At 49.0% G+C, this 72089-nt stretch overlaps 1 protein-coding gene and 2 pseudogenes across 1 annotated transcript; all 3 read right to left on the reverse strand.

The window, feature by feature from the left end:
• Window positions 1-3731: 3731 nt before the first annotated feature.
• eIF3d1 (eukaryotic translation initiation factor 3 subunit d1) lies at window positions 3732-27719 on the reverse strand. The gene is made up of 13 exons (XM_089586291.1): window positions 27483-27719; window positions 27309-27354; window positions 25895-26031; window positions 24719-24807; window positions 22915-23242; window positions 19654-19761; window positions 18269-18317; window positions 16823-16953; window positions 16381-16463; window positions 12216-12488; window positions 11251-11443; window positions 9168-9344; window positions 3732-3830 (listed from the first exon to the last, which is right to left on the reverse strand). The coding sequence occupies exons 1-12, from the start codon at window positions 27648-27650 to the stop codon at window positions 9213-9215; spliced, it is 1737 nt and encodes a 578-aa protein (XP_089442417.1). The 5' UTR covers window positions 27651-27719; the 3' UTR covers window positions 3732-3830; window positions 9168-9212.
• LOC149345955 (uncharacterized) lies at window positions 3848-9135 on the reverse strand (annotated as a pseudogene).
• Window positions 27720-31741: 4022 nt separating the features above from the next.
• Window positions 31742-46806, reverse strand: LOC149345956 (uncharacterized; annotated as a pseudogene).
• Between the last annotated feature and the right edge of the window lie 25283 nt (window positions 46807-72089).

Raw genomic sequence — 72089 nt, forward strand, 5'->3', positions numbered from 1 at the left:
GGCTATGTACTCTCGACCACTTAACGCGACCTCTTGCCAAGCTCTTCCCGGCGAATAAAATGTTTTACAATCAATCTTACTTTCCGAGCCACAACTTTGAAGGTCATGAAAATTGTGCAGTGACCTCTAAACCGGAGTGGCCACGACATCACACCACGTGCCTCGTCTGATCACATGACTCCTCTTCTAGCCACATATACTCACCTCCTTCCAGTCAGTACATTAACTCTATGCTTCCAGTACTCCGGTGCGCTCCGTGACGCCATGGAGGCCGGGCCTAGTGAGAGAACGGCTCAGTACAGAAACCAGGATGCGTCCGATCACCCGACCGACATTGCTCGTTGAGCCTTTCGCTTGTCTAACTAGGTTTAACAGAGTTCAAATTGTTTTAATCTGCGCAGTGTTTCATAAGGTGCAAGTGCCAGAACTAACCTTGGGCAACGCGCCAGCTAGCTTTCGTTCAAACAGGAAGCGTCCTAGGGCTAAATCGCAGTGTTGCCAGAGGAACAATCACTTGACAAAACCGTGTATTGCACACGAAATGCGGGAGGTGAAAAACGCACCTGGTATGAAAGTGAGGTTTAAGGAGAAAAACTGATAAATGGTGTTGAAGAAAGTAAAGATGCGGTAACTGTCTCGTTTAATGGTGGACACTTCAACCGTGCAGTGCTAGAGATGGGGGCCCCGCTTGTCCTCGTGCGTCTCCTTTCTAGGTTTGCCTGCTCGTCGTCAGCTGTCTTGGGAAACGGGCTCACCTCGCATCTTGCCGTTATGCTGCCAAAGTTTCCATCGTATACTCAGCAACCCATAAAGCTTTGAAGACGGCAGCAGAGGGGGGCGCATGTTGTCGAAATCATATGAACTTTGTGGTGTGCTAGAGAAGGCTTTATTGCTTCTTGTATGTGGCATGACATGCGGTTAGGATGCTTTGATGGTAAGCGGACATCAAGGCACCCTACATGTGAGCAGCGAAAAGTGCCTTCTGATGGCACTTTTGTCGACTTAAAGGGACCATGAAGTGGTATATACAGAGATCAGGAGAAGCGCACAAGCGATCGGTATTCCATCACTCGTCACCGCAAAACAAAAATTTTGAAGCTAGCTGCATAAACACCGAAAAGCTGCTCGAGGCATTGGTTTTTAAAAATGATTTGTAAACAGTAGACCTTTTCACAACCCTCGGAAAAACCGGTTTTCTGGGCCGTGGGGAGACCGTGGGGAAGCTTAATCCTCAGCTACTTCCTGTACTACGAGCACAGTCCGGTGCCCAATATGGCGGTGTGCGCAGAGCTTTTGAGTGGAATACTCACGAAGGTCACCTCTACAGAATCGTTGCACTGGAATATGATATGAAAATTAGCGTTGAGGAAAGGAAACCACGCAGTAACTGTTATCACATATCTTGGTGGACACCCGAACTGCACCGCCGTAAGGGAAGGGATAAAGGAGTAAAAAGAGGTGCCTGAATAATTTCGACCACTTGAGGATCTTTAACGTACACCGACATCGCAGAGCACACGGGCACCTTTTGTGCTTACCTCCATCGAAACACGACCGCCACAGTCAGGTTCGAACCCGGGTACTCCAGCTCAGTAGACTGGAATACGACCATTAAAAATTACCTTGGGGCCCTTTAAAAGCTCACTGACAGAGTTGACGCTAGCATGGAATGCATCCGCGCTCTTACCACCGCCTCTGGCGATTCGCTCGCACCGTACTCTACCAGTAGTTTAGAGACCATCGTCGATGTTTAGCAGATAGCCGGCCCTATGTTTACTCGTAGTTGCAGTGGTAATAAACACCACAGAGGTGTCCACGACTTGCAGCACGGACGCAATATGCGAGCCATTGCGGAGTGGGGAAGATGCCCATGCATTGGGCCAAACAATCGGGTGACGTCACCTGTTAACAGAGTAAGACGAGTTTCCTGCACTCTTCTGTTTCCTACCCTACGATAAGTAAGCTAATAATCTACTCACACCTTCACGTAGCGTGATACCAACGGAAATAAACGGTAGGATTACGTGCATGCTTCACCAATAGGCACGCACCAGCGACTGCCAGCCGTCGTCGCCTAATCACAGTTGGATACTTTTTGAATGATTATTTTATTCATGCCAGAAACATGCCTTTTAAGCAGACATATATGGGCTAGTCTTGTCTTGTCGTAGTCCCGCCTTTTTGCGCTGTTCACCAGTATGAACATATATGGGCGGCTCGCATGTCAATCAATGCAATTCTAACCGGAATGCTTGGTAGAATTGCACACGGCAGTCCGAAACTGCGTGTGACGCCAAATTTACCTTGCACTTATTAATTTTTTTAGCTCTGCCAGTTCTACTGTGTGAGTAGGGTGAGACGCTTTCATACTTCGGTGTTTCTTAATCGGACCTTGTCTTGAGACAGCCTGCCTATATCCTGTCAAACCATCATACTGCCTACTTCTACTGTGCACTCCGTAGCAATAACTGCGAGATTATCCTTCATTGTTTGAACATATAGTTTTCCTCAGTTAAAGCGGAATATCTGTTCAGTAGTAATACCCTGAATTCTGCTTTCCCTCCTCCTGCTAACTGGGTTCCGCTTCACTAGTTTCTATCATTCTAAGCCGATTACTCGCGCAATTACGCTATAGTCATCGGCTTGTTTGTTAGCTTGCTGCTCAAATGTGGTGCTGTCAGCTTTCGATGGCATAATTCCAGATCTGACGATTTCATCGACTGGCTCCAAAAGAGACCATAATCAGGGAAAATCCTCAAAACGCTGCCCTGTTCAAACTGAACAGATGAGATGGTTTAGTTGGTTTATGGGGTTTAACGTCCCAAAGCGACTAAGGCTATGAGAGACGCCGCAGTGGAGGGCTCCGGAAATTTCGACCACCTGGGGTTCTTTAACGTGCACTGACATCGCACAGTACACGGGCCTCTAGAATTTCTCCTCCAAAGAAATTCAGCCGCCGCGGCCGGGATCGAACCCGCGTCTTTCGGGCCACCAGCCGAGCACCATAGCCACTGAGCCACCGCGGCGGCTATGGTGTATCACTAAAAAAATTACTGGCGTTGAACATGGCTTGAACCTAGTTATACGAGCAAAAGCTCTATTAAGCATCGTATCCACCGTCTCAAGTCAAATGTCAAGGCCAGATTCCCAACGCTCATAGTCATATGATCACGTGGTCATATTGCCACAGCTTGGGCCATACCACCATGAAGTTCAGCTCAGTTTGACCTTATGAGGCATCGACGGTCATTGTCGATGTGGTGCCCACTGTTTCAAATCAAATGCCAAAATCAAGGCCGAGCCACAGGCCTCTAGAATTTCTCCTCGAAAGAAATTCAACCGCCGCGGCTGGGATTGAACCCGCGTCCTTCGGGTCAGCAGCCGAGCACCATAACCACTGAGCCACCGCGGCGGCAAACTGAACAGATGACCTAATGTCCAGTCGGCCAGCAATATTTAATGCATGTGAACAAGAATTCGTAAAAATATCTTTTCACTCAGACTCCATGCCAATAAATTGAGAGCGCATTCTTGTTTTAACTATTTTTCCGATGCTTCCACTATTTTCAGAGAAAAACCTCTCTTTCCTCATTTTTTTTTCATTCAAAATTTCCAAAAATTCTACATCTCTAGTGTACACACGTGCTGCAGCAATAAGAATCAGCTCTAACTTGCCAGTACAGCAATGTTAAGAAAAAAATATAGAGAAACAAGTCAGAAAACATGGCATATCATTGAGTTCCATCCCCTATTCTTTTATTACAAATTTTCAACACATGGTCACGGAAAGGCGGAATCCACTCAGAGCTTCACCACCTTGTCCGTGACACCTGCAAAGAAAAAAAAAAGGTAAAAGAATAACGATTGATAAATGGCTCAGCTGTAGAGTACACACAGCAATGTTGGTGAATCGGAAAAGCTAAACAAGTCTCAGTCAGTGAAAACCGACCAGGGATACCTCGGTCTAATTACAATTTACCAGTAGTGGCCACTGACTTGGGGTTACAGGAAAGAGATCTGCTATAAGTGACTCGGAAGCTGTCATACTACCGTAAAAACCCGCGTATAATACGAACCCGAATATAATAAGAGGTGAAGTTTTAGAGACGCGAAATGGGAAAAAAAAAAGTTTTACCTCCATATAATACGAGTGACGCAAGCTCATGCACAGAAGACATTCAAATCGCATCCCGCACTCCACTTCAATCACTTTCTTCTTTAGTAGCGCTTTCTTTGGACATTTCTTTGTCCGACAAATCTTCCCAAATGTACTCATCTTCCGTGCCATCGAGGGCGTTCGAGATGCCATGCTTCTTAAGCCCGCTTCGGCCGCCGGTTGGCGTCACTGCAGGCTCACCTGAGCGCATCCACTCTGCGTAGCACTGCTTGACTGTGTCCTTGAACGGTTTGTTTACACAACCATCAAGCGGCCGCGAAAGCTTCGTTGCGTTCCGCTGCACGCGAAAGGGGCTTCTTTCTGTCGTGGCCATCCACGAATGCTTCCTTCGACGACACCAAACTGCCTCACGGCTGCACCTTTGCCGATGTACTCCGCAGCTAAAATCACTTTTCGCTTCAAAGCAGCCGAGCACTGTTTTCGAGACCCTTTGATGCTCCCCAAAACAATATCCACTTCGTGAAGCGTGCCTTACATGCGAGCACGTGCATTGTCAACAGGCACACGGCACACCGCGACTCCCCCGGCGCACCCAACGAATCAACAAAGAAACGACGTTGTCGAGAGTAACAAAGCCAAGCAATAGCCACGCGCCGATAGCAAAGCCAAGCCGTAGCCATGCCGCAAAAAGGAAGCCAAAACTTCGAGCAACTTGGAAAATTTTTGTTCGGACCCGCAAATAGTATGAGGCGGAAATTTAGGACGCTAATTATGGGAAAAAAAACCTCGTATTATACGCGGGTTTTTACGGTAATCAGAATGACGTCAAACAACTGCCTGCATATGGCTGCATGTCCGCAAGGCCTAAAACCAACAAAGCAGCCATTACAGATTATATAAAAGAGCATGCGACACTACAGCAATCTTCAGTAAGATTTTATTTTTTTTTCCAAGTGAGAAAGCACTACTCTACGAGGTCAAACCGGTGAGCCGGTTTGAGTGATGCTTTAACTTGAGTGTCACCTTGTGCAAACCATAAATGAATAAATCAAATAAATATTGGCGCGACTGGAATTCGAACCCGCGGCACGGCAAACAGATCAGCTTTACTGGCCTCTGCACAACAGCACTAGGCTATCACTGCAGCCAATCATGCCCCGTGTTAAACTGCAACACACTCTCGAGCAGTGCACTGCGCCATCGTCTTCATCAACTAATATCGTATACATACTCAGGTAATGAACCCAACCCCCACTTTTGTCTGCGCACCAACAAAATTCCCTCCCAAATTTAAAATAAAGTGTGGCCCTTACATGAGCTTAAACACTATGTGTGGAATTGGTTATTCTCGATTGCATTCACAGATCCCTGGGAGTGTCATGCAGTGGTTTAACAATGTGCGACCAAGGTTGCTCTTCCCAAGCAACCTCTCACGGCGACCAATCATTAATTCAACAGCCACCAGCCATCAGCCAGTCAGTTTGCTCATGATCCGGTGGGCACGTAATGACGTCACAAGGTTCCCATACCCAATGACATTCTTAAGGGGGGACACTGGTCTTAGAGCTATTTTCCTTATTTTAAAGCCAATCTTGATGAAACCACATCACTTTGTTCAGTTTTTTATGCTGATTTCAAATATGCAACGTTTTTCTCTCTCAGTCAATTAGTCCCTGAGATAATCAATATTAATGCTGAAAAAATGGCTGCATAAAAAATTATTTCTAATGCATGGTATCATAGTGCAATGAGCAAAGAGTGCAATGATCGATGCAGTTTTTTTAATTTGACCCTTCTTAGCAATTTTGCAGCACTTGGAACACCATCATTCAAATTGTGCCAATCATGCCTCAATGAACTTTGCAAAATAAAAAAATTTTGAAGCCTAATTGAAGAATTCTGTTTCGATCATTGCACTCACTGCACTCTCAGCTTCCTTTAGCAAAAGAAAATACATCTCTACCTATCCTAGGTGCAGAGATATCGATGAACCAGGTGTCTAAAATTTGCATTCTGAGAAAATGAGGAAAAACCAACCAGGCATAATTTATTCAAAATTTCATGAAGATATATACATATTTACACTTCCAAAGGGCTAATAAGCACCAGGCATGTAGTCCGACTGCTTAGTCTGACTAGAATGGTGCTTTTTCAGCAACCGATGCATTTTTTCAGTAGAGGCACGCTTGCGTGTGGACTCAGCTGTTGGGCGCCTGTCCTTCTCAGCCATCCTCCTGATATTATGGAGGCCAGGGTTCATACTGAGCCCACTCGGTATTTGTGACGATGCCTTCAGGTTTCCTGCATTGAAGCGTACAACAGCCTCCGCAACGGCTGCCTGAACGGTAAACAGGGAAGCATGGCGCTCCTTTGGTGCAAGCGACCATATTGGAGAGTGCAGGCTCTCATTATTATTCTGAGTTTTCCCACGAACGCACCGCTCCAGTAGCTTTCGGTCTGCCAAGCGCTCATATATTGGGAAAAGTGCTTTGCACACATGCGGTGGCAAATTGTACCTGTGCTTGGGAGCGGGCTCACCCTTGGTTGCAGCAGCGTTCTGGCGGCACCAAGAGTCTGGGCCTGTCGGGCACAGGGTGTGATTTGCCACACTATCATTTGATGCTACATGGTAGTATGTGGCCATCACGGCCCTGTGCATGGCCCCAATATCTCCAGCATGGGATTTCAGGGCCCAGCTGTAATAAGATTTCAACTTAGTGACAAGGTCACCCGTTAACTTTCCCTTGCCACTAAGGCTCTCTTTTCCATTGCCTTTATGCTTGGTGATTGCATTGCGCAGGGCCGTGCCCATTCGCTTCTGCACATGGTTCGTGCAGTCCTCTTTCTGAATCTTTATATAGCCGTACACAGATGATTCTTGCAATGCAAGAAATGTGCGGCTATCGCCATCCGAAAGCGCAGTAGTATATCTAAGGTCATGTTTTTCCAGTGACCTTTTGAACAAAACAAGCCCAGCCTGCACTTCCATTTCACCGGACTTTTTGTCCGTTTTTTTTTTGGCACAAGTGGCTTTCCATCCATGCTTCATAAGACGGGTCGTCGTCTTTGGGCCTGCGCTCGCACCCGGCACAGAAGTTGCTGAACACAACGTAATCCAGGACGAGCCCAGTAAAAAGTTGAATCACTGTGCCGACACCGATGCGGGATGAATGACCCCGGGTCATCCACGAACCATCGAAGGAGACGGAAATGTTCCCGGGGTTGTCAGGGTTCAGCTCGTGGTAGAGCTGCCGAACAGAATGGGCGCTGTTCTTCAGCACTTCTTCGGCTGCGGGCGTCAGCTTACTCTTCACATAGCTCTGCCACGTTTTTGTGTGCAGGCCACGATGCGATGTATTCATCGCAGCAAAAACATCATTCAGCACGGTTTGCCGGTTTCCAGTGCTCTGCATCGCGCGCGCAGCAAGAATATATATGGCAAACGGATTTATCTTTTGGTTGCCTTGCGCGCGCGGCGAGCTCCATGCCGACGAAATGTCTCCGCAGTTCACACACACGAGGGACAGTTTCACGGCTAAAACGTACTCGCGATCCGCTTTAGAAACCTCCACATTACCGCCACACACTCTACACTTCACGGCACACAACAGTTCGTTGAAGGACGCTAAACAGACAATAGTGAAAACACTATCGCCCGCACGGCGACCGTCTGTACCGTCAAGGGGGCAGGCGTCACTGTTTTCGATGAAACCAAGCTTTTTCTTCGTCGCTCCAGTTGATTCCAGCTCCTGTAGAATTTTTTCCGCTTTCCGCTTGTTTGCAAGCAAGTCCGAAGGCTGTATAACATTCCCGTGTCGCAACGGACGCGGCCGCTGTGAGTAGATGCCGCCGAGCTCGTCGCTAGGCCTATTTCATCCGGGAGGACTTCACTTGCCGCTGGTTCCGGCAGATTCTCGGAGCATTCGGGCGACGCAGGACATTTTCGGAAGTTGTCACCGCGCCCGGACTTCTTCTTTTTGCCGAACTTGTGGCGCGAACGAAATTTACTCAGAGGCATCGTTGCGCACCAATCTCGATTCTCAACAAAATGGCGTCTACGACGCTTCCAACGGCGTCAAGCAGACGATGCGTGGCGAAATCCTCCAACCGGATGGCTCGATTCAGTCACGTGCGCTCAGCAGCGAAGCAGACGCCGCGTTTTTCTTGTTTGTCGTTCTTTTTCTCGGTAGCCACTGAGGGCATGCAGGCGGCAGTGGCGGGAAATTGAAGCCCAGAAAGCGCTCTTTCAAACGAGCCCAGCACGGCCGAGATCGGTATGGCGGAACGGCGGTTGCGCGCAATGAAAAATGTGCCGTTTTTTCGTGCGCACGCAAATTCAGTTCGCGCGGTGATCTAATCTCGATATTATGCTGAAACTACTGACTTCTGGAGGAAGAGAATTGGTGAAATTGGAGAATAATAGCTACAGATTCCAAAAATGCCATTTTCAGAAAATCGGTTTTTTGGTCATTGTTTGGTCCCAAAGACTCGTGTCCCCCCCTTAACTTTTTTGTTTAGGCCACGTGCAAATAAAGAGTTGCAGTGTCAAATACTGCGACCTTTTACTCTCGACGTAGTACATCAGGATGACATGCCTTTAGAGAAAAACGAAGAATGTCACCGGGTATGGGAACTCTCCGGCTATCAATGCATGCAATTAAAAGCAACGAAATGCAACTGGGTAAAAAATTACCTAATTACACTCTTGAATTTAAAATAACTTTTTATCTAAGACCACCAGGTCAATTATGATTACATTTTTAGACTTGGAAGAGAAAAACGCATCTGTGTGCAAACTTTAAAGGGAATCCAGCCATAAATAAAAAAGTTCTTAAAACCCTTGTCCCCCTTTAATGCTAATGCATTCATAACACGAAACATTCAACTCGTGCCTGAAATCTCGAATGTCACTACATCTCCACTGCAAGGCCACTGAAGGCAAGGCTGCATTTTCCTGCCGCAACTACTGTCTGCAAATCTGAACCCGTCCTCCTCCCTTGTTCCTGCAATGCTCACGATATGAAACCCTAGCCAGAGTGTGGATGCTCACCAAATGTGGGGGTCCCAGCTGCAGCGATGGCACGCAGGGCTCTCCTCAGGCCTTCTTGTCGCCCTCGCCAGCCCCAGTGCCCCCTCCTTCCTCCTCGTCGTCATCGTCCTCCTCATCCTCGGCCTCGTTCTCCGTCTCGAAAGTGTTGTCCGGGATGTCGTACAACCGGATCACCGGCTGCACACATCCAACAGCGTTTGTGGTGGTGACCCCGTGCACTCAACACACTCCTCGTGCATGCATTCTATACACAGCAAACACAACAATAAGTTTCGAGTTTATGTTCAAAGTCCCACTCATTTCGAAAATTTTGTCGCCCCACAGTTTCCAGTGCGACCTTTCCCAGATGTTTCGAGTACCTGTGCACAGCCAGCCGACCAAACAAATGGACGATTTTGGTCACAGACCTACAGGGTTCAGATACAAGATGATGTCACACTGGCTAACCACTGCCGCTAACCTCAAATCAAAGCTTGGTGCACACGTTGGCATCGTGAACTGGTACAGTATGTACCACCATCACCATCATCAGCCTAATACAGTGACCACTGCAGGGTAAAGGCCTCTCCCATATCTCTCCAATTAACCCTGTCCCGTGCCAGCCGTGATCAAGTTATCCTCCCAAACTTCCTAATCTCCGCTGCCCACCTAACTTTCTGCCGCCCCCTGCTATGCTTGCCTCCTCTGGTACCTATTCCATTACAGTCAAGCCTCGCTAATATGAAAGCCATGACAGTGAAATTCCCACCACAACGAAGAATTCCTGACTCCCCTTCAGCAAACCATACAAGCCAATGCAATCGTATCCCGCCACAACGAAAAATTTTCGGAGCAAGGTTCCGTTTCAACAAATATTTTTCCAGTAAGCGGCCAATTTTTTTTTTTTTTTGGCACATCCCTGCACAGAAGATAAATTTGCACTTTCGATAGTGCAGTTGACATTTCCTGCGAAATCGGAGTTAACGCACAGACACGTGCGCATAAAGGTGTGCTGCAGCAACACGACTGCTTGTGATGGCTTTACTGATGGCTCAGACTGGGTGCTTGCAAATCGCGGTCACTGGTGCAAGGCAGCTTTCGGCGTTTTCGCTCGCTTCACTGAAGAAGAGTGTGAAGCTATGATGAACTCTCCAGTCCAATCTGTCAATGCTGTGGCCCGGCTGCATGACAACGAAGGTTCCGCTTCAACGAAATTTTTTGTGGGTACCGCGAATTTCGTTGAAGTGGGATTTCACTGGACACTATGCACTAAAGAACCGCTCGTTATCTTGCCTTCGAACTGTGGCATGATATGTGAGGTTTAACAACCTTAAGCACACTAGCTATGAAGGATATCACAGTGGAGGAATCCAGGGCTTTAAAGACATATCACAATCAGCGCTTGGACTGTAACAAGCAACGATGCTCTAGCCCGACTCATACTGCTCTCCCTCTGGGAGCTTGCACGAAAGGCAGGAATTGATCCCCAAATGTAACCTCCCTGTCCTTGCTCCTCTCTCCTGTGAATGGGCCTTGGTGTCAGCTCCATTTAATAAAGGTTACTCAACCCTCCTCCACCTCCTTCAATGGTAACAACTCTCCAAATGGTTCCCATGGCAACGCACCCACCAGTTACACTGAGTACCACAATAAACCTCCCCACGCTGCTGCATCTTAACATTTAGGACTCGATCAAACCTACAGTTTTAGGCGCAGAACTCAAATTTAAAAGCTTTATGAGGGGAGTCTTAGTACGGCCTGTTCCTGTACTAGTAAAAGTAGTGGGCTACTCCCCCCCCCTCACCTTTGTCTCAACCGCACAGCCAAGCGCAAAAACAAAATTCAGGGGGCACTTCGACGATCTAAAGTGCGTGAGGCGAAAGCCTTGCACACGAAACTTTGGCTGCACGGCTGTAGGCACACACGAGGAGGCTGTGGGGCGACTTGGATTGGCTAGTCATGACCCATGACTAACAGTCATGACTGGTTAATGGCCAGTGAGTTATGACTAACCAGGCATGACTGGTTAATGACTAACCAGTCACGACTTGTGACTAGTTATGCTTTCACTTCAGATGCAACGGACGGTCCCCCCCCCCCTCACCTTGTTGGGGTCCTTGAGGATGAGGTACTTGCCCTCGGGCAGGCGCATGCAGCAGTCGATGATGCAGCGCAGGATGCCCCATGCGTTGTCCATGTTCAGGTTGATCTGGTCGGCAAACTCCTTGGGCTTGAACTGCTGGGTGCCCAGGATGGCGTGCTTGGACGAGTCCCGCACGTGCACCCGCGACACGTACCTGCGTCCGAGGAGGGTAAGCTTTTTTTCTTCTCAAGGTCCCAGATTATGTATAACAAGCATGCACTCGTCAACACTGCACACGCCATGTCAAAAACAAGATTTCCTCCGTACTGTCCGAGACGGCACTTCTACTGAGTAAGTCCAGCCTCAAGCTCCGACTAACGAAACAACCTCCGAATCTGCTCTTCCAGCTTTACAACAAGGAATGCTAACCCACGTTCTTTTTCCTCTCGGGGAAGTAACATTGCTGAGACTCCTCTCCAAGAGACAGCGCAGACCAGCTGAACCATTCCACCTAGGATTTGTGCCTCAGCCACTACACCCAACTATATCTGCGCTGCCAGTGATTCTTAAGCTCTTTAGCAAGGCACATACTGCTCACTGGGAAACGCCTTCTGACAGCACCACTTCTGTGTGACAAGCAGAGGATGGTTTCCATGTGACAAAACAGACTTGTGTGATCTCATCAATAATACCACAATATCAAAAATAAATAAATAAAAATGCATAAAGAAAAAGAAAAATGTATAAAAATAAAAATGTCAATTTCCTGATGCTAGAACATGCCGCCGACAAATTCTGGTGCTGTGTGTTACCACAATGTCCATCCATTTTTTTTTTTAAATTTTCTATGTGCCGGCAAAAAATAACCCTCTGTGTTTTGCACTGCAAACCTGACTAATTGGCTTCACCAAGGCCTGCACAGACAAGTACCTAGGCAAGGAAAAAAAAAATTTCTCGAGAGAAACGTCAAGTGGTGAGGCACCCACCCGAACTTGATCTGGTCGGACCCGGCCAGCAAGGCCTGCACGGTCCACTTGGCCAGCTTGCAGGAGTTGTTCTTGAGCTCGTTGGCCAGCACAGCTCCCCGCTGGGTGTCCAGCTTCTGGCGCCAGTCGATGCCCCCCGAGTAGCGGGGGTCCCACTCGTTCAGGGCCTTGATGCTGACAAACTGGAGCTCCCCGTTGGGGCCCACCATGGCCCCATCGTGCTCACACCGCACGATCAGCCCCACGTTGTCGCCCAGGTCAAACTTGCGATACCTGCACACCACCACAGTTGCGGGGGGAGGTCACACAACCGCAGACGGTACAATCGCATCCATTGTGCCAGCTTATCATGCATTTACACGGCCTTTTACAGCGACGGCTGTTATCGGCACGTTTCCCGGTTCCGCGTCGTCGTCGGTGTAACACAAAGGTCAAGCAAGGTGCAAAGAGAAGTGGTAAACTGAGTGCAATGGCATCCCAAGCAGTGCATGTAATTGGCCCAACATTGGAAACACATTGGCAAAGGCCAGTCTTACAAAGGACCAGAGTGAAACCAACCATTTCCAATACTGGGCCAATTACTCTGCGCTGTTTGGAATGAACTAACGATTGCGACGCTCACGCTTAGGGGCACAGAGGGTGACGCTCTGTGGCGCAGCGGTAAAGTGCACTGACCACCACAAACAGCTGCCGCTGAATCTCACGTTACGCAGGTGCGACAAGTGGAAGCATTATTTTTTCTGTTCCATGTAACATACAGTCAAACTCTACATAATCGAGCCTGTAAAATCAGTGCCTTACTTCGCTACATTGAAATTCACCTCACTAGCAAGAAAAAAAATTCCTCCAAAACATGCTGCCAGATCGCTCACAGGAAAAGCCTTCATTAGCGGTGAAAGTGGTCAATTCCTTCTGCACATTTTCACCATCAACAATGTTACCTGCTGCTCATATGACCACACAAATTTCGTAGTGTCTTAAGAGCTTGCCATCCGCCTCTGCACATATATCGTGTCGAGCACTTCACGGGCGATAGGGACAGCACACCTGCCTCAAATTTTGGCTCCCACTGTCATCAATCTTTTACAAGTCCCCGCAGCGTCTCCAACACAACCTGAAATGCCGGCATAATCCGCTGCTGCCCCCTTGTGGGAGGGAGGCAGGGAGTGCCAGCTCCCCATATCGGCAAGAGTGAGAAGAAATTTATCGTTGCTTTCGAGTGAAAAGAAATAAGGCCCGCTACGTGCCTCATCGCTTTTCCACCACAAGTGTATGAGTCTTAGCACAGCACGATCCGTGGGGTGCTTTTACGCACGCCTTTGTGCCTGCACATGCCTCACGAGAGAAGGAAGCCAGGTTGTGAGGCGTGAAGTGCAAGAATGGCTTCACAGCCAATGGGTGTGCAGATGGCACTGACCATCCAAGATCTTGAAAGGCCCAGCACAGCACACGGCAGTTAAAAAAAAAATTCAGGGGGCACTTTGACATTCTCAATTGCGCGAGGCTAAAGCCTTTCCACACAACTAACCAGTAATGGTTGGTTAATGACTAGTTAGTCATGACTTGTGACTAGTAATGACTAGTAATGTAACTGATGGACGGCAGGACAGTCATGGCCACGAGTATGAGCCATTAAAGGCTCTCGCCTTAAAATCCCTTGTATTCCTGGCCCATGCCCCTCTGACGTGCGTCTAACAGAAAGCATGCACTGGTTTGGGTGCCGCTCCAAACAATGGTCCAGCCACGTGGTTCCATCCCTAGCCCACAGCGGTGGCGACTGTCTCCCACGCATCAACCACACAGCTGCATTAAAGGGGCTGCGAAACACTGCCTGGGGGAATACCGGCTATACTACAGGTGGGTTCTTTATGTCACAGATGCTGACTTAAAAAGAATTACAGGAATCGAAGCACAGGAACGGGAGTTATTCAGTGAAGAAATTTCAAAATACAAGCAAACAAAACGCTGCCCTCAACTCGATTTTGGCGGGGCTTCCCACTCCTATTTCGCTCTCCCAATGACGGCACCTGGCGCAACCAATCAAAACAGCCAGCCAGAGCACGTCGCGGAAGTTTGTACTCCATGGTTGCCTGCTCTTGCCTGTTCTTGCTGAGACTGGCAGCGTTGTTTCCATGCCAGAGCGCCCCTGGTGTTGTATTTTATTTTACTTGCTTTGCAGGGCTTTTATCTAAGACAAGCAAGTTGTTTTTGTTGATCTAATATAAAACGCAGACAGGTGACAAAATGTGTCTCTATTTATTCACACAATTTGCAGTATATTATACTGTTCGTCCGATCATGAAGCTCGCGCCAGGTGATGTCATATCCGCTGCTAAAAACCCGCCACTGTGTGGCGACACCATCAGAGCCATGAAGTTGTTTTTGGGAGGACATTAAAATATTAAAAAACGGAATATATGCGGTATTACCGACGCTAATAGCACCATTATAACTCACTGTATGCAATCAACAGGCAAAACAGTTAACTAAGATTGTGTTTCTGGGCCCCTTTAATTATAGTCTCTGGTCACCTGGGCCCAGCTGCATTTACAGCTACATGCCTCTTCAGTCGTGGTTCAGCAATGAAGCCTCCCCACATGTGGTGACAGCGGTTGTAAGAAGGCTTCACCGTGAAATGGGCTATAGAGACATTACACAGCAGCTCTACTTCGACACTCCTGGCAGTGCGCACACCGTAAAGCATTTCACAGAACCAGGCAGCAATGATCGCCAGGTTTTTCACCAAATAAAATTTACCAAGTTGCAAATGGGTTGTTGGCACTTTTCTGGAAGAAAGTTTGATAAATCAACCTCTGCATAACTGGAATGTCCTTTCCAGTCTTTCAGAGCTCTGAACTGATGAAGCTTTACTGTACTGGCCAATCAAGACATTGACTGAATGACTGCTTTACACGAGAAGAATCCTTCAATAAAAGCACTGCTGTTAGAAACGATGACTGCGCTGCAAAAGAATTTGCCAGCGTCGTTGCTTTACAGCCGACCGGAACAGATGGCATAGTAAGGAAGGGACCTAACTGTATCAGTCAGGCATCTTTGGCATAGAAGAAGAGTGAGTGCTGGTTTTTGGAAAACTCACTGCATCTAAACTACGCCTCGTGAGTGCTGCCATATGTGGTTGCATTTCCTTTCTGAGAATAAATCAGTTGTTACTAGCACTTTCTTTCACTAACTTCCTCTTGTGACATTGCAGTATTGTTACGTGACAGCAAGCGATGAAGAAAGGACTGCATGACCGACGGCGATGATATGATTTAATGTCTGCGAGCCTAGCACAAGTGCTCCTGCCCATGCCACTGCCCGCTTCGTCGTCTTCTAGTCCGTCACATGACTCGGGGCCACGAAGTGATCGTTCCGATCGCGCGAACTAGAAGAATGCCACAGACGATGACAAGCAGGACGTGACGATGGGCGTGGCAGGACGTATGAACAAAGAAGAGAAGATGAAGGGCTTGCAGTCACGATGAAAGTGATGATGAGCGTGTGAAGCCAGGTCCACGAAGACTGAGGAGCCACCGGTTTCTGGAAGTCAACGTCAAGGCCCGTGGACACACCCAACGGCAGGGGCTGAGGTACTTGTTTCTCGTGTGAGTGTCGGTGGTCAATGGGTTCTCTGGTCAGTGGCGGCGGGCTCGGTTCAGTGGGGTCGTAGGTTGTTGGGTCTTCTAGGTTCTCATGTGGGCGGTGAGTGGGGTCACAGGGCAGTTGCGGCGGTCGTTATGTCGTCGTGTCTTCTGGTCGGGGCTTGGGGCGGGGCGGTGAAGTGCTGCGGCGTCGGGGCATACCTGGCCGGCTGGGGAAGCGCCAGGAGGTGCGAAGCCGTGAGCTCTCCACAGAAGACCTCGGTGTACAGCAGGCTGCTAAGCTCCGGGACCGGGATGAAGAAGGTACCCCGCACCTTACACCAAATGTTATGTGACGGCAAGCGATGAAGAAAGGACTGCATGACCGATGGCGATGATATGATTTAATGTCTGCGAGCCTAGCACGAGCGCTTCTGCACATGCCACTGCTCGCTTCGTCGTCTTCTAGTCCGTCACAGTATGCTCTGTCCTGAAGCCATAAACCAACTCAGCCCACAGCGGGTTCAGCCCAGGCCAAAGACCATCACCCAAGAAGCAGTCCCACAATAGAAGGGAGAACCCACCTGTAGGCCACCGAGGCCACCTCTCCTTCCTCGTCGTCCTGGATGAAGGGGTTCACATTCTCAAAGCTGTGCTTGTCTTCTCCCTGCAGCAGAGGGAGAGAGAGGTGAGGATCGAAGAGAGAGCTAGTATTATGGGGAATGTTGCCAACTGCATGGAATTTTCATCTGTGAAAGCCAGGCAGGCAAGGAGGGGTAGACAGTCTGACAAAGCCTCTAGCAACAAGAGCGAAAGAGTCTACAGCCTGCACAAGCACAACGCAAAACTGCGATGTAAAGTGCACATTCTGCACGCGTAACGCAAAGCGTGACATACTGTGGCGCCATCTAGTGACTGGAACTGAAGCCTCCTCAGCTGCATGCCGAGCAGCTCCCAAGTGAAGTTTTGCGCTTGCCAGTGAAAATTCGCCAGCCGAGAGTGCACGTGTGCAGGGAAGTCACTCACCATCTTGAGCACCTGCTGGGAGAAGTTGTGGTTGATGAAGGTGGCCTCCAGGGCCAGGTTGCGAGGGGAGTTGATGCTGTTGCCTTCCTCGTGCGGGGGCTCCGAGGCGGTCTCGTTCACCGTCAGCAGATCTGCAGAGGAGGGGACGACAACCGGTGAGTAGTCCCCTGTACGCAGGCTGTGGTGGCCCCTAGCCTTCTATGCGTCACAGTGTTGGGTGCGGACCACCAGTGGCATACTCCAACCACACCTTTTGGCTGAGTAAGCCAATCAGGGAAACAAATGCACGAATACATAGTAACCCACTGCAGCACATCCACTATGCCGCCTGTGCCAATGCCAATGGTTACCAATGGTCACAAGTGGCATATCCGTCGCTGTCTGGAAAAGCAAACTTTCCAGAGCAGTTTATGCTCTTTGCCAAGGTCTTCGTGTTCGCTACAGGGCATCACCTATGGGCACAGGACAGTCTCCGACAGCACATCAGCGTGAACATCACTGGACGAACCTACCCTCTAGGCACTAAATCCCTAAGTGGGAGCAAAGAGGTAAGTAAGCCATCCTCTAGCATACTCCCTCGTGTAAAAGGAGTGGGCCAGAGGACAACCTTACTTCCTTTTCTCTCCTTTCTGTTTCGAGTGTACAAGCTGCTCTGCAATCACATCCAGCAACCACATCGTAGCACCAGAACAATGCGTGGGATCCTCGTTGCTCTGACTGTCACTCTCACTTCTTTGCCCTTGCGAAGGGTCATAGGGCAAAGCACGCTGATCTTTTTCTTCGCCGATGGCAGCCCTGTCCACGCACTGTCCAATTCATTTACCGACGATCGCTTCTTCCAGAGCAAGAGCTGCATCTTCAAGGGTATGGCGATTAGAGAAGGGCTCTCTATGAGAAGCTTAAATTGTGGATTATCAGAAACCACACTGCAGCACCAGGATTTCTGCCGTGCTAAAAGGTGGAGGTATTGCTGTAGCAGGGTGGTAGAGCCATAGCAAACACCGCACGGAAGCAAGCAAGCACCAACATTTGTAGAGAATTAGTATTGAACAGTGCATGTGTGAGGCTGTATGAAAGAAGAAAGTGAAAAAAAAAAAATTACTGCCAACAGAGTCGACAAGTGAGAGAAGAACAGAGAACAGATCCTATCATTATTACTTTATTACACCTGAGCTTCCAACTGCAAACGGTTACCTGCAGTTAGTTTGTTGCACTCCTAGTGCCCTTTCATTTATGTACACCAAGACTCCTCATGGCAAAGTGCAATTAAATATACTGATTTCATGTGAGTAGTCCACTCATACCTCCTGCTTGGATTAGCAAGGGAAAAACAGAAGGGACTCAAACCCTGACCACTGCCAAAGCTTACGCAACCCCACCCCACATTCCTTCCTGTGCTCGAGGCAGGGTGTACAAGTTAGCCACACCACACTGTCGGCCACTCACCGAACTCGGAGTCGTCCCGCTTGTCGAAGAACAGCTTGTCATTCACACGCTGCAACAGACAGAGGAAGGAAGGCAGTGTTGAGAAGAGGCACACACATAAAGGCAGTGGCACACTTTAACCAAAAGAAGACTTTTTGAGCTAGAGCCACACAGCGTTCCTGTTTGTCATCTGTCTCTACTAGCACTACTCAGAACTATGAAAATGCAAAATACCAGTGGTTAATTTTTAACAGGGATGTGCAAACTTTTTTACAAAGTGTTATAGTGGTTGGGAAGAGTAATATCTGAATACCAGGGTAAACACACGAGGGAGCGTATTATCACTTTCTGCAGCCAGGATGCGCATTGTGCTCAATACAGAGAGAAAAAACTCATGTTATACTAGTACAGAGAGCCAAATCTGTCTCCATAACAATGGCGGATGACATGCCACCCAAGCTCACTGCTTTGAGGAATATTATTTGCTGCATTCGATAGATGGCATAAAAAAAAAAAAAACTTGTATGCGACATGAAGGATGCTACATTCTCTGATAGAAACAAATCACTGCTATGCACAGCGCGCTCAGAAAAAGCCATGTCTGTGTACAATGTGCCGTAACCCTGTAACATTTTTTTTTTTTAAAAAGATGGTACCACCAAAGTGGTCAATTAGCACCCCTGCTGGAATCTGTCAGAAAAGCAAAAATTTTTTTAAAGGAGCCCATATCACCTTAGATCGAACGCAGAGTGCCAGAAAACACACGACAAGCTGAACTCATCAGGAGCCAGGAACGACAGTGGGCTTATGACGAGCCTTGCTCATCGAAATCCACTGCTGGGGGACAAAAGTCTTACGAAAAAATTATCAATAAAGCCTTCTCCTCTGTAGTTTTTTTGAAGGGTGCAACTAAAACTTACTTCTCTCTCTCTTGGAACTTCTCTGCAAAATGTTACCTTGAAGGTACATAAGCGCATGAGGCCTTGTTTTATGTAAAATTGAATTACACAATTGGAATCGGTGAGGGAACAAACGCTGATTAATGACATCTTAGTTGAAATCAAGAGGAAGAAGTGGGCTTGGGCAGGGCATGTAATGCGAAGGCAAGACAACCGCTGGTCCTAAGGGTAATGGAGTGGATTCCAAGAGAAAGCAAGCGTAGCAGGGGACGGCAGAAAGCTAGGTGGGCGGATGAGATTAAGAAGTTTGCGGGGATACTGTGGCCGCCACTGGCGAAGGACAGGGTCAATAGGAGAGACATGGGAGAGGCCTTTGCCCTGCAGTGGGTGTAGTCAGGCTGATGATGATGATGATGATACATAAATACAAGTTGTGTAAAGATTCCGTAATTGTGACTCCCTTAACAATAACTTTTTCTCGAGACCCTCTTCCCATCTCCCCCTCACCTGGACGACAATGTCCCAGGAGTAGACGGAACGGCCTGCACACATGAGGCAGGCGATGATGGCGTCCGTGGCAAACACCTTGTTGTTCTGCCCTTCCGTCTTGGCCAGCTGCAGAGGAAAGGGGGAAAGAGCCAAGTCAGAACCCTCCACTGAAGGCACACTTCCCTACCACACACCTGAATGGGCATGCTGTGAGCAAGGCAGTCTACCTCATCAACAGGAGCAGTGGCAAGAGTGAAATGCTCTGCTCCCACCTAATGGCACGGTAAAACCACATTTCTTCAGACACCCCCTCTTCAAACTAAAAAAAAAAAATGCATCAAATTGTTGTTACGTTTGTCTTATCATGTTAGATGCCTCGCAGGCATCGTAACACACATGAGGAGGCTCACACTCATAAACAGCGCCCACTATGCCCCGAGCCAAGCATGTGCTGTTTACTCGAATGTCGTGCAAGTTTTTGTGTTACTACAGAGCTTAGAAGTCATCCCTCATGTTACAGCTGAATCTTGTGCACACTTATACAGATGTTGACTGCACCACATTCACTCATACGTTTAACTTACAAAGGTCTACTTAAGAGCCATCAAATGAGGTGCTATGACAGTAAGTCATCATCACTGCTCTCTGCATCACGTCTTCATCACCCTCATGTGACTTCAGGGCGCGGCAACAATATATGCAGAGTCTGTGATGAGAATGGCAGTCAACCTGCCTTTTCCACCTACGCTTTGTTTGCAGTCTGCCTTGTGCTTTTGCACTCAGTTGCATAGCGTTGTCCCCATTCTTCTTTGAGCATGACTGACGCAGTCTGCCTTCACAACCTCAACAAAGCCATATAGACTTGTGCTTTCCGCATGGCACTGAATGTTCTGCTGTCTCCATCTTGCATGCTGAGCTTTTTGAAGGGACCCCTCAAAGAGAATTAGGCCAGCTTCTACCTTTATCTGCCCAATTTTACTTTCAGCGTTTTTTTTTTTAAGCTACTGGCTGTCTTTCCACTGAGCACAGCCCTCCCTGTCAGGCTTTGGGCCATTTTTGCAGCCCAAACAGAAGTCTGACAGCGCAACATAGTCGAGAACACATCCCGTGAAAAACTCCCCCCGATGCCTACGAGTGAAGAATGACCTCGAGTCGTCCATGAGCGCCCTTACTAGCAAACAGCAATGTTGCCCCTGTGTCCAAAGCACAAGTCCTCACAAAGTGCTTCCCCTTTCTGCGTGCACTGGCTCATTCAAGGCAGCCTCGGATGCCTCTGAGGCTGCAACTGGTGGTGAGATGCTTTGTTGCGCATGCCATGACGATAGAGTCCCATTCCCGCAAATATGTCATCCACTGCTGCCTGGTTGCTGTCAGCTGAGAGCACTGCGCGACAAGCAGGCATGTTGATTTCAAAGAGATTGCACTCCCTGTGGACTTCCACTCTCCCTGAGCTCCAAGTTCCTGCGATCTTATCGCAGGTATTGCACACAACGGTCAATTATGTTGCGAGCCATAACTGTGATCACCATGGCACAAATGCACGGGGCCACGAAGTCTTGCACAGCACGGCGCTCAAAATACGAGTTCAGTGCGTGCAGGTCAGCAACCACATACGACACCGCAGGATCCAGTGCCGACATAGGGTCTGTTGCCGATGTGTGCGCCAATGCTGCAGAAACAGACATGAAAAAAAGGCCCTGTCTTCCGTGCTGTAGCTGAGGGGGCAAAGTGTCGCTCGTTCACGGGCACTAGCTTTCATCACATCACTATCAAAGACAATTCTAGTGTCGTTGCGCATGAGGCTGATGTTGACGACTTGAAGTGCGTTTTCATCGTTCCTGCATGGGAGTGGAGCCGGCAACAGCAGCGGCAATGTTTCATCGTTCACAGCGCGGGTGTTGCACAGTGGCAACGCGGCAACCGCACTCTGATCTTTGCCCAGTGGAGCTCCCTTGTGCCTTTTGTTTTTTCTCCATTTCCAGGAACCGAACCGACGCAGTGAGTGATACCTTGTCCACCCTCCTGGCATTGCAAATACTGCGTAGCAGGACTCTCTCAAAATGGCACCACGCTTCTTAGACAGATAAGCCCAAACCAAGGCCTAACCAGTCACAGAGTGAGACTGTCATCACCCGACTTTTCTCATGAATGCAAATGTGGAGTGCACATTCTCTCAGCGGTCACCTTGTCTGCAAACGAAAGAACCACCGTGCTGCTTACCGATTTAAGAAAGAAAAAAAAAAGCTGAAGGGCACAAGTTTTCAAACAAGACCAAAACAGGGTTGGAGGGGTATGCACAGGTTCCAAGTGACAGGGGGGGGCACGACTGGACCTAAATTTAGAAGGCAAAGTTTGCGTTTTTGGATGTTTAAATCGTTGTTACTGTAACAACCTTTATTGACAGGAGAAGACTGGTTGTGAGGGCCGGTTAGAACGGGCACGGGTAGGTCCGGTCCCTGAACAGTTGATGCTCTCGTCTCACGCCACGCGTTGGCTCTGCTGCTTCACTGCCGATCGTCTTCCCCTCGCCTCGCGCCGTGTGTCGGTTCTGCTGCTCTGACTGCTAATCATCTTCCTCATAACATTCGGCCCAGGGGGAAAAAGAGCCATCCTGGCGATTTAGGGGGTCAACAGGACACAGGGGTCGTAGTGCGTCTTCAAACGCGAAACGTGGGCGGTCTCGCGCCCCCGTCGTCGGAGATCGGGTGATGGCGTCACGGGCTCAACGATGTAAGTGACGGGAGAAGTGCGCTCAAGGACGCGGTAGGGGTCCATGGTAGTTTGGCAGCAACTTGGTAGAGAGACCGGGTGCATTACAAAGCAAATACTGATCATTCCTTTTTAAATATTTGACGACAGGTGCAAAATGACCTTGTGACCCTCACAACCAAAATGACCAAAATGACCCTCACAACCAGTCTTCTCCTGTGGTGGCATGTGGTTGTTTTTTCTTCTGCTTTTCTAATCAATTAGCTTTAAGCGACAACATATTCAGTAATATTCTTACTTGATCAACACCACAAAAAATAAATTAATAATAAAAAAAAATCCCCTGTGCTCCTTGGTTTCTGTGGCTGTTGGCTTCTCTCATATTTTATAACGAGCCCCTCATTTCCCTTCCCTTGTTTGCTTACTTGTGAATCCAAATTTGACAAGACTTCAAAAAACTCGGGGACAGAGCCGTGTCCGCCCCCCCTCCCTAGAAGGGATGATCCCCCGCAAGGAGCATTCCCCCCCCCCCCCCCCCCCCCACACAAACGAGAGCAGTGCATCAATCACCTGTCGGATGATGGGGTCGTCGGTGGTGGTGACCTTGTGGAAGATGCGGTTGATGCGCTGCAGGGGCCGCTCGTTCTTGCAGGTGACCAGGTTGTAGGCCTTGTCGTAGAACTCCACGGCCCCGCACTGGTGCACGTCCCGGCCCTCCCCCACGCCCGGCAGGGAGAGCTTGAAGAGGCGGGGGAAGTCCATCTCCTCCAGCACCTTCCAGCTGGGGCGGACGGCCACCGAGGCCTCCCGGTGCTTGACGGGCACCTGGTTGCCCCCCTTGTTGTCAAACTTCTGGCGCATCTGCTTCTGCCACTTGCGCACCTGCTGCATGCGCTCCCTGTGTTGCAACAATCAAAGCACCCCGATGCAAGGTCACCGGAAGTTCACCACAAAGCACCAGAGAAGAAAACGGAACAGTGAGTCCTGTTCTGCAAACCACAGTGCACGTTTTATCACAAGGGGGCGAAGAAAGCATAACCTAAACGTGGGAAATGAAACAGAGCGAGCCCACAGCCTTTGTGATGTCATCACCAAAGTTGCAGTCTTGAATCCGAGTGAACGAAACAAACATACCTACTCCATCCTAAATCCCAATCTGGTATAGCATGAAACAGCGAAACAGAGCCACACCCACTGAAGTTGTTTCTTTCACAGTGTGCCAAATGGCTCTACAATAAAGCTACCGGAATGAGACTTGCAGTAGAACTTTTTGACGGGTTAGTTGGTACATTGCCTTCAAAGAATGTTGTACGCCAAAAAAGGACGAAACAGGAAGGAAACACAGAACAGGAAAGAGGCGCAACTTCCAACTTTAATAACAGGAAAGGAAACCAGGCACTCTTTTATAGCCGCTGAGCTGCATGAGGGTGCGTGAACTAAAAAACAAATGCAGTGGTGGACGAGTGATAGCAACACTACAACACAGCACAACAAGTCGTAGGGAGGTCGCTATTACAAAAAGCATGTTGATAACTTACAGGAGTGTGAATGACAGCACAGGTTGAACGATTATGAATAAGGATAAGAACCACCGGTAAGATATTAACAATCATGAAACTGATTGAAGGCAACAAGCGGACTTTGCAAAGGGCATCCAAACGAAACCGTCCAAAAAAGCTAGTTCGTTCCTGGTGAGGAGAACAGAAGGCGTGCTAACGCAGTTGTTTTTTCTTTGATGAACATAAAAAGCCTCAATTACTTCTCTTTCGATTTTTTCTTTTGCCCTGCCCTGGCTTTTGCCCTGGCAAAAGAGTGCCTGGTTTCCTTTTCTGTTATTAAAGTTGGAAGTTGCGCCTCTTTCCGGTTTTGTGTTTCCTGTCGTCCTTTTTTAGCACACGACATTCTTTGGAGACTTGCAGCCACACACCAAAGATTGAAAGCAGCACAGCACATGCATGGTCAGTGTCCTAATTACCTCACACTGTTTCCTAGCTGACACAACTATCCTACCCATTGCTTTTCAACACCCTCCAGTGGTGTGGAACATGTTAAGCTCAAACAGACAGCCAGGCTCTGGTAATTTTCTGCCAGCTTTTTTTGCCTCAGTGTCATAGCCCTGACAAAGCAATCAACTAGGGCCACGTTCCGTGGAACATTCCATACACTGCTGTTCCCAACTCCCGTCAGAAAGTGGGAACTAATGATCGCAGGGTGCCCCCTCAGTGCTAGAGTGACACACAGCCAAAAACAACCACGTCCTTGCAAGCACATGAGAGCCTTGTTATCAGCTGGACTATACGCAGCAAGACGAGCTGCCCCGTCATGACCCTTGCTCAGTGACGGACTGAGGATGAGCAGGAGGAGACGCACTGACCGTTCACGGCCCTTGGCGGACTTGGACAGCACCTGGAGCTGCTGTTGCTGCACCATCTTCTGCCGCTCACGGCTCCGCAGGTTGCGTTGCTGCAGAGGACGAACGAAGAGACAGCACGGCAAGCTCAACAAGCACCACACGCAACAAAACAAAACAAGCCAAACCCTCAGCTGCTCGAAAACAGCTCCACAATCTTGAGCACTGGGAAGCTGTGGCCAGTCAAGCAGAGGCCAGCTATTTCTAAAATTTTAAGTCGCATTTGCTTCTACAGAGATGCTGTACAGCCCTGCAAAACAGTGCACTGCACATGCACTGAAGGCAAGTGAGCAAAGCCATTTGCTCAAGCCACTAAGCCCATGCTGCTTTAAAATGAAAACAAAAATCTAAACGGAGTGCATTAGGTTCTATGCTTGCACTATCTACCTTCAGTGCTTGACAGAGCACAGACAGCAACACAGCAACAGAGCTTCATTCCAACTGAGAGATGCAAGCAGGGGCTTACACAGACAACTGTCTTGTGTCCATCCGCCCTTACTTTTTATCCTACATATGTGTTACACAACCATCTTTATTTGTTACCCACTTGCTCTAATGGCTAGACCTGCCAGGGTGTTACCCAGTACCATCGTCAATAGTGCATTTCACTGCGTTCCTGTCTCTTGTAATGCATGCCAGCTCTGTTTATGAAAGCAGGCACAAGTATTCTGTAGAGACCTCATTAAGCAAGGCTTAGCGCAATCAGTCCACTGGCAACAAACAATTTTACTCACTGCAATTTTCCTTGCAAAAAAAAGTTCCATAGGCAAAAATAAAGAGACTAAAACAGGCACTGAATCAAACCAGAGCATCAAGCATGGCTCCTGCATGCAAGAAAGTGGGCTTCCCTCACAACTTGAGATGCGGCAGAGAGCAAGACGGCGGACCATTACAACATTGTGAACAAAACTCCAAAACATATGGTTCCCATGCTGGCAGCCTTCATTCCACGGCCCTTCCCCACGATGTCATGCACCTAGCGCCCTCCCGTTTTTGATCTTGCAACTGCAAGGTGCACACTAGCGCCCTCCTGTGCCATTACCCACAACTAGGTCAACTGCAGCGGACGCCTTTGCCGCAGCATGCTTTTAGTGAACCCTGCTCCTCTTTTAGTGGAGCCTGCGAGGAGCATGCACTCACCTGGTTCATGCGGAAGCGACCCCGCTGGTGCATGGGCTTGTGCATGCGTGTCGTGTCCACAAGCTGGAAGGTGCTCTCGTCCTCATCGTGGTAGTAGGCGTACTGGGTGCCCGACCCAAACTGCGACGAGTACTTGTCTGCAACACAAAGGGCGGACGGCCATCAGGAAAGCACACACCGACAGCACACTTCCACACAGAGGCGTGCCGTTACTGTAAGAAAGGGTGAAAGCTCCTGCCTGATAACAGCCATACGTAATGGCCTCTCAACAGAGTCCCCTGGATGATTTCATTCCAGCTTGAACGCCCGTACTCAGTGGGACAAGAAGGGACTAAGGAGTGAGCAACTGAAAGGGTCACTGAAGGAAACTCCATACAATTTTTGTAGGCTATGGTTATGGTTTATTGGAGTTTAACGTCCCAAAGTGACTCAGGCTATGAGGGACGCCGTAGTGGAGGGTACCGGAAATTTCGACCACCTGGGGTTCTTTAACGTGCACTGACATTGCACAGTACACGGACCTCTAGAATTTCGCCTTCATCGAAATTCAGCCGCCGTGGCCAGGATCGAACCCGCGTCTTTCGGGACAGCAGCCGAGCGCCGTAACCACTGAGCCACCGCGGCAGGGCAGAAAGGGTGAAAGCTCCTGCCTGAAAACAGCCATACGTAATGGCCTCTAAATAGAGTCCCCTGGATGATTTCATTTCAGCTTGAACGCCTGTACTCAGTGGGACAAGAAGGGACTAAGGAGTGAGCGTCTGAAAGGGTCACTGAAGGCAACTCCATACAATTTTTGTGGTCAGTAAAATTGGTCTTGTAGCTCCCACTGGACATGCTGAAGCTTGCCCCAAAGCAAAAGATACATTTATTGGCGAGAAAAGCCCCGCCGCGGAGAAAAGGCGGAGGCGGCAGACAAACAAGCAAAACAAAACTCTGCATGTCAGTATCACAATAACGTCTCGACCACGCAAACACGATTTGAGAAAACAGTACTATATCAACCCTGCTAAAATTCTCAATTCTGTCCCTAGAGGTGATGCACTTTCACAGCATGCAATGAATCCTTTCCGGACAACGGTGGACTTGTCCGGAAAGAGACTAAACGTGCAGTCGACGAGTTTATTTTCCCCCTTGGATACGACAGTAGCCCGACAACAGCTCGTCAGAATCGAACCGCTCAGTACACTGACCCAACCGCATTCCAGGCCTGTTGAGCCGAACAAGGTCAAGAACCCACAGTGTCGCCTTTAGAAACAACAGATGTGTGCCACTTCAACCTCTGGACAAACGCGCGAACAGAAAAAATGTACTGATATCCCGCAATTCCAGTACGGACATGATCTGAAGCCCCGTGGTGTCTCTCAATGGGCACGGTACTAATACACGTTACACGATCAATCGAAGCAAGACTCACTAGCAGCTCTTCTGTCCTGGTACGTGGTTCCCGTCCAGTCGGCCACCTGCGCACACGTACGAGAACCCCGTCAGAACCCCGACAAGCCACAGTAGTGCATAGGGACGTCGAACGCCGGTAGCAGTGACACGCACGCCGGCGGCGGCGACGTCTCGCTAAGCCTAGGCCACTCGCCTTGCCCAGTCGGTCGCTCTTGGCGAACGGCTGGTACGGCATGTCCTGGTACTGCTGAGGAATGGCGCAGGGGCCCCAGCCATTGGGGTTGTCCTGGATCGGCGGCAGCACGAAGCGAGCCGTCATTGTGGACGATGAATTTCTGCCGGTATCGTTGCCGGCTACCATATGCCTCCGGATGGTCAAAGAAACCCACGGCTACACGGCGAACCACCGGAAAAGAGGAACAAAACACGCGTTGCGATCGACCGGAAGTAGATGATCTATCTGACGCTATGGACGAATGATAAGACTTGCCTATGTAGAATATATAGACAGATGAGCTGTACCATTGTCTCTAGAAAGATGCCTGTCTTGTGCGAAAAAAACCTGCTGCCCTTACCTCTTCCTTTTTCCTCCTTTCTACTTGAGGTGATAGCTAGCGATCCTTGCGGCGGCCGCTCGCAACACATGCGCGCATGCGCACACTGCCGCGCGCGCGTGCCGTAGTTGTAGCAGACGACGTCTTTGCGGCAGACGACCCTTCGACTGTTTATGCAGACGAAAACATAAGCACGCCGAGTTGAAGGAAAAAAGTTGCAAATAAGTTAATTTTGATCTCTCGTAGGTTACTTAAACCCGCTTCAAATGAAGTTTGGCAATTTCCTCACTGGCGTCCCAGAACCCTCCTCGCAGCGCCGCCCCTCCTCCTCCGCTCCCCTCCTGTTTTTCTCCCTTCTCCTCTTTTTTTCTTTCACGGCTGTTGCGCTCTTCGGTCTATTCCTCCGGCGAGTCTGCCTCCGCGCACCGCCGCCGCGAATCTGCGCGTCTTCTGGACCGCGGCTGGTCAGCGCGCCTCTCAATGTGCTGACGCATGAACACGTAGGTGGTGGTGGAAACGTTTATTGCCAATGATGTAAATCGTAGGGGCGCCTGGTTTGCCGCAAAAGTTTTGTATGATGACGAGACTTGGTCTGGGTATCACGGAAGGAGACCAGGTAGTGCGCGGGCCGCGGGCGAACGGACCGTCGTGTGAATCGCCCTTTAACGCCATTTTAAGTACGTGCGCAGTCGCCTTCTTTGCGCGAGGAACGTGCCGGCCACACAAATGGCTCGAAGGGCAACGCGAAAATCGCGAGCCGGCCGCCCTAGAAGCTCGCCAGGAGCAGAACAGCTGTGAAAGAAAATGCGAGCAGAATCGCTTTATTAAGGCAAAAGCCTTTAATGCCTCATACTGTCGTGAGCAGGGAATGCTAGAAAACATAAAAAAATGCAAATATGAAAAGAAACAAAATGATAAAGAAATTAAACTATAAAACATGAAAAATATTAAAGAACACAGACCGCGTAGTCCAGAAAACGCGCAGATTCGCGGCGGCGGTGCGCAGAGGCAGACTCGCCGGAGGAATAGACCAAAGAGCGCAACAGCCGTGAAAGAAAAAAGAGGAGAAGAGAGAAAAACAGGAGGGGAGCGGAGGAGGAGGGGCGGCGCTGCGAGGAGGGTTCTGGGACGCCAGTGAGGAAATTGCCTGAAGTTTAAACCTTTTGTGAAAACTACGGTGGCAGACCTAATAGCAGTACTGTTTAACGCGTCTGCTGACTGCTGCCGCTCGCTGCTTGCAACTGCTTCGGTCTTTGGGCACTTCAGCAGCAGTTTTACTCACTGATCTCCACTAGGGGAGCTGGATGCCGCATTGGGGCCCGAAAGTGAAGCCACCGGAAGTAAGCGGCCTTGTCCCGGAAGTCAGCTTTTGGCAGTGCATGAAATCGGACCTCAGCACGGTTTTTCAGTTCCAGTTTTGTTTTCCCACTTATCATTTCGTCTTTTCGTCGTTCTCGTATTTTTACATGACAATGCCTACCTGTTGCGCCGTCAACTGAGCGAGGAGACCAGCGCAGTCTTCGGGAAAGACGTTTCAAAAAATGGCCTGGCTTAGCTTATGGTTAAGCCTAGGATGCGAAGCATACTGCCGGCGGAGGCTGCGCGTCCGCAAGCGAGCGCACGAGTTGAGCCCCAGCTTTCACAGCTGTTGTGACGTCATATCACGTGGTGCGCCGATGTAGGTCAAGTGGTAGCTACGCGGCCGCGCGCGGCGCACCAAGGAAGAGCTCGGTTGTGCGGCTAGTATGCTTCGCATAAAATAAGGGTCCATTGCATCGCAATGGGACGGCACTAGCAGACGACAGGACGTCGCTACACGCAGCAAGTATGGAGCCTCGTCTACTCGGCTCGGTGACGTATCGTTTACCTAGCTTCGCCAACTCTGCTCTGTACTGTGATGCTCGTTCCCACGCTCAAGCCCAATGGGGGATAAATATAAGAAAGAATAGGTGGAAACATTCACCAGGCATCTGACTTTGCAGCGACCATCTTACCGAATTATGTATAAACCGAACCAGCGAGGGCTAGGTTACTATCTGGTGAGGTGTCGAAGGTGTTCGGTTGGTTCACGTTAGCGCCTCCAAAAGGTATGGTACTGCTTTTTCGACGGAGCGCGTCATGTACTGTTCCGTATTGTAGCAAGTTAAGCCTGAATTGGCTTTAATTCGTGGTGCTTGGTGCAGTTGACTTCTAACAGCGCTTCTCACGCGCGCTGCAGCATTCGTCTTTCTTGTCAGTCGTACCTCTCGCGCTGTGCCTTTTCTTTGCTACACGAAAATTCGATTTTAAGATGACCTAGCCTCATCGTCATTCCACTACTTCTCCTTCACGATCGGAAGACACGAACCAGACAAGAATATAGTGTTTAATGCACGTACCCCTTTGCCGCGGCAGGGTGAGACCTGCATGCCTGTTTTCTTCGGTTTCTCTGAAATTACAGGGTTCTGCACACAATGCTCACATTTCTCGCGTTCAGCTTGCTTGTTCCTTTCATCTAACAGCAGACATTACACGAGAACAACGCAAAAAACTGAGAACGAAAGGGCGAAAGACGCGACTTTTTGCATTGAAATACACAGCAGACACCCGACTTCCGGGACAAGCCGCCAAACTTCCGGTGGCTTCACTCGCGCTCGTCTCGGAAAGCGGGAATGCGGCATCCAGCCACCTAGTGGAGATCAGTGGTTTTACTTGCTCGTTGTGTGTATTGAAAAAGAGTTCAGTTTTCTAAAGCGCAGATGCGCTCTTGTGGCGTCCCGCGCTGCACCTCAAGAGAACAAAGAAAGGACCTGGAGTGTCGTTATATGAGCTGCCATCGGGACGCGGGACCGAACCCCCTCCCCCCCCCCCCCCTTCCCCCGCAATGGCGCGGATAGGGAAGTAGCTAGCGCCATCTCACCGCTCGCAACTCAAGGCACCGCGGCTACAATGGGCGAGCGCGCGACGTCGCAGGCATCTTTCTAGAGGAGGCAATGGCTGTAGTACACTTGACAAATGAGGAGTTTTTTTTCGAAATGAGCCAGATCCACCAAAACAGAAACTTAGAACAAGGCCATAATTTCTTGTCTGAAAGGAATGCGCTGCTATTCAACCTAGTACCTCACAAGTTTTATGGGGCAGATAGAGCAGTCGAACAGCATTAATCGCCAAAAATTTACGTGCATAGTTTGGCCTATACAACAATGGAAACATTGGATTTGGCTCATATCGAAGTGAAGCATTAGATTCGACCCAGCTTTCTTCTCGAAACTTTATTATTACTGCAGTATGTTTCAGGTTACATTCAAAACAATATGGAAAAATGCTTGTGCTGTGACTTCAGCAGAAAAAAAAATTACAAGTATGCGTCACCCGCTTTACACTCATACATGGATAGCAGGCCTGTCTTCCTGGCAGCATAAGCAGCTTTCTTCGCAATCTGCCATGGACTCCTTTTCTTGACAGCGACGAAAGGCAGCCTCAAAATACGCAAGTTCTTCGTTTTCTTTCCATGACACACCAAAGTGAGTCACCAGAAGGTTGGTCACGTCTCACCTTCAGTTCGTTGAGGTGGTGTGCATACAGCTCGCACTGTTTCGGTGTTTGTACAAGGGTCTTTCCCCTCTTTAGGACCGATACAAAATTAGACACTGAAACCCTGTAGTGGGGTTCGGCTCTAATTTGAGGGCTTCGGCCTGTCACATTTCTTTGAATGTAAAAAACCTTCGTTTCAGTAATCTTGAAAGGCAGGTTGGACGTTGATCTCATTACTTCCGTACAGTACGCCTTCCAGTCATAGACGTTCCAGTGCTTTCCTATTTCTAGTACAATGCCGTGGTTAGCAAAAATTCGCTTGTAGCCTTCTGGATTTAGAATTTCTTCATGTCTTCTGACATCTTTCTCAATCCGACCGAATACTCTATCCGGAGGTAAAAAACTGTGGCCTGTGACAGGGAACACAACAGAAACCAACGAAACACAAGCTGGAGCCTCATTCTGGATCCACCAAAGAATCATGCAAAGCATAGTTGAGTTTTTGTTTTGACCAGCACAACCGTCCGCTACCAGCCGCACTTCTTTAATTCCTTCCAAATTTGCACCTCGAAGTGTATTGTGCACTGCACTGGCAACTTGGTTGCTTCCCTTGCTGCTCTGATCTTCACTCCATGTGTAGCAATGGACAGCATCTTTGGGCGTCGATCCATCTCTCTGGTTTTCTACCATGCACAGGTGGTATTGATACAACTGGCGGCTGTAATAGGCTTGCTGGTCTGGAATCTTGGGCATCACTTGATTTTGTTGGCAGTCAAAGGAGAACGTCTTTAAGTCTTCTCGCTTCTCACGTAGCAGGGAATAAAAAGCCCTATACTTCAACCTGTGCACCCTTTGATCTGTTAGAACCTTTTGCTTCTGTGCAGAATCTTTCAAAGTCTTGATGTCGTAGGCGTTTTTTAAGCACACAGAGCAAACATCCGTTCTCGGTGTTCCAAACGAGAGATTGAACTTCGTGCGGAAAATTCGGTGAAAAAAACCGTATTTCACTCGGACATCTTCAGTAGCCTGTTGATTATACATCCGCCATATATTTCGGATACTCTTCAGCTCTGCCGGGAGATACAGTTTTCGAGTCTTCTGTCGGTTGTAGTGCGACTCTCTTGCACGAAGGCGCTTTATGAACATCACAACAGCCGATCGCTTTTGACCATAGCGTTGGAGCTTCTGATCGCCTCCACGGGCATCTGCCTTCAATCCGCCTTTTTCGTGCCTGTGCTTAACGTAGCGGGTAACTGTACTGTGGCTAACAGCAAGCACTGCACAAAACATATCACGACAAACAGGAACCTCTCTTCCATTTTCAAGCCGTACCTTGTAAGAAACGGCGAGGTTTCGACGATGTTCCTCATGTTTTCCTCTCCTGCGTTTGACTGCAGAAGATGTGCACTGCATCAATATGAATGCCTTTTGCTTCACACTGCACAGTTCATTAAACGTCTTCTTGAAGCTTTCCACCGATGTTTCTGTCACAAGCGCGCACTTGAGAGTCTTCTTTGTGTGCTTACATTTCGGAAGCGGCAAATTCTTGCTTTCTCGGCGTCTTGAAGGGCGACTTTTGTTTCGTCGTCTGGGCAGGGAACGTTCACCCACCTCTTCATAACCGTCGCAATCTATGCGGAACTATGTCCGGCAAAGCAAAAGTCTTGAAAAAACCAAGGAGCTCGCGAAACCGACCACGCAGTCCGCGCTATCACGCACGAGCAACGCCGGCACGAGCCTACAAGGAGGCTGCCATGTTGGCTGAATCACGTGGTCTCCGGGTCAGTCTCCTATTGGTTGAACGGATTTGGCTCATTTCGATCCACGCAGTGGAAGGATTTGGCTCGTTTTCGATTTGAAATGTGATCTGCGGGCTAGCTAAGTTGGTGTGATTTGACCCATTTTGATCTGATCTGTTTTTTAAAGGAAAGTTGACTGGCTTAGCTTGCCACTACAGTTGGGGATCCGTTACTTTCGGTTTGTGGATTTGGCTCATTTCGAAAAAAAACTCCTCAAATGTTAGGGCATGGAGGAAGAAAAACTAAGAGGGAGCATGACGTCACAATCTTGAAGCCTAGTCATAAAAAATATAATGGGAAGAATCATGGGAAATAGGCCCTCACGTGACAAGGCCGTGGTAGCTCTTAGCCGGATTACACTGTAGCCGGATTTCGGTTTCGCTCTCTCGCTGTACGAGCAACTGCGCGACCGTCTGCTTGTGTTAACTGACGGCGTGGTGAGCGCAAAACTGCTCCCTCGCCGCAGCGGCCACCGTCCCCGAGCGACGCATGCGCTGACTGCGGCGCAGTGGAGATATTGGAGCACATGCTCCCTCGCTGTGCCGCGTCGCGAGATTCTCGCGGCCTGCAGGGCGCTGGGAGTTGTATTAACTCTATGGAATCATCCCGGACAGTCTCGAAGCGCTCCTGTGGCCGCGCGGCAGTGCGCGCACCCGTGACAGAACAATGGTGAGCCTCTGTGCGTTCATCGAGCAGGCGGGCTTGACTTCCCGCTTGCTCTTCGCCAGGTAGTGCACCCGTGGCACGAACGCTCCGTGGGTGCTACCTCGGACGGTATACGCGGCCGGGCGCCCCACCCCGGCCGCTAGTGCAGTGTGCCGCGCGCGCGATTAGTCCGAGAGAGGACGCTACGAGCGCGCGGCTATACCGTTTACTTCCTTTTGTAAGTGATTGTGCGCAGTGGCCGGGACTCGGGAGACCCCGCGCAGGGGCAGACGTAAAGCCGCCGGCACTCTCACTCGACAGCGAGAGAGAGGAATATTTCACGTCGGAACCGCGTATGTGCACGAGCGTATTCGGCACGACTTGTGCCGGGCCCACGGGCGGGCCGAAGTCCGCCTGAGAAATAGAAGTTGCGCAGCGCGCCGGAGCGCTCGTTAAACACGTCCGTCCGCCGTGAGTGCTCTGGAAGCTGCTGCGCCCTTTTTTAGAGGCTCGTTTCTTCGCCTACTCTTGAGTTCTCCCCTTATATCATGCGCTGAAATAAACGCTCCGTATGTGTGTATAACGACGAAAGGAATTCCTCTCCATTCTCTTTATAAACCACAGTTGAACAGTGGCGAGGTCGCGCCGCACCCTTTGATGAAAAGTTTACGTGCAGTTTTCTGCAGTGCACCCAAAAACTCAAGAGTGTAATCAACAGAAGTGTTGAGACGCGGAGCCTTCAGACAACCTCGAGCTCGGTACGCATTCCGCCAAAGCTGCAACACAGGCGCTGCGCTTCTGCGCTACATCGGAGCACGGACGCTCACTAAAAAGCACCGCTGGTAACACTCTTTTGCTTCACTTTTTTATTTTTTTTAAATAAACCACTACCACTACCACCAGTCTGGTAACTGTGGAGGGCCTATTTCCCAAGAGTCAGTGCGCAAAAGGGCCCTCGGCAGCGGCGTCAGAGGAGGATGGCTTGCAGTCATGGAGGAAGGAAACCATAGGAGAGGCCCTCGCTATCCGAGCCGCTTGACAAAAAACGTGGAGGAAGTCACGTGGTTTTGCAAGGCTTACTGGGATTCCTTGGCCAGCGGCGCAGCCAATAGCAGCGTTGGGCGCAGCGGCGTCGTCTGCTTCACGCATCACCCATGTCGGCAGAGCCGGTCGAGTAGAGTTGGAAATCCGCATTTTTATTCAATCGTTGTGGTCCGCGGGAGGCACAACGTTCCAGAGGCCTGCAGTCGGTGCTGGTCTTCACTGCTGTGCGCTTAGTTCATTCAGGATGCCGTCTCGACGAAAGCGGTTGTTTTGGAAGCCCGCGACAGCTTTCTCTGAAAAGGCTTGGCGCTGCAGCTTCGCTATTCTCTTTCGGCTTTGTGCGGTTGCGTCCCTCAACGCTGCTAGTCTTGTTCCAAGGAGAAATTGACAGTGCCGACGGCTCATAAAGCGATAGACGACGGTGACACGCTGGTTTATGGTTACAGCAGCGCGGGAAGAAAAAGCCATTTGCAAGTCGGCGCTTGTTTGGTGTATGTATACGTGTTCCTTCATTTTTGTGTATTTTTCCCGCGCTGTTTTAACCACGAATAAATACAAACTCGTCCAGACTGTGTCCTTGTAAGTATACCCGTTGCATCTACATTCCCCTATGCATGACGGAATTGTTGGCGACCGATATATGCGTGGGCCGCGGTGTGCTCACCGAAGCGTGCAGTGCCAAGAAAGCCGCTCCGCATCCGATGGTATCCGTCAGCAAAGCGATACGCGAAGCAGTCTGAAGCGTACCATATGTTTACTGTACGCTGTGCGAGCGATATGTCAACTGCGTGCAAATTTTCTCCGATATGGACCCACTGGATCGACCGACCCGCGCTGCTGTCTCGATCGAGTGCTGTTGTGCGAGCGTAAGGACACAAAGCCGGGTTTATGAGGCGGAGTGTTAGGTTTAAAACATTTGCTCTTAAGGGTGGTGAAGTGTAAGGCCATGCCATTGTAAGATTGAGTGTACCTCGCAACTTACCGTTTACCGAGATGCCGAGTCGACCTGCGACCACTTCGCCGAGTTGCACTTTCTTGCATTCAGCTGATTAAACGCATTAGTGAAGTCCAAAATTTGTATTTTATTGGACAATCAAAATATGAGCTTTAAAAAGGTTTGATACAGCATAACACTTATTACAAAACATAGCTTGCTACCTGAAGCAAGCAAAATCTTTTAACAAAAGTGATAACACATGGAAGGAGAACACGCATGAAAAGGATTCAACAAAAAAGACCAGAAAGAAGAAGAAATGCACAACTGAATTAGATCACTTTGCAACCATGAACTATTCGAACAGAGAGAGTAAAAACATATAGGAAGGCAGTAAATGAGGGCTTTGAGACAGAAAAATATTTGTGGACCGGTCTTGCCAAATTGTGTGAAATGTTTCATTTCTCGGTAGTTGCTTCTGTATCACAAAGTTGATAAAATTTAAGCAATGTAAATGCAAAGTAATTGGAGCACTGTGTGGAATTAAGTGACTTGAGAAATTGGTAACAGTTGTGACAGCTGGTGGAAGAAGTGAATCATTTTCCCTCCCTTCTGCTTCATGTATTCCTTTCTGTAATATATGTAAAGAAAGAGAGTACCCTGCTGACACTATTTCTATTGTTGCATTGTTGTATTCTACTCTTATCTGTCTAGCCTGGAACAGTATAGAAATAGCATAGTTTTCTGTCCAATTTTCTGTTCTGTTTGTTGTGTGGTATGTCGTACTTGTGTGCACATGCTGTTCTATATTTGTCAAAACCACGAGCCAACCAACATAGTCTGCACATAAGACGGGCATTTGAGCTGTGCACAACTAAGGCATGATGACAGCTAAAGAATGATTAATATAGTGTACAAATTGTGGCTGGTAGAATGATAAGGTTTTCCTCTGTATGCATATGTACCAAGTGCACGTAGAAAAGTGTTTTCATCATTTAAGAACATGAATTTGTTGCAGGTTGCAAAACTTATATATTTTATTTATTTACATATACTGCAGGCAGTTTTGGCCCAAGCAGGATGGGCATACAAATGCAGAATACAACAAGAAGAACATATACAATGCGAGGAAGAACACATGGGAAACAACACATTTCTTAAAAGAACAACTATATGATAAAACTAATGTTGGGTAATAAATGGCAACAACACGTCTCATGTATGATAAGAATGCGAAACGCATGACAAATAACTCTTCTGGAAGGAAAACAGGATATGTTAAGTATGCAAAATATGGCTTTCTAGTCCTTTCACAAAATCTTTGCTCTTAAAAGTGTTGCGTGGTAAAGAATTCCCTTATATGCTAGAACTTATATGCTAGTGCTTACTCTGTTGCTGCGTGCAGTGGGATTATCACCCCATTTTGACACTACTAGTTTGAAAGGCCAAAATCACCTTCAGTTGTGTTGAATATCTAGAACTAAAATTGTAAGTATGGTACACTAATTACTCTCTTGATTATTCCGGCTTCTATAGTATGAAAACCATGCACTCCACATTTTTACAAAATACGATACTTCAGTCACCCTGTATCCTAAAGGACAGTAGTGCAGGCATGCTAAAGAAAGCTCTGGGAGACTGCTAACTGCAGCCCCTATTCTTGAACATCAGTGACCAATAGTACATGGCCATGTGTGAAGCTACAGCATGTAGATTCATGAACAAGAACTAGCATTTGCACTCTGGACATGTACTGCTGATGCTACTTAACTGACTTATTTTTGAAAATGTGCGTATTGTTCATTTACCACAAAAGACAAAAATCTGATTTTAGGAAGCAGGTAATTTCTGGTTGATTCAGTAGCAATCAAGCTAAATCAAACCCCTGATTACTCCTGAAAAAACTGACAATGACTACCATCAAGCATGAGCTTAAGTCGGTGGTGTACAGGTGCCGTCAGAAGTAAATGGAAGGCAACATTAACACAAAAATTTAATCATTGCCCGCTCAATTCATGCATCCTTGAATACATATGTGCAGACTAATTGGGATTGTGCGAATTGCACTGAGCACCAACAAACATGGACCATTATGCTTTAGATTTAAAGAAATTAAATTTTTTTGACAAAGTTGCCTTCCATTTACTTTTGACGGCGACCGTACATGACGCATTCACATTACAAAGCTATTCTTTTCAATACTCAGTATGACAGGTTGTAATGTGCTCTAAATTGTGAGCGGCCGTTTGAATAGAATTTTATTTTGACAAAGTCAGACATTTACCGTATTTACTCGTGTAATTTGCGCCCACACTTAGATTGTGCTCCCCAAAAAGTTCAAACATTTAACCGGATTAAAAAAAAAATACTCGCACATTTTGCGCACTATGCTGAGCCACACCACTAGCATGTATACGCGGGTGCGAACTTTGCGCCCTTTACCCGGCTTGCTCACGCTGGCGGTCGCTATCCCGGACGAACAGTTGCGCGCGCGCCCAAATCCAAAACTCTACCGTACCGCGTTTGCTATACGGTTTGCCGCTAGTCAGCCGGGCCACACGCAAGGGCCCCGTTTTATTGCCCGTTATCTCCTCCCACTGCTTACTTCGCGATTGAATCTTTGCGCGTTTATTGCTTTGAGCTAAGCACGTGCCGTCATGCCACCCCGCGGGGAGCTACATAGCGTGGGTGGGGAGGACGAGTCAACCTTTTCGTTTTGCCAGCGAGGGGTGCCAACCTTTTTTTTTTTTTTTTAGGATGTGTTCGGATAACTCGCTTGCGCGTAAATTGCGCACCCGCTTTTTGGAGCCCTAATTAAAGAAAAAACGTGCTCAAATTACGCGAGCAAATACGTACGGTGCTCTATGCCTTAAGGAACTTCTTTCTGATTTATTTTGCAAACGAACTATGGTTTTAAGGAATCACAGTGCTCCCTTATAGTTATAGAACAGTGACACTTCCCAGGCGCTATGGCCGAGATAACAAGAAAAATGCACCGCCATACAGATTACTGCTAGGCGCAAACATTTGCACACTACAAGTAATAATATCAAGTGGAAATGATACCCCAAAGAAACTGTGGTGTGCTCGATGCTATAGATGACAAGGATCTCTTTTTATTTTCTTCTAATGAAGGAGTGCGTAAGCTGATAAATAAATAATCATGTACAGTAAGCAGAGTTTCATCAGAGCCATATACAAACCGCAGCCTGCAGTTTAGCAGTAATGATTACTTTTTATCAGTGCGGGAATACTGTAGCCGCGCTACTCGATCATAACGTCTATAGCTAAAGCCATTCATTCTATTTCTTTCATGAACACCTAAAACGTCATATTGAAAGCATACATGCAGTCAATGCTATAATAAAGCACCTTCTCAATAACAGCATTTCTTTCCAATCTCTTGAGAATGTATCGAGGTGGTTCCTCACCTGAAGGGGGACGGCATCCGCACGTATACGAACTACGAGCGGCGACATCCGATCGAAGTGCTCGGCCAGAAAATGTTTTGAAGGTCCATTTTGCTGCTTCCCAATCGCATTGGCCTGGTCTAACGGCCTCAGTCCACTGCCTCCTTCGCTCTGGATCTTTCGGAAACCTGTTTGAAAACAATACTATTCACTGCACTCAGACAAAGAGCCACGAATAAGTCCGGGGCGGTACGAATACCACGTTCACGCCGTGTCGCGCGTTATGTTCTGCGAGCAAGCATTTTACTCATTACGCAGTCGATTAAATACGAAAACAAAATGCAGTATACTTACGAGTGGAAAGTGACGCCCGGTTCTTGTCCTGGCGTGTGCGACCGACACCCAGGAACGCAGCAGCTGGGCATCGCAGCGTCTTTGTTGTCAATCGGAGCAGAAGCCTCACTTTCCGCCGTGTGTGACAGCTGCCGACAGCCAGGCGCGGCGCGAAATCGTCTGCTCGCGCTGCTCGCGGTTGATCTTCGCGGCGCTAGCATGCCATTGGCTGAGACAGCGGCCAAGTGTCATGGCGGAGCCCTCGCTTCCGGCTTCAAAAAATGTGACGTAGCAGCCTCTCCTCTTTTCTTTCTTTCCTCCATGCTTGCAGTTTTTTTTTACCTCCATGTGTTAGGGAACCTTTCCGAAGACAAGCGTTTGAGGGGAGGTAGGCTGGAAACGCTGATTGGTCAAAAAATATGACGTCATATGCGTGACTTTAAGGTCACGTGATATTTGTGACGTCATGCCCATTTGGTGACGCATATTTTCCCTAGAGGAGGAAGAGGCGGAAGAACATTTATTTCCGCCATGATTTCCGCCGAATATGGCGCGAGAGCCACCTCCGGGTCCGCACGCAGGCGTCCGGGGAGTCAGTCTGTCGCACCGCGGCCGGAGGACATCCGATCCCGTCTAGAAGAAGAGGTCTTCAGCCTCGGTCGCCAGGCGGACGGCGAAGCGCTGAGTTTTTTCGTCGGAGCTTCTCAGCGTGGTCTCCCATTCATCGCTAGTTTTAATCGCGTTGCACCCTGGGGCACGAACGCATCTCCAAATTAAGTGATCTAATGTTGCCACGTGGCCGCAAAATTTACAAATTTCGGTTTCTGCACCGTCCCTCTTCCTCCCTCTGGCACCCGTCCAACTCCTCCACAGGGGCGAGAAGAAATTTCGAGCTTGGAGTCTTCTCCGGTCGTACGACTCCTTTTTACTCAGGGATCTATTGAGATTTTCGGTTACATCCCTAAACGTACCAATACTTTCTTTGCTTTTAGATGATGTTGTGGAGGCGTCCGCAGCGCCCCGAGGTAGCTCGGGGGCAGCCGAGCTATGTGGGCAGCCTCGTTGCCGGCGAGACCGGCGTGTGCTGGGGTCCAGATTATAGTCACGCTTTCGGCGAGAGACGACTCGTTCAGAATTTTGGCAGCACGATTGCTGACTCTACCCTTGCTAAAATTCCTAACCGCCGATTTGCTATCGCTGACGACATGTTTCACGCCTGGTCGTGCAATGGCAATGGCTATTGCAACCTCCTCCGCCTCTACCGGCGGTAGATCTCGGTTTCTTTCGATTCCTATGGCGATCCCTGCGTCTAATAGGGCGACTGAGGTTACGTCGCCTTCTTTCCCGATCGCTGCATCATTCCCCGCCACCGCTCGTCAGCGGATGGGGCTGCGCGCGAGGAGCCGAGAGGCAAGGAGGCAGCGTGCACTGCAGCGTTGCCTCCTCGGCGTTTCGCCGTCATGTCTTTCGGCCCGCCGCGGCGGCTGTTGTGCCATAGAGGTGGTCCCGCTGCGCTCGCCACCCGTTTCGTGACTGAGCGTTGCCAACTCTCTTAGCGGTAGCGAAGACTCCGAGTCAGGCGTCGGTGAGACTAAGAAAACGCTTTATACACCATGTACAGGACATAATATACTTCAACATCGGCACGGGGGCCGAGAGCTACACAACGCCACTGTTCTCGCACAGCGACGATGAGCGAGACACCAGCACGTCACACCATCCGACTCCACTCGTGAGCAGCACTCGACTCACGGTGGGTCGGTCACTCGGTCACACACTTCCAAGCTGCAGCGTTGGGGCTTATATAGCCTGAGGAACGGTGGCCCCTCAGAACTGGCCAATCCAAAGGCAGCACTCGACGGCAGTCCGAAAGGACCAATCAGCGATCGCGCGGGCCAACCGCTTCAAATTTTGCCGCGCGCGGTGGCGTCCGGGGAGAAGAAAAACTGGCGCCTCGCTGTCTGGCCTCTTGCGACAGGTCCAGGCGTGTTGCTTGCAGATGCTTCTCCTTAGGACTCCGCTGCCGTACGGCGCAGCATCGTGGCTTGTCAAGGGAGCGTTAGGACGCGTGCCTTGCGGCGCAGCACCAGGGCTTGTAAAAAGGGACGCTCGTAGGAGAAAGTTAGCGGCCGGCAGAATTGGAATCCGGGCGGGTTTCCCGGCATGACAGCATCCCCGCCATCAGATAAGGCGCCGGGAAGACGAGCTGCTTCCACGTGGCTCGGATGCCAGGCGCGCATCTTCGTCAGGCTCTTCTTCCAAGTTCACGTCCAGGTAACTTCACGAGCACCAGGTCCCACTCGCAGACCAGGAGCTCTGTTGACCTCGTTGTCGCCAAGGCACCTCGACCAGCTTCGCTGAGGTCGTTCCGATCCCCTTGCTTCTCGCCACTTGTCATGGTTGGTCGTTCTGCAGACTACAAAACCGACCGGCAAAAGGCAACACCCAACACAAGCAAGTGCCCTCTGTCTCCCATCAAACACCAGACGAAGCCATAATCCAAATTAACCTAACTAAATTGATGTCCCCATTTATTCCCGCTGCAACAAGAGGCATGTGTACGATCTGGTACGCAAGGTTCGAACAACCATTTTGCAAAGTATCAGCACATCAAAATAGCAGGAACACTTAATAATCAACAATAATAATGAAAATCAGATTGGTCCCCTTGAAATCATTTTGACCGAAAACACACTACTGAGGAAGCAAATGAGGTCATTCATTTTTGCCCCTTTCTTCCTTCGAACATGATAGTTTGTTGCAAAGCGAGAGAAGGTAAGTAACGACGAGATCACTGAAAGAAGCGAGGCCTAGAATGCACGACTTAGAGCATCGGCGTTCGCGTTCAACCTTCCCTTCTTATAGCGGACAACCAGATTGTGCTGCTGGAGGGTCATGCTCCACCTCAGCAAACGGCCGCTTTTAGACATGTTACTTAACCAGGTTAGAGGGCAATGGTCCGTTTCCACAACAAACTTAGAACCGGAGACATAACAAGCCAGCTTCTGAACTGCCCACACAAGGCAGGCGCACTCTTTTTCAGAGGTGCTGTATGCCTCTTCCCTACAGCTTAGTTTGCGACTCAAATACAAAATTGGTCGTTCACGACCACTAGCATCTTCTTGGCATAGCACCGCTCCCATTCCGCGATCACTCGCGTCACACTAAATGATGAAACCTTTCGAAAAGTCTGGCGCCGTTAGCACCGGCTTATGGCTCAAGGCTTGTTTCGACATTTGGAACGCATTTTCTTTGTTCGAGTCCCACGTCACCTTAACGGGCTCCGATTTTCGAAGCGCGTCTGTTAGCGGGCTGGCAAGGTCAGAGTAGTCTCTCACATAGTATTGGTGATATCCAGCTAAACCTAAAAAAGCCCTTATATCCGTCTTAGTGGTTGGCCGGGGATAGTTTACAATAGCGGCTACCTTGATGTCGGAAGGTCTACGCCGGCCGCGCCCCACCACATGGCCCAAATAAGTCACTTCACCGCAACCTAGGTGACATTTAGCTGGTTTCACAGTGAGGCCTGCCTCTTTCAACCTGCACAATACGACTCGCAAGTGCTCGAGATGTTCTTCCCAAGTGTCCGAAAAGATGGCAACATCGTCGAGGTATGGCAATGCAAACTCGCCCAAACCATGAAGCACTCTGTCCATCAGGCTAGAGAAACAATACGGCGCGTTTTTAAGTCCGAAGCTCAGCATGAGTGGGCGGAAGGTTCCGAAAGGGGAAACGAACGCGGCGCAACGGCTAGCCCGTTCCGTAAGGGGTACTTGCCAATAGCCTCGCACGAGGTCTAGCGTAGATATATAATTTGACTTCGACACCGTCTCTACCCTTTCTTCTAGGTTCGGTATCGGATATGTCTGATCTCGGGTGATCGCGTTCAGACGCCGATAATCGACGCATGGCCTCGGATCCTTTCCCGGAACCTGGACAAGTATCAGGGGCGATGTGTAGTCGCTCTCACTTGGCACTATAACCCCCAAGTCACGCATGCGCTGAATCTCCTCAGCCATGATTTTTTTCTGCACGGGTGAACAACGATACGGTTTACTGCGGATCGGTTGCTCAGATGTTAGCTCGATGTCGTGCTCTAAGACCGTGGTATTTCCGGTACGGTTCGAAAAAACCTCCTTAAACTCGTAAACTACTCCCTTTAAATCCTCCTTTTGGGTGGTACTTAGACGCGCGTCCAAAGTCAGCTGTTCTAACATTAGCTCTAAACCACAATCTTTCATGTCAGCTGTCGTCAGGATTTCCGCCCCTTCCTCATCGGCAGCATTTATCGTCATGCTTACAATCGCGTGACGCTGAATGTAGGGCTTCATCAAGTTGCTGTGATAAATTTTGTTGGGCCGTCTCCCTAATTTCACTTTGTAGTTGGTATCGGAAAGCTTCGATACAACCTTCGCGGGTCCTTCCCAGTGAACCTCGAGCTTGTTTTTCTTCGACGGACGCAGCAACATCACTTGACTACCCACTTCGAAGGTGCGTTTTTTTGCTGACTTGTCGTAATATCCCTTTGACAAGATTTGCGCCGCCTTCATGTGCCTCCCTCTCTACAATATCTTTTGTTTTCCCGAGCCTCTGAAGAAGGTCGAGGACGTAGGAGACTACATTTGGGTCGTCATCACTGCCTTCCCAACACTCTCGCAACATGCGCAGCGGAGTTCTAAGGCTTCGGCCATACACGAGCTCCGCGGGGCTAAAGCCTGTGCTCTCATGGGGAGCAGACCTCAAGGCGAACATAGCGGCGGGAATGCAGGCCTCCCAGTCACAGCGACGCTCAAAGCACAGGGCTCTCAATATGCGCTTCAGCACCGAATGCATTCGCTCTACTGGATTAGATTGCGGGTGATGGATAGAACTGTGCACCACTTTAATGCCGCATCTTTCCAAAAAGGTAGAAGTTATGCAGCTGGTGAAGACGCTGCCATTGTCGCACTGGATCTCAGAAGGGAACCCGACGCGTGCGAACATTGAGAGCAGAGCGTCCACGACCTGGGAAGAATTTAGCTCCTTAAGTGGTACCGCCTCTGGGAACTTGGTCGCGACACACAGGGCGGTCAGAACATACCTACACCCGTTCGTTGATTCTGGCAGAGGACCTACAATATCAATTACCAGTCGCCGAAAAGGTTCTGTTATGACTGGCACTAACTTCATCGGCGCCTTCCACTTGTCAGTGGATTTGCCCACTCTTTGGCAGGTCTCGCAAGATCGCACGAATTGTTCGACATCCTTCCAACAATACGGCCAATAAAACTCCTGAGCCAATCTAGCCTTGGTCTTTTTTAAGCCTAGATGCCCTGCCCACGCATTTTCGTGCGCGAGTTCCAGTAACTGACAGCGATATTTTCGAGGGATCAAAATATGCTCATATTTGCGACCCTGCTTATCGGTGTAGCAGCGATACAATAAGCCAGATCTCTCGTAAAATGAAACCCTCTTTTTCTCCACTCCCAGTTTGACGCTCTTCATCAGATCGGCTATTGAGCAATCTTGCTGCTGCTCGCGAATGAGCGTTTCCTTTTCAACTGCGGCCAGCTCCTGCCAGCTGGCAGAAACCGGAGCGAGTATGGAGCCCGCGTCGCCTAACTGCGGCGTCGTGTCTAGATCGCGGCTAGCAGCGCACGTATCACTCTCAGTCTCGTCCAAACCACGCTCTCCCAAGCCAGTCTCCGAGCTCTGCATCTCCCGTGTCTGCCCGCCACTCAAGTTACCTTGATCGCTCCGCGTGCCGCACCGCTGTTCGTTCACCGACTCAAAGTCCAGTTCCCTCGAGAGTTGGCGCGCTTTGGATCGCGTGAGGGCCATGTACGCCACGTCGGCAAAGAATGATTTGCCCTGATCCTTCAGCATCTGCTCCGAGCTATTTGAGAATAGGTAGGGGAAGTGCTCCGGAAGGGCGGCAGACACAGCGGCTTCTGTTTTAGGTTTTCCAAACTCTCCTTCAATGATGACGCTGCGATCGGTAAGCAGACACTCTCATCCTCGGCCACTTGCCGTATCCAAGCGCATTCTCCTGTAAAGTCACTAGAGGAGACGAAAGACGGGTGGACGACGTCCATAGTTGCTGCCGAGTCCCGAAGTGCTCTGCACTTCTTGCCGTTTACTTTAATTTCCTGCATGTATGGCTCCAACAGTCGCATGTTTTTGTTTGTTTCCCGTATCGTTGCAAAAGCAACTTTCTCTTGGCAGTTCGCCGCGATGTGCCCTTGCTTTTTGCAGTTGTAGCAGATTAACGGCTTCCGTTTTTCAAAAGAACGCGTCGCATCGTTTCGCTGCTTGGGACCATCGTTAGCATTCTGAGATGCATTCTGCCCTTCCTTTACCTTTTCTTTGGTAAGGGACTCGTCTTTCCGAAACTCGCGACGCGTGATTTGCTTCCGTTCGTCGGGCTTCCTTGAAAACCCGTCTCTCTTATCTGCTTTTTCTACACGCACTGCCCTGCTGTGCAAGCTGCGGCGGAGGTAATACTCTCCAGCTAATTCTGCTGCCTTGTCTAGCTTAACCTCCTTTAGCCTATCTTGCAGCCAGAGCTTGACATCCTCATCAATGCAACGGTAGAACTGTTCTAACGCGATGCATTCGACGACTTTATCGCGGTCGTCGTAAACCTCTTCGCCTTTCAGCCATTCAACCAGGTCGGCTTTTAGACGAAACGCGAAGTCAACATGTGACTCCCTGCCCTTCTGTGCATACCGGAACCTCTGCCGGAAAGCTTCGGGCGACAGTTTGTACTTTCGCAATAGCGCTTCCTTCACATCACTGTAGCTCTCAAACGCCTCTTTCGATAAGCAAGTTATCACGTCTGATGCCTCCCCGGGAAGCAAGGCTAACAGATTCTGGGCCCAGAAGGATCGCTCAATGTCATTCCGTTCGCACACATGCTCAGATTTAACGTGGTATTTAGTCATATCCTCGCCGACTACAAAGGGCGGCAGTTGGTCGCGTATTTTTGGAGCGTTAGAGGGAACCGTCGTAGAAGCAAGACTATAGGCGCTGGCGAGGTTTTTCGGAGCTCCAGCTCTTTCATTTTAACCTCGTGCTCTCTAAGCGCCTGGCGCTCCCGCATCTCCTCCTCGCGACGTTCCTTTTCTCTCTTTTCCTCCCGTTCACGCCTTTCATTGACATCAGCCCAGGCCTCTTCGGCCTCCTCAGCCGTCACGTCCGCAGTCCTTATGACCTCAAGGATCGCTTTCTTTCTTTTTGTTGAGCCCAAATCAATGCCCAACTCCTCACAAATTTGGAGAAGTTCTTTAACCTTGTAACTCTCCATCGTTCACACTGCCTCTTGCTGTTCGCCCTTTTAGAAACTACTTGCCGTACACTACTATATCGCTATTAGTTAGACACGCGCAAGCATTTCTCACACTGCCTTGTTTACCCCTTCAGCATCCCTTGGTTTTCAAAACACTCTTCCTAGGCTTGAAACACACAAGGTTAACACAATGCTACACCAATTCTTTCTCTAAGCTACTATAACCTGTGTTAGAGAAAGTCTGGCGTCTGAGGAAAACTTCAGGCACTCACCGCGCCGAGGTAGCTGATGTCAGTCGATCCCATAGCTGCCATCCAATGTTGTGCCATATAGGTGGTCCCGCTGCGCTCGCCACCCGTTTCGTGACTGAGCGTTGCCAACTCTCTTAGCGGTAGCGAAGACTCCGAGTCAGGCGTCGGTGAGACTAAGAAAACGCTATATACACTATGTACAGGACATAATATACTTCAACATCGGCACGGGGGCCGAGAGCTACACAACGCGACTGTTCTCGCACAGCGACGATGAGCGAGACACCAGCACGTCACACCATCCGACTCCACTCGTGAGCAGCACTCGACTCACGGTGGGTCGGTCACTCGGTCACACACTTCCAAGCTGCAGCGTTGGGGCTTATATAGCCTGAGGAACGGTGGCCCCTCAGAACTGGCCAATCCAAAGGCAGCACTCGACGGCAGTCCGAAAGGACCAATCAGCGATCGCGCGGGCCAACCGCTTCAAATTTTGCCGCGCGCGGTGGCGTCCGGGGAGAAGGAAAACTGGCGCCTCGCTGTCTGGCCTCTTGCGACAGGTCCAGGCGTGTTGCTTGCAGATGCTTCTCCTTAGGACTCCGCTGCCGTACGGCGCAGCATCGTGGCTTGTTAAGGGAGCGTTAGGGCGCGTGCCTTGCGGCGAAGCACCAGGGCTTGTAAAAAGGGACGCTCGTAGGAGAAAGTTAGCGGCCGGCAGAATTGGAATCCGGGCGGGTTTCCCGGCATGACACGGCTCAGTGGCTATGGCGCTTGGCCGCTGATCCGAAAGACGCGGGTTCGATCCCGGCCGCGGTGGTCGAATTTCGATGGAGGCGAAATTCTGGAGGCCCGCGCGATGTCAGTGCACGTTGAAGATCCCCAGGTCGTCGAAATTTCCGCAGCCCTTTACTACGGCGTCCCTCATAGCCTGAGTCGCTTTGGGACGTTAAGACTCCAATAAACCATGAACTCACGTTCTTCAGAGCGCGCGAGATTAAAAAGCGCACCTGTCGCACTGCGCTGTCACACTGCATGCCTTCTTCTGTGCATTTCTTGCAGACTCCTTTCTGTCATACTTAATTATACTTTTGACCAAAAGGCTTCTTATACAGTTATTTCAGGTTTTATTGCTGTATATAAAGAATATGTTTGTAGCAGGTGCGTGAGCCCGAACAAAAGAAAACAGTTTTTATTCCCCTTCAGTGTTCCTGCTTATCGAGACTTGAGCATTCGTATTTGCCGTACAACTTTTTTAAGGCATCACAACTGATTCTTCGATGTGTTTGGTACATATTCATCTTCAGACATTTCATAATTGTTGGGTAAAAAAAATCATGAAATACTTGACTGCATCGATTGTGACTGAGGCAACTAGCATCTCGTATAGACCGTTTACAGCGCGCAGTTCTTCCGTTTGAGACCAGATGGCGCCACAGGTGCACTGGGAATACGGCGTCATTACTTGCCTCGTAAGTCGCCAGCGTATGCCTCGACGCAGCAGTATAAATGTGGAAAAGGAAAATACATGCTCTGTTGTGGATTGCGAGAATTGCGACAAACAGTTAAAGGGACGGGATGCGATCGTTTGCGAGCTTCACGGAACCGAACTGCACAAGGACGTACTGCCCCTGTTCGCGCCCGTTGGGCATCCACCCTTTCCGAACGGGCGTACGCAACACACATGTTCGCTAGCGCAAGAAAGCGAATATAGAAGGAAATGTCTCGATCTTCGAAAATCTGCGAGGGTAAGTGCGCAACATAGCCGCATGAACAAGCTGTCCTGCCACCAAAACGTCACACAAAAAAAGACGACTTACGCTCCTATACCTCTACTGCATATTGTGCAGTGCACAGCCGTGCGAGCGGACAACGCTTATCGTCAATTCGTGTATTACACACCGTCTTGGTGCTACTGTGGAACTTCGCTCCAAGTAGCGCGGTTTTCGTGGGCCACAATCCGAATAAAGCATTTGTGTTACGGATGCTGCGCTCCGCGGTTGTCACTTCCTCGCGATCCCTCCGGCTGATTACTTACAACCAACTAGACCTCGAGCAATTTCATGTCCGCATATCGAGCATGGAGCATGCCACAATTTTATACTATGTGAGGCCGACATAATTGTGAACTTCTTGTAGTGAACACTCTGCCATGCGCGCGTTATAACAATTATATCGCGGAATCCTTGTAAACAATTGCATGCAATCTTGTGAAGGCTGCTTGATACATGATACTGCTTAAAGGGCAACTCCGGCGATTTTTCAGCCATTTTAAGTTAATGGCTGTTTTGTGTTCCTAAGAACCTCCTGTAATGTGTACGATACAAGGTTTTCAAAAGCAACCGTAAAAAAATTTTTAAACAGCAAAAAACGCAAAACTCGAAACCGAAACCGCAAAACCGAAACCGGGGAGGCGCCTTCGTGCGGTATTGACTGTGACGTCACGAGCGGGTTCGGCGCGCTTTGAAGTCCCCGAAGATATCACAACTACCCTGAGCCGCGTGGTCGACATGACTGAAAGCGCGGAGGATAGCTTTTCCGAGACCATCGAGTCTTTAGAAGATGACTCATTCGACGATTTTGGACTGGACGAGTCGCCTCTCAGGTATGATCCACCGCCGCGCCAGCCAGCCGAGTCACACCACAGGCCGCGTCACCTGCAGCACGGAGACGGTCTGAACTCGGAGAAGTAATTGCTTGAGTCATTTCTCGTGCATGCATTTGTGACAGAGTCGTCAGAACAAAAGTTAATGAGATGCTCCCGCCGACAGCTGTTCGTGTGGCCAGTGCCGGCCGACCCAGCCTGATGAAAGAATCTGTTGCCGGAACGTTGCCGCGGTGCACAACGTCCTTACAGGGGCGTGCATCACCAACAGTCCTCTCTGCGAAGCTTTATCTCGACGGCGAGCTTTTGGAAGTGAGTTCACGCCAGCTATTACAGTTCTACAATCCAGTATACCGGTTCTTCTTGACTTCTTTACGGCCGTGCTTCGTTCAGCTGGCCGCTGCGATAGACGGTTGTACCAGAATAACGTTGGCACAGAATACGCCTTCAAGCGCCAGTTGAATGAAGCCTTAGCGAGTCCAAAGCTCTCTTTGAAGTACACGCTGTCTTCATAGCAATCTGGCGCGAAATGTTCCGAGCACAAGCGGGAATGCTTCCTCGGAGACCAGTTTACACGGCGGACAGCTCTCACCAACTTGTCGCGAAGGTTCTTATCGCTAGGAAACCTACGCTAGATCCCGCCCGTTGTCACAGATGAAGAATTTGTGCAGCCCACAGCACATCAGAAGGTGCCCTGACCCATCACTCTGGCGTACACATCACATCAGGCGCGCTGAGATGGCGCGAAATTGCACAGGTGGTCGAAATAATTCCGGAGAGCTCCACTACGAACCTCTTTCTTCCTTTTTTATTTCACTCCTCCCTTACGTCCCGGTTCGGGTGTCCATTACTGCGTCATTTACTTTCCTCAAAACCAATTTTAAGTTTTCCCCTGCACTGCCAGCGCCAGCGCGCGCCCAACCAGCTTGACACGCCGCCCCGCCAGTGACGTCACAGAACAGGGTGGCCCGTAGAAGTTGCTCGATCAGTGGGTACCGCTCGCGTCAGCTCGCGTCGAGGAGCGCTTGTCTTCAAAATTCGCTTGCGGAAAAACTACGCCGGTTTCAGGTGCGAAATTTTACATGAGGCATCAGACTATCATAAAGAATACAGACTTAAAATTTCATTTCAATCGATGCACATCGAAAAATCGCCGGAGTTGCCCAAGTCCAGTCGAGATTAGAAGTAAATCAGAGAGCTGTTGGAAGATTAGCACTAGGTGCCCACGGCAAAACCACAAACGAGGCAGTAGAAGGGGATATGGGCTGGGCATCGTTCGAAGCACGGGAAGCTAAGAGCAAAATACTATATGAAGAACGCCTGAGGAAATTGGACGATAACAGATGGGCAGCTAAGGTATTTAAATATTTATACAGAAAGAACGTTGACTCACAGTGGCGGAAAAGAACTAGAAAACTAACCAGTAAGTATGCCGGTCATGAGGACGGAGAAAGAAAGAGCATTAAACGACAGGTTAAAAACGCGGAAGTTAAAAATTGGATGAATTCAATGGAAAAGAAACATAGTGTAGAACTATATCGATTCTGGAAAAGGCAGATCAGGAAAGAATTTTTCTATGATAACTCAAGAGGCAGTGCCCTACTTCTTGAAGCTAGATCAGGGTGTCTTAGAACGCGCAGCTACAAAAAGAAATTTAACGAAGAAGATGACACATGTGCAGTGTGTGGTAGATCTGTGGAAACAATTGAACACCTCATAATCAAATGTGATGGTATCCATCCGGATGTCGATGCAGGCACAGTCACTCTTTCTGAGGCCCTAGGGTTTAAAGATAACAATGGTCATGTAAATAAATCTGCAGTGGAAGTCAGCAAAAAGCGATTGGAGGATTGGTGGCTGAAAAGCAGAGATGTGGCATAAGGTTAGAATTGTAGGAAACCGTAGGCAGATGTGATGGATAATCTTAATGAGAATTGCCAACACAGTAAACAAAAAATAATAATAAAGAAAGAAAAGCTGAGCACGGTGGCAATTGCCACCACCCCTTTTCAAAGGGGGCGCTCCTATCCATCCATCCATCCATCCCTGCGGGGTGCAGCTTGTCCTTGATGTTGACCCTCGCCGGTGCGCCACCGCCGCGGTGCGCAGGGGACCGCGCTGGTTTCGGGGCGCACCTGGTGCGAGGTGATCGAGGATAACCATAGACATCTCGCGCGAGTAGTGAAAGTTCTCCTTGTCGGCCTCGGTCAACGACCAGTCTTCCAGCAATACAAGTAATTCATTCGAAAAGCTTCCCTGGACACCGTTACCCCGCGACCTCGCGTGCGCTGTAGGCAGCCCTTCCTCCGCTTCCCAGAACCTTCCATTCTTCTTACCCTTCAAGGCGCCCAAAACTGGTTGCTTTTCCCCAACGTTGGTACTTGCTGGAACCAAAAATGCGTTTTCGAGCCCCAACTAGCTTTTTTTTAGTGTTTGTAGTGATCTCCCCGATCTTCACGCGCGTGCGAAATCTATATATGTATATGTTTATCATATAGATATGTAAATAGATTCATTGAAAGTGTACCCCTTCCCCTGTCCTTCCTACTGTCCCATCACCCCTTTTCTTTCACTTCTACTCTCTGCCTGCTATCCTTTATTTCGCTGCCCCAGCTCAGGTGCTTCTAGTCGCGATAGCAGATGCCGGGGCAGCAAACATTCTTTTACTTTCCATATCAAATGTTCATTAAATAACCACTAATACTACTATCCTCCCGTCCTTGTGCATTCCCTCCTGGATGGTCTAGACACAAAGCACTTCCTGCTGTGCATGCAAGACGCCCACCGCACGATGACCATATTCACACTTCCACATATGATACATGTTTTGCCCAGCTTATAGCCCTGGGTGTTTGGTTCTGAGTAACACCGTATGGTGGGTAATTCATTCCCATCAGGCAGAATTAAAATATGAGAAAATTCATCGCAAGCTATTTCCTTGTATTCTCCAATTATTTTACTCCTTTACTAACTCCTCTCTTCTGAAGTGACCAAAAGATAAAACAACTCAGTCTGTAAAAATGGTGACTGCAAAAATACACTACTTTGTGCAAAATTCACAGGAAGTGCAGTTAAATTGGCACAAGTGCATGGCCAATTAATGAAAAAAAAACGAGGGCAAAGGATGGAGAAGCAGAACAGGAACAAAGGACGACGCTGTGTTCTGTGTTCCTGTTCTGCGTCTCCATCCTTTGCCCTTGTTTTTTTTTTCCTTAATTGGCCATGCGCTTGTGCCAATTTAAGTGCACTTCCTGTGAATTTTGCACAAAAGTAGTGTATTTTTGCAGTCACCATTTTTACAGACTGAGTTGTTTTATCTTTTGGTCACTTCAGAAGAGAGGAGTTAGTAAAGAATACAAGGAAATAGCTTATTTATTTATTTATTTATTTATTTATTGTACCCTCAGGGCCCGAAGGCATTACAGAGGGGAGTGGGAATACATAAAAATTTCAGTCTAAACAGCAACAACAAGAGAAAACAAAAATAAACCAGGAATACATGACAAATTGAAAACACAGGAAGGCAATAAGATTAGAATGCAGTGGGGATATATTAAAACAGTGTGTAGACAGTGAAAGGCAATTTTTATACAGTAATAAACGACACATACTCAGAAAGAAACATTAAGGACTTGACGAAATGCATTGTTATCAGAAATACCTGCGATGTCGTGGGGAAGGTGATTCCAGCTGGCACAAGTTCGAGGTATGAATGAGTCATGAAAACATTTGGTGTGACAAGATGGGATTCCAACTTTATGACGGTGATCAACGCGTGCTGATATGTAACATGGTCTTGACAGTAACTTAGGATTGAGAAAGCTGTGGTGGTAAATTTTATGAAAAAGACACAATGAGGCTATTGATCTGCGGTGGGAAAGAAGTGGTAGGGACAAACTTGATTTCATGGCGGTTACACTGCTTGTTCGGTGATAATTAGAAAGAATGAAACGGCATGCGCGGTTCTGCACAGCTTCCAAATCTGAAACAAGTGAATCGATGCCAGGGCTCCAGACAGATGCAGCATATTCTAACTTGGACCGTACCAATGTTTTATAAAGTAATAATTTTATTGAACTAGATGAACGTGAGAAATTTCTGCGAAGGTACCCAAGCATGCGATCAGCGTTATTTATTATGTATTCAACGTGAGTTTTCCAAGACAGGTTACAAGAAACGTAAACACCCAGATATTTATAACATGACACGGTTTCGAGAGACACGTTGTTAATGTGATAAGAGGAAGGGGCATTAGAGAGACGAGAAATGCGTACATGTTTACACTTATTAATGTTTAGTTGCATGTTCCAAATAAAACACCAGTCAAGAACCTTGTTAATATCGGATTGAAGACAAGAGACATCATTATCATCTTTAATTTCGCGGTAAATAACACAATCATCGGCAAAAAGATTAATTGAAGAAGAAATGTTAGCCGGTAAGTCATTTATATAGATGAGAAAGAGGAGGGGCCCAAGAACTGACCCCTGAGGCACGCCAGAACGGACAGGCAAAGAATGCGAGTTTATATTGTTCGCTGTTACGAATTGTGAACGGTTAGAAAGAAAGCATTGTAGCCATGCAAGGACATTAGGGTCTATGTTAAGATTGCTTAATTTAAGAAAGAGAAGCTCATGCGAAACAGTGTCAAACGCTTTCGAGAAGTCCAAAAATATGCAGTCTGCCTGAGACCCGTGGTCAAGGATGCAATGAAGGTCATGTGTGAAACATATTAGCTGAGTTTCGCATGAAAAAGACTTACGAAAACCATGCTGGGCAATGCTGAAAAAGGAGTTAGATTCTAAAAAAGAGATGAGATGAGAATATATGACGTGTTCCATGATCTTGCACGGAATACTAGTGAGCGATATAGGTCTAAAGTTATCAGGAGAATGTTTATTTGCGGACTTATGCAGTGGAATCACCTTCCCAATTTTCCAATCATTGGGAATACAACCTGTTACAAGAGACTGTTCAAACAATTTAGTAAGAATTATGGAACAATAGAACTTTGTATTAATTAAAAACTTCGAATTAATGTTGTCAACACCGCAGGAAGAGGAAACCTTAAGATTTTCTATGATGCACTGGATGCCTGACGCGTCGAATACAACTGGATCCATAGGAAGAGCATCAAAAACAGGGCACACGCGATGAACAAGAGAAACATTGCTAGAAAATGCCGCAGCAAATGTATTGTTTAGAACAGTAGCACATTCGTATGGAGGAAAGGCAACACCACCAGAAGAAGTAGAATTGTGGAAGCGTCTTTCTTGTTAACTACATTCCAAAATTGTTTAGGATTATTGACCAGCATAGCAGGCAGGGTGTGGTTAAAAAATGTGTCCTTTGCGTTTTTTAGCGCACCTTTGTACTCTGCAGCTGCGGAAAAGTAGGCCTCCCATCGTTGTTTAGAGTTCAACAACTTCGCAGAGCGGAACAAGCGCTTCTTTTTGTTGCAGAGTCTTTTTAAAACATTATTAAACCAGGGTGATTCCCGATCGCACTTCAGAGATCTTAATGGTACAAAAGTGTTAATGAGATGTTCAACGATATCCTTGAACAAATCCCAGTTAGTGTAAACAGAACGCTGTGAAAAGCCTGGTAAGTAATCGTCCAAAAAACGAGCTAGTTCGCAGTTAATAGCGTTAAAGTCAGCCCGTTTATAATCTCTAATTTGTTTAGTCTGACTAACTCGGATAGATACAGGAATTTGTACATCAAAATGGAGCAAAGAATGATCACTGAGACCAGGTAGGTAAAAAATCGAAGGGATAAGATCAGGCACGTTAGTTAGAACAAGATCTAAAACATTCGATGAGGATAAAGTAGTTCGAGTAGGTTTAGAGACTAACTGCGAAAGATTGAAATCGATACAAGTTGACAAAAACTTTTTACACTCCGTAGAAAAAGAGCTGAGATAAGGTGATGTATTAGTCCACACGATACTAGGGTAGTTAAAGTCGCCAGCTAAGACAATAGGTGTACTCGGAATCGTACAGTGATCATGTTAAGGGAATCATGCAGTTCATCAACGAATGTTGGGCTCGAGGACGGGGGACGGTAACATATACCCAAAATCATTCTCTTAAAACGTACACTAAGTTCCACCCAAACCAGTTCCAGGCTAGTTGGAATATTAATAGGCGTTGCTACAAAGTTATCCGCGACAGCTATTAAAACACCTCCTCCAGATCTCTCACTTCGGTCAGATCTAAACACGTTATAGCGTTTTTTACAGTCAAATAGTTCAATGTCCGCTATCTTGGAAGAAAGCCATGTTTCGGTTAGTAAGACGACATCAGCATCACACGAATCAATGATAGGATTAAGTTCATCCCGCTTGGGTAGTAAGCTTCGTATGTTGGAAAAAAGAAAAGAAAGCGAGTTGCCAGTATCGGACACCGGCCCACTGCCCCTCGCGCAGCCCTAAGGCGCGTAGGTCGATCCAGATGTAACGTGATTTGACTGCTGATTGTGGACTGGCGAAGGAGACAATCGATCAGTCTGCTCAGCATGTGACGAAGCAGCGCTACCGTGACTCGAGTTACTATCAAGAAAAGTTGCTGATGCCCGAATATTAGCCTCCATGAAAACGCAGTCGCGAGCAGGGTTATAACTGTAGCATTTGTTCTTAATGTACAGTTTGTTGTACCTAAGCTTGTAAAATGAGTCCTGACCCTTAGCGAACTGAAGCAGCTTTTTCCTGGCCTGACGCGTTTCTAACGAGTAATCTTCACTTACGGTGATACCTTCATCTTTAAGTTTGGCTGACTGGGATAGAATTTGTTGCTTTGTTTTAAAGGAGCAGAACTTCACGATGACCGGGCGACATTTATCATCCGTAAATGTACCAATCCTATGAGTACGTTCAAACGCATCCTTCGTAAGCGCCGGACTGAAGCAGTTAGAGATAACGCTCAAAAGCTTGTCTTCCGTTCCTTCCCATGTTTCCGTTGGACTGTCACGTAAGCCAAAAAACAATAGATTGTCTCTTCGCTGCCTGTCTTCAAGCTGTGACTGACTAAGCCGCAATTTGGCATTCTCGCTAATCAGGTTATCAGCGAGTTCGCGCAGGGTCAGCAGCTCTTGTTGAGCCTCGTCAGAAGCAGACGCTTGAAGTTCAACTGCCGACAGCCTCGCATCGATATCGGAGATATTCTTTTTCATAGATTCCTGATTTTCTTTTATTTCAGATATGGAAGCAATTAATCGTGACTGTTCGGTTTCCATTCTAGCAGTGCGTGAGTTAACGTTCTGTAATAAAGTTAACACGTCATTAAGCTTTTCCTGTACAGAGTCATCCGTTTCACTGTTCTTAGAACGCGTACCAGGGCCAGGATTAAGTTCGACATCACCCGACTGCAGAACCAGCTGAGCACACACATCAAATGACTGCACAAGCAAACCTAATAGCACTTGTGGGCGTGGGAACAGCACAAGACAAACATTGCTAGATTTCTTTGCAAACATAGGAACGTCATTACTAACCTGCATGAACAAACGCATGCTGTCAAGCAACCGTGCCACGATGCTGTTCACACGCCCACTGGAAGGCGCGGGCCGCTGGCGTTCGTTTATATCCAGAGGAAATGGTGATGTCGTTGGCGATGAGCTGAACTTCTGCGAAGGAGCCACGGTCCAAGAGGGTTGCCAGGACGGGTCATATGAAGCCAGGTCAGCATAACAGCAGTACGGTGCAGGTGCAATCCAAGTGATGTCTGTTGGAGCGGTAGATGCCACGTAGATCTGAAGATATCCCGCTATCTGCATGAACAAACGCATGCTGTCAAGCAACCGTGCCACGATGCTGTTCACACGCCCACTGGAAGGCGCGGGCCGCTGGCGTTCGTTTATATCCAGAGGAAATGGTGATGTCGTTGGCGATGAGCTGAACTTCTGCGAAGGAGCCACGGTCCAAGAGGGTTGCCAGGACGGGTCATATGAAGCCAGGTCAGCATAACAGCAGTACGGTGCAGGTGCAATCCAAGTGATGTCTGTTGGAGCGGTAGATGCCACGTAGATCTGAAGATATCCCGCTATCTGCATGAACAAACGCATGCTGTCAAGCAACCGTGCCACGATGCTGTTCACACGCCCACTGGAAGGCGCGGGCCGCTGGCGTTCGTTTATATCCAGAGGAAATGGTGATGTCGTTGGCGATGAGCTGAACTTCTGCGAAGGAGCCACGGTCCAAGAGGGTTGCCAGGACGGGTCATATGAAGCCAGGTCAGCATAACAGCAGTACGGTGCAGGTGCAATCCAAGTGATGTCTGTTGGAGCGGTAGATGCCACGTAGATCTGAAGATATCCCGCTATCTGCATGAACAAACGCATGCTGTCAAGCAACCGTGCCACGATGCTGTTCACACGCCCACTCCATGCTTGCGATGAATTTTCTCATATTTTAATTCTGCCTGATGGGAATGCATTACCCGCCATACGGTGTTACTCAGACAGGACGACGCTGTGTTCTGTGTTCCTGTATTCTGTGTTCCCAGTTCTGTGTCCCCGTCCTTTGAACTGGTTTTCTTACTACAGTCATGCACCAATTGACTCGCCCAGCTCTCCACTCTACTGGACCAATTAAGGCATCAAGCTTCACAGTCAATTAGTGTTATATCTTACGCTACATATTTTCGAATTGTTTTTGCTGCAAATCAGGTGTAAGAGGTCAGCATACACGTATTTCATTTACTTAGGAACAAAGCATCGCAGTTAAGAAAGTTACTCCCTCCTGCCAGCGAAAATTTAAAAAATGCGGTGTTTTTTTCAGCGCCAGTATAAAATCCTTACATGCTGACGGCACGTTGAAAGTTTTGTTAAGGCGCCATAATAATTATTTTATGAAGCCCCAGCTCTTGTGGCCCAGGGCGAGGAGTATGATGATTTATGGCAATATTTGAAGTGCATTCATGAACCAAGTTCTTATTGCTCTAACGTTCTCCTAAGCAAATAAAACTGAAAATTATTATAATTTTGATAATGCCTTTATGAAGCGAACACCATTAGGACGTGGTAAATAAACAAAAAAGTAAATTCTTTGATAAAGGCCTTTACGCTGCACTTGTGCTGCTCATTTATTTCATGCTGTCCATTTTCTCAGTGCAGTGTCTTCTTTGATAGGCATTCTGGCTCATTAGATTCTTCGCTTCGGTTCACAATTCTTCTTAAAGCTACATTTCATCCACTTTCCTGCCATGATCTCAATTCAAACGTAATTATTGTTTTGACATATTGTTTTGTCCGGGCTCCTGCAATGTACTAGTATATACTAATGATGTGGAGACCTGTTTCAAGCTGTTGTACTATATTTCAGTCTAAACTCCTCGATCACGATCACCTAAGCCTTGCCCTAGCTGTTGCCATACTTTTTTATGGAAACACTTAAAAACAAAGCACCATGATCTATTTCAGTTTTGTTTTATTTGCCGATTTAAATTTTTCGAACATAACATGGAATGCCAACTCCCCTTTAATGTCACCGTTCTCGTCTCAAAGTCGCGAATTTTTAGATGTGCGCTCAGTATTCTCGTTAGTGCATTTGTGCTCACAATAAGCGACTATAACAGTCAACGCGGCGAATACGCTAGATTTAATCCTGACAAATCGATCTGACATAGTCTCACCTATTACATACCTGCCAGGCATCAGCGACAACTTGTACTTTGACATTAATCTAGCCACTCCGAACACTAACAAAAAGAAAAATAATAATACGAGACTACAACAGAGCAAATTTCCAGGCGATAAATAATGAACTATTTTCTTTTATCGATGCTTTCCCATAGCTTTGGTGTCCGCAGCGTTCAAACCAACTGGAGCATGCTCACAGCTATAGCCAACCAACTCACAGAACAATACACTCCTGAAAGCACTGTTACCACCCACTCAATAGCTCCTTGGTATAATAATCACATTAAACGTTTATCTAACAAAAAGAAAGCCTCTACCGCATCGCAAAGTTCTCGCCAACTAGTGAACGATGGACTTCGTATTCAGCGGCTTCCAACACGTTTGTTCAGGCTAAAAGCACTTCCACTCACATGTAACCACCAATGTGAAAAATTCTGGCGTGTCATTAATCCTTCCACCGACGATAGCTTTGCCTTAGCTGACCCATTAGGCGACCCCATTCCTTCCGACATTTGCGCCATGATTCTTAACGGCGCATTCACTGACAGCTTTACATATGCTGACAACTCAATGTTTTCATGTCACCTATAACTGTTGCTACTGCTGGTGTCAATACGCTTATTGATGGACTCAGTGTTCATACCGCTCCGGGTTATGACTCCGTTAACCCAAAGTTCTTAAAAAGCACTGCAGCTTATTCACCCATTATATTAACCAAACTTCAGCAATAACTTGACCAGTCAACGCTGCCTACTGAGTGGAAGATCGGAAGGGTGGTTACAGTCTAAAAATCCGGCAGCAAAGCATCCCCTAGTAATTTTCTTCCCTTATCTCTTACCAGTACTTGCCCCAAAATGCTCAAACATATAATATTAATCAACTAAGCTTGTTAACTTCATTTAATTGAACTCCTTTTTTACGTCAGCGCAACATGGTTTTCGAAAACCTTACTCTTGCGAAACACAGTAAATATCGTTTACACATGCATTGCATTGTATTCTAGACCTATATCAGCACTAGCTGACTTTATATTTCGAGATTTTTCAAAGGCTTTCGACAGTATATGCCAAACTTTTGCATCACAAACTAAAACAACTGAATATTGACTGTAGCTTATTGAAATGGATTGAATGTCTACTTAATGGCTTACAATTTGTTTTTGCTGACGGTTATAACACCAGTTTTACAGAGGTGTCTTCCAGAGTTACACGAGGTTCAGCTCATGGACCCCTACTGTTTCTATTTAACATTAATGATACCCCTCTCTTGTGGATTCTCATATTCACCTATCCGCTGATGTTTGCGTCATTTTCAGAAAAATAGCCGACGCTAACAACATTACATTACTTCAGTCAGACCTCAACACAATAGGGAAACTGGTGCAAAGAATGGTTAATGCAGCCAAATAATAATAAATGCAGTCATGCGTGTATCTAGAAAAACTTCCGTCCCACCTCACTACTACATCGATAAAATTTCGTTGGAATCAGTCTCGTCGTATAAATGCCTCGGCGTCCACATTACTTCTTATCTTAACTGGCCTCTTCATACCGAGAACACCACTGAAAATGCTAATCGCATGCTTGGCTACTTACCTCGCAACTTTTTTAGCGTTCCTTCTAATTTCAGACTATTGCTTTATCAAACACTAATACGATCCAAACTCGAGTATGCAACACTTGTATGACACCCTGCTCATGACAACTTAATTAATGGTCTTGAACTGGCACACAATAACGCTGTGTGTTTAATCCTTGTTAACTACAACCGCACAGCGAGTATAACTACTATGAAGTCTAATATCTGCCTCCCATCGCTGACATCGCGTAGAGAAATGTTTCGTATCACGCTGTTCCACAAGTTGTACCATCATCCCGCTCTTCGTGATCACCTCACCCCCCAGCCAATTTCTGTATCCCGCCGCATTGATCATGATCACAAAGTCGGAATTTTGTCATCCAACACAAAATGCTTCTCGCAGTCATTCCTGCCGCGAAGCTCATGTGATCGGAACCACCTTCCCGCAGAAGTTGCTGTGGCATTGAAAATTTAGTTCCGCGTAGCATTAGCTAACGTTGTATATTCAGGCGCTGTTTAACATTCATTTAATCATCTGTATCTTTCTCTCAGTTTTTGTATATTTACCACTCCCCCTCTGTAATGCCACTGGCCCTGAGGTGTAACGTAAATAAATAAACAAATACAGAATAATATGCAAGCTTCGCCCACAAAAATATTCATTCACTATTTTTCTCTTCCTGTGAATAACGCTTTGTAGGCAGCCTAAAAGCTCGTATGGCACTGACGTGAAGGTTCATTTTTGACAGCCACAAAGTAGAGCGTAGAGCGCCGGATAGCTATTGTCCTCTGTCATTCTTCCGCTGTGTTTGTCATTTTAGGCGCTATTGTTTGTTTTCTTAAGTACTATGCACCAGCTAGCCCAAACTGAAGTTCTTCTAAATCTTCTTTGATATTAGCAGTTTCAAATTCAAGCCCTTTGCAGGATTTGAATGACCTATGCTAATATAATCACACAGCCGATTTTTGTCCTAAGGAGCTGATGACTCCTTTTATGCACACGAAAATGTAAATAGCGACTCTATCTGTACTATTGTAACTTGGCCATAGTGCTGAATGCCTTAATTTTTGCGTGTATTATAGTGTAAATTGATACTGTATGTCTGCTGTCAGTGTTTTCTTTACTGTGATGTTGTTTGGTGTACTTTCCATATGTTCTTTTAAAGAAGCACCTTGTTTTACCTTCACTACTGTCATGTAATGGTCCCATGGGCCTTGCCAAGCTGTGCGCAGCTTTTAGCCCGGGGTGACCAGCCAGGTTTTACTGGTAAATAAAGTGTACCCGAGAAGGGCCTTTAGTAAGGACGACATCCGTTTTGTGCCTCTTCACTTAGCAGCGACGACACGGCGTATGCAGTCCTCGTGGTTTTGCCCGAGCTGTCGAAGCAGTTCTTGGACGCGACCATGACCTTCGACATCTAATGTTTTTATTTAAAAAACACAAGGGAACAAAGTCGTGCTGTATGCAGATGCGATCGCCTCGTGGTTCTATTCGCGGTGAACAATCATCCGGCAAACCCGGCTCTTTGGACGGATTCAGGAAGCGACTGAAAAGAGCAAAAGTGAGGAGAGAACAAAGGTGCACTGTATGCAGGTTAGAACGCAAAGAAAGAAAGCTAGGCGTTGCACTCGGTTAACCCATACTACGAGGCGTACCGTGAGCTTTGAAGCCGATTTCGACGAAGCGCGAGAAGCCGCTAAAGAAACAAAGGTACACTGCACTTGGTGAATGCTGTAGCTAGGCCAAGCGCAAGTCATAACTTCTCTAAAGCCACACTGCACTCGGTTAACCCTGCAACGAGGCTTAGCGCGGGTTCTGATGTCTGGTGCCGGTTTCGACAAAGAGAGGGAACACGGCCACGAGACGGGGTCTCCGCAATCAGCCAGGAAGCAGAGAGGTGGCACTGAAAACGGCCGTTTGGAGGAGCACTTCAACGTCAACCTAGAGCAGCGTGGCAGCGCGGTGAGCAGTAGGCCAAGCAGTGGTCCGTCTTTTGCCCTTTTGCCAGAAAACGATGCTGCAAAAAAAAAAAAAAGTTGCGTTACAAGTGCCGCAATTTGGTGAGTCCTCAATACACTAGAAAACTTGCGACAATGTAGTTCAGCCCTTACCCTGGGGGTTGAGAATGCGCGCGCCCGACAAGCGCTTCAGCGTGGCTGCCAGATGGCGGTCCTCAAAGCGCGCCTGATGCGGATCCTTGTAGTGCCGCGGCAAATTTTTAAATACGAGCACGACACTATTCACGTGCTCCTGCAGCAGCAAAACGAGGTGCTGTAAAGCCGCAAGCGAGAACTGCACAGAAATTTCAGCTGGCTGACGCCGACTAGCGCACCACGGACGAACGCCACAGCTGAACACGTCTCGAAACGGGCGCTCCGAGGTTCACGAAACGAATGCCAGCGATTCCCCAGGTGCTCTAGGGACCGGCCGAGAAAGGCGCGTTGACGCCACGTCCGGTTGAGAACGAGGGCGAAGCCAAAAAACGTCACGGATGAGCGCACCCCATTGACCAATCAGCGTTTCCAGCCTACCTACCCGCAAACGCTTCTCTCTCTCACGAATATTAAAATATCCGTCCTTGCCGCCACTCTGTCCCTCACGTTCACTGCAAACGAAAGGCTGCCGAAGCTTTTGCTTTTTCAGAAGATGCCCGCATCACAAAATTTTCGCGATAAAATGTGCCAAATTTGCAAATTGCTTACGTATTTACAGAGCTGCTAGGCTTAGCGAGTACGCGTCGAATGACGTCAGAAAGCGTGAGAGGTTCAAACAGATTAACGATTTAGGTCTAAAAATCGCTTACAAAGAACTGACATTCTGTTAACACAGCTTTTTTATTTATGCAGTAACTTTTGTTTATGCGGACGCGAACAAAACGAAAAATAATTACATTTGGGAGAGTTACCATTGCGCACTTGAGATGGCGCTGCACGTGGCTAACAATTAGGGTGCCGTGGTGTCCGCTCCGTTCAGGCACTCTACTAACAAACGCAAAAAAAGGTCAAACATGTCCCGTGTATTGCTTGTATGTTGCCCCGATCACGGCGTAGCCTGCGTAGCGATGACAGGAAGGAAGCAGCCATTTGTAACAGGAAACAGAACGTCACGTGGGCTTCCGGTCAAATCTGCTGATTTCGGCAGAACAAACATCGCAAGTCCATGGAGTTATCCGGGATTGACGCCTGGTCCAGATCTATCAATGACAGTCCGAAGAGCGTGCGCTCGAAGTCTGTTTTCCATGCATCCGTGATCCGAACGAAGCGGCAGTCAGTGGTAAAATGGCGGATCAGCAACGCGGGATTTCGCGGATAAATCCATGCAAATACGGCCGGGAGCGACGAATACGGGCGTTTTCGCCAACGTGCCTTCAGAAAACAGCAGAATCGGCAGATTGCCTGCGCCCCTTTCCTGGGGATGGGCGTGAACAAGCAGTCCTCATCTCCGTCAGAAAAGCGGCTGTTCAGTCGTCTAGCACTACCTTTCTTCAAAGGTGGGTAAAATTTACGGTGCCGACTTTAAATCTCATTGGCTGTGCAAACAAAGTAATCTGGGGCGCGATTACGAGTTTTTGTCTCAATTTTGAGATTCTGACGTCAAAATGACGACACCGCGAGTCGTTGACCGCGGAATCAACCAATTAGCATCGAGGTTGTGGTGTCTAATAGTAGGGTACCACCCAGGAAGCATTTAGTTGCGCAATAAGGGACCGTATGCTAAAGTTTTGCTGTAAACACGCCGTTAATAATTTGAAGAATGTTTTATTTCGCTAACAAACTATGTTTCAAACTCAACGACATGAAGCAAAAGAAGAAGCGTCCTCAATTTTGAAATTAAGTTTGCTCTTCAGTCACTTTTGCTGCCGCGAGGATGCGCTGACGCTGGAAAAGCGTCGGTAGCGTCGGCTAGGTGGCGTGAGCTGCCGCCTGATTCAAAGGATTCAGCCTTATCCCTCCACGTACATACTCAGCCATCGTAAACATGGCAGCCAGAAAAAAAATCTGCTGATTGACGGCTGTCCTTTTTTTTTACACACTACATAGAATCAAGGTACTGTGCGGACGTCTTAAGTGCGCGGAAAAATCTATTTAAAGGCAGTGATTGCTACCGGTCTGCTGAGATTAATTTGCAAGGAGCGCTTGGCTCGAAAACCGGCGAAGGCAGCTTTAAGGCAAGTTCACACTGGCGAGTTGCAAACGTCGCGCTAGTATTCTAGGCGACCGATTTCGGTCAATTAGTTACGGTTCGCAAAACACATGTAAAGCGGGGAGGGAGCGTAACAAATCGATTTAAGCCTGTCGCGCGACCTCCGCGACTCGCCAGTGTGAACTCACCTGGCCTGCTATCGATGGCACATGTGCTCCAAAGGCGATGCGTGATTCTATTTATTTTTGTTCAGAAAATACAAGGCGACCATGAATAATCACACTGCAGCAACTGCCGACATACGGAAGCAGACTGGTGCAGCTGCTGGGAGCTTGCAATCTAACTGCGGGAATTAAGAGCCGGCACGCCCGGTCACTGCGCCAACAATCACTCATGCCGCCTCGTAACCAACGCATGCCGCCCGCTTCGGGTTAAGCACTTGACATTCGTGTTGGTGTTGTTGCCGTTCCGTTCGGATGATGCTCGGATGACGCCGCCGGGGATACTGCGGTGGCGAAAGTTTATGCAAAGGAAGTCCACCTTCGCCGCCGCCTTGTCTTGAGGGGTCTCGCCGGAAAGCGCGCACCTTCTGCGACTTAACTTTGACAGTGGTCTCCGCAACTCACCGCAAACACTTGCACAGTCGGTTGGGCTACGCCGACGTTTACTTCATTTCCTACGGTGTCTTGAAACCCACCGGCGGCGAAGGCGCGCACAGGCACTTGCCGCTCCACTGACCGCGCATTCACCCGCACACCTCCAAGTTCAACGGCGAGTTCGTCGCACAGCCATTATGCTCCTTCCTATGTCAAAACGTCGAAACAACTCGTCCGGCACGTCAAAACCGTCTTCATGCACCCTCTTACACCGTTGCTCGCGCGGCCACCGGCCATGTAAACAACCGCCATTTTCTGTCTCAAGCGGTTTGAGACCACTCGTTCCAATCCCGAAAAATCGTCTCAATCGGCTCGCATAATCAGGTGAGCAACGTCAACACTTCTGCGCGTTTATGAAGTCGGCCGGTGACGCAAAAACCAATATGGCCGCTGGTCACGGCCGACCAATAGGAACGGGGCAAATGAGACACTTTTTGAGACACTTTCCGATTGAGACGATTTTGAGCGACTCGTAATCGCGCCCCTGAAAATTTTGAGGAACTATGACCAATGCGCAATTTCGTATGTATAGAAACTAAAACGTAACGTAAAAGTAATTCTCATTACTTTGGGGAAGCAATTGCAATGCAATGTCATTACTTTTTGAGACCAGTAATTTGTAATGTAATTTAATTCCTTTTGCGAAACTTCTAGGAAAGTAATTAGTAATGTAATTTAGTTACTTTTCAAAACTAATCTTGCCATGTATGCTCAGGAGTATAGACAGGAGTGCTTGTTCAGGTGACGGGAAGAATTCAGGGTCGCCGCGGTGGCTCAGTGGCTATGGTGCTCGGCTGCTGACCCGAAAGACGCGGGTTCGATCCCGGCCGCGACGGTCGAATTTCGATGGAGGCGAAATTCTAGAGGCCCGTGTACTGTGCGATGTCCGGCTAAAGAACCCCAGGTGGTCTAAATTTCCGGAGCCCTCCACTACGGCGTCTCTCATAGCCTTAGTCGCTTTGGGACGTTAAACCCCATAAACCAAACAAAACCAAGAATTCAGGGAGATGTCGCGCAACGAGCCGTCCAGCAGAAGCCAAGAATTTGACCCAGCAGACGACTCCTCAATATATACTCAAGGGACTGCCAGCCTATGTGGTACAGAGTTACGGGCTGAGCTGGCAGACGGTCCTGCGCTACGGGATGAGAGTGCTCGATGGACACGGCGCTAGACACTCTCGAGGAGAGTGGTAAGGTGGGCTAGATGGGGGCCTCTTATGAGAGTACTTCTGGCAACGTGGGCCGGAGCACGCGACATCCGTGAGCTGTCAACAGAGCTGTCATCCCCGCGACGGCAGCACACTGGATCCCTTTGTTCTTGGGAAAGAAGGTTCCTTCTCTACCGCGCCTGCTGGCCACTTCGACGGGGCGCTGGAAATAGCTCAAGACTGAGTCAGCTGGACAGCTGGACCGCCTTGCTCTGGCTATGACACCAGAGGTTGTGGGATCTTCAACACCGGAGTGACGGTGTGCTAATTAAGAAGCACTTCGCCCACATATCGCGGGTTCGGGCCGGAGCAAGCTGAGGGCACTGCCAGCGCTTGGTGCGCGCCTGCGCTCTCGCTCCGAAGGAAGGAAGGCGCAGTTATTTAAGAGCACGAGTGTTTATTACACAGAGAGCTGCATTACATAACACTGCACTAATCCCCAGACCTCGGTGCAACCCATAGCCCCGCCGCAGCACCCGAAAGCGGGCCCGCGGAGCCGCGCGCGCAAAGCAAAGACTACATACACGCGGGACAGCACAGCTAAGGGCGATCGCATGCCGCGCGGCCAACCAAAGGGGTTAAATCACGCGCAGCGCAAAACGAGGAAGGATGGGGTAAACGCGGAGCACATCTTGACGACGCAGGTCGCACATCGATGGCTCATCGCGCGTCGTCACCAGCAATGGCCGGCGATGACGGAGAACCAGCCAAATCAGGCCCTCCCGAATCCGGAGCGCGTCGGCCCCGCACAGGCGGGCTACACGACTCCGGAAGTTCGGGCCTGGACTCAAGCATACATACTAGATGCGCACGTCAAAGCACCCACGTTCTTGGGCCCCCGGCAAAGGCCAAGGCACCCGGGAGCCAAACTCTACGCACCTTTCTGCTGCCCGAGTCGGTGGCGATCTCCCCGCTCATTTCCCGCTCGGGACCTCTCGCCGAAACAACGCCCCCAACTGTCACTCGGAGTGACCCAATGGGGACGCGAGGTCGAAGCGGGAAGAACGGAAGGGAGTGTGATTTACTGCGGTTCTCGAAAGAGCTTCCCTTGCAAGGGAGGACAAACAGCGCGGCGGCCCGCATTCCGCTCGTCGACACCCTGCGGGGGGTCTCTCTAACGAACGAAACGGCAGAAGCGGGCGCACACTCGGGTAGCCCAAGAAGCTCAATCCCCACATCCCCCTCTTCTTAAATGCCCCCGTCCCTCTGAAAACAGAGCGACGGTCATTACACAAAGCGCAAAACTGTCTGCACTAGCATCAATGAGCTACCAGCCTTTCGCCATACCTCCAGCCCTTAAACACACCCACACAACAAGATTACTGAGAATTCTAACTACAAAACATCACGCATGAAGCACTACGCAATAAGTGCACACAAGTATTCGCGCCATAGAAAATTACAAATGCGGTTACTCGAACATCACATAATCAATGGACTCTGTATACATCTTTACATAAGTTAAAATCTGGCATATATATACGAGCGTCCACGCTGCCACAATGAATCAGAGCGCGCACGATGGGGCGCCGGAAAACGTTCGACACAATTAGCCTTCGGAGCCGATATCTCGACGGAATCGGTCGGTCCTGATGAACGGCCACCGATATGCACCGGAAGCAGCTCACCCCGACGTCGTCGCGCCGCAATGGCGGTGCTCTCCAGGCACCCGATGCTCTGAAGACGGTGTCTCAGCAGTTCTACGGTGCGATCAGCCCCGCGCAGGTTGCCTCTGAAGTTCCGCTGATTCGGCTTTGGCACATACCGCCGAGCCTGGGACTCGCGCACACGCACTCAAGGAACCAGGAAGCGGCGACAGGCGTCCCAAAACTAAAGCATAAACATGGCAGCTCCATGGCCCTTGTCCACAGCAAGGCTCCTGACGGGCAATAATACAACTCAACAAGAAAAAGTATTTACAAACAAACACAATTTCCCCCACCCCAGCGGGCGAGCGCCCGATGACGCTACAATGGTCCGGGGTAAGGAGGATTGCGAGCAACTGAGACACTGACCGCGAGCACACACACATTCCGAAACGTCGCTAACAAGCATACCCCTCAGCGGCTTCTCGGCATACTCTTTTTTTTCTTTTTTTTTTACTTTCTCTTCCCACATCTGGGCCCCGTTCGACGGATTCATGTCCGCGCACACAGCCTCTCCGACATCTCTAGAAACACTTGGCGAACGAGAGGCGCAAACGGCAGCAGCTACGCGGCGACCAGGCACAGTGGAAAGGAGGAGGGCACCGGCCCACGCCCACGCACGGAGGAAAAGAAAGCTTTTCACCCCCACAGCAACAGGCCCTCCCGGCTCTTCCGGGAAAAAAAAGGAACCCCGCACACGACCCTTCGCGCCACAATGAGACAAAGAAGGCCCTCTTCCGAAGTGACCGGAAACGCGGTTGCTTATCTACAATACTACACTGTACATATGCGAGAAAACAAAGCACTTCAAAACACAGACGGGAAATATTTAGCACGAAAATACACTTTGAAACATTCACGGCACTGTACAGAAACGAAACATGCATTCTTCAACTCACATATCGGGCTGAAGGCTCAGCGAAGTAGCTCGCTCCGGGAACGCCGCGGAACGGCCTCGCCACGGCGAAGGCTGGTAAAAGTCCGAGCTCAGCTCTCAACCGAAGATGTCCGATATCAAGCACGGAACAAAACACAAAAGTGAATGTCGTCTGAGGAGGCACCGAAGAGACAACCGAAAGCGGTCGTATGCTTCGGTCGTGCCCGCTTGCCAAAACGTGAAATCAATGGACCTCAGCATCACCTATCTCGCTCACAAAAGTAAGCGATCAAGTCGGCAGCGTAATTCGACTTCTCCGCGCGCTACAGAGGGCACGAACAAGACGAGGGAAAAACTGCGCGTAGAAAGGAAAGATCCTTTCGCGCCATCTCGACCCTATCTCTCGCCGCGGAACAAAGGTTCGCGGGTATCGCTAGGGGAGGAATCTGCGGATCGGCTCTCGACACCTCGAAAGCGAGGGCGAGTGCCTTCTCGCGGTCAGTCCGCTTTACAGACCGTCAACAGCCGTGGGTCGTGAAGGAACTTTGTTAATTTAGAAAGAGATGCTGCGACGCTGTTGGGCGGACTCGATATTCCAGCACGAGCCGTCATGACCCATCAGGGCAATCCCCGGGGACGCCAGTTCCGTCTGGCTTCGGCCCCTCGGCGCGCGCTGCAATACAAGCTAGCGTTCCGGCGCCAGGTCTCTCTCAAGAGACAGAATTACACGGCCTCATGCGCGCGACGCAATACCAGCGACTTTCCGACGCATTGTCTCCCTGAGACTACCGTGAATTCTAAACGCGAAAGGGGTCACCACGCTGGGCCCTGAAAAGCTCTTTGGGCTGGAGATAATCCTAGCTGCTCCCAAGGAGTCTGGCCAGTTTTGCCGTCCTTACACAGCGTCCTACGAAGCCAGGCCTCTGCTGTGCCACTCCTCGGCGCGGCGCGGGGATGCTCGTACGCGTAGTCCCCTTCGGCGCCAGCGCGATAGCATCCACGCAAAAGGCGGCTGACTGAATTACTTTAATTCCGAATAAAGGTTCCTTTCTCACGCATCCATCGACCAGAAATTACGAATTCGTAAGTTTGCTAACAGATCCTAACTACCCGCAACGGAGGATAGAAAGGCGTCTCATGCGCGTTACCACCTGGCTTAACTAGCCCTCAAGCCTGCAACTGAATGCAGTAACTACAAAGGTAGGAACTGCCCCACGTTGGGCGCCAATTATGTGGGATCTTCAACACCGGAGTGACGGTGTGCTAATTAAGAAGCACTTCGCCCACATATCGCGGGTTCGGGCCGGAGCAAGCTGAGGGCACTGCCAGCGCTTGGTGCGCGCCTGCGCTCTCGCTCCGAAGGAAGGAAGGCGCAGTTATTTAAGAGCACGAGTGTTTATTACACAGAGAGCTGCATTACATAACACTGCACTAATCCCCAGACCTCGGTGCAACCCATAGCCCCGCCGCAGCACCCGAAAGCGGGCCCGCGGAGCCGCGCGCGCAAAGCAAAGACTACATACACGCGGGACAGCACAGCTAAGGGCGATCGCATGCCGCGCGGCCAACCAAAGGGGTTAAATCACGCGCAGCGCAAAACGAGGAAGGATGGGGTAAACGCGGAGCACATCTTGACGACGCAGGTCGCACATCGATGGCTCATCGCGCGTCGTCACCAGCAATGGCCGGCGATGACGGAGAACCAGCCAAATCAGGCCCTCCCGAATCCGGAGCGCGTCGGCCCCGCACAGGCGGGCTACACGACTCCGGAAGTTCGGGCCTGGACTCAAGCATACATACTAGATGCGCACGTCAAAGCACCCGCGTTCTTGGGCCCCCGGCAAAGGCCAAGGCACCCGGGAGCCAAACTCTACGCACCTTTCTGCTGCCCGAGTCGGTGGCGATCTCCCCGCTCATTTCCCGCTCGGGACCTCTCGCCGAAACAACGCCCCCAACTGTCACTCGGAGTGACCCAATGGGGACGCGAGGTCGAAGCGGGAAGAACGGAAGGGAGTGTGATTTACTGCGGTTCTCGAAAGAGCTTCCCTTGCAAGGGAGGACAAACAGCGCGGCGGCCCGCATTCCGCTCGTCGACACCCTGCGGGGGGTCTCTCTAACGAACGAAACGGCAGAAGCGGGCGCACACTCGGGTAGCCCAAGAAGCTCAATCCCCACATCAACACTGCACTAATCCCCAGACCTCGGTGCAACCCGTAGCCCCGCCGCAGCACCCGAAAGCGGGCCCGCGGAGCCGCGCGCGCAAAGCAAAGACTACAGACACGCGGGACAGCACAGCTAAGGGCGATCGCATGCCGCGCGGCCAATCAAAGGGTTAAATCGCGCGCAGCGCAACACGAGGGAGGATGGGGTCTACGCGGGACAGCACATCTTGACGACGCAGGTCGCACATCGATGGCTCATCGCGCGTCGTCACCAGCAATGGCCGGCGATGACGGGAGAACCAGCCAAATCAGGCCCTCCCGAATCCGGAGCGCGTCGGCCCCGCACAGGCGGGCTACACGACTCCGAAAGTTCGGGCCTGGACTCAAGCATACATACTAGATGCGCACGTCAAAGCACCCGCGTTCTTGGGCCCCCGGCAAAGGCCGGGGCACCCGGGAGCCAAACTCTACGCACCTTTCTGCTGCCCGAGTCAGTGGCGATCTCCCCGCTCATTTCCCGCTCGGGACCTCTCGCCGAAAC

Source organism: Amblyomma mixtum, chromosome 4, assembly GCF_055824585.1.
Source record: "Amblyomma mixtum isolate Tamu chromosome 4, ASM5582458v1, whole genome shotgun sequence".
Taxonomy (NCBI): Eukaryota; Metazoa; Arthropoda; class Arachnida; order Ixodida; family Ixodidae; genus Amblyomma; species Amblyomma mixtum.

Excerpts from the sequence above, each read along its gene's own strand:
- eIF3d1 (XM_089586291.1), bottom strand. The coding sequence starts at position 27,650 with ATGGTAGCCGGCAACGATACCGGCAGAAATTCATCGTCCACAATGACG. Across the intron at positions 27,355-27,482 it reads AGAGCGACCGACTGGGCAAG|GTGGCCGACTGGACGGGAAC; the intron begins GCGAGTGGCCTA and ends ACGTGTGCGCAG. Across the intron at positions 11,444-12,215 it reads TCCGACCAGATCAAGTTCGG|GTACGTGTCGCGGGTGCACG; the intron begins GTGGGTGCCTCA and ends CCTCGGACGCAG.